The following is a 71634-nucleotide window of genomic DNA, read 5'->3' on the forward strand; positions in this document are numbered from 1 at the left end:
CTTTTTTATGCTACAAACAAAACCCACTTTTTTACTTCTCTGCAATTTCATACACAGTATAAAACAAATCTCAGGGTTTGTGGTAGAAATTATTTGAACCTATACAGAAGACAACATCAAATTTCACGAAATTAAGGACAGTAATTATTTTCTGTGATTAGACTCCCATTCAAGATTACTTAAACTGACATTGCATTATGACCCTTTTCCAGAAGCATGGAAAATCCATCCAGTAGACCAGATCCTCCTCTTGTGGTTCACCTTATGACTGACATGAACAAATCTAATGTCACTGTGTATCCTACACGATCAGGCCTAGGTGCGTCACAACTTCCTATACAGGCTTACTCAGCACTAGAGAAGTACTTTGATGAAATCTGATAATCTTGATGCACCATATATAATACTTACAGAAGAACATGTGATGATATTCACATTACTGTCAAGGGGAAGAAAAAACTGCTGGGAAGGAAACAAACAAATCAAATGTTCAAGAATACACTTTAAAAAAATCATCACACTTAGAACTGGGACAGCCTATTCTAGGGCTAAAAAGGAAACATTATCCCAAATAATAGTGCATGGCCTTTAATGTATAAACAAAATCTTTACTGAGGCCACAAAAAAGAAATGCTCTGGTAACCACTGCCCCAAGATAGATTCCAGCAGAAGTCCAGAAAAGAAACACAGGTTCTTAAGGAGACTTTCTGATCTCCCTATCATTTTGATAAAATGATAAAGAGCAAAATAAAGACAGTTTTTAAAGCAAAGTGCCAGTACAGAAAAGACATGCAAGAACTGTGGCCCATAGCTAGAGCTGTAATTTCTCCTTCCTAATTCCAAACTATCAAAAAAAATTTTACACTTCTTACAAAAACCATAACAAAGTGAAACAAAAAAAATTCCTCAACAATCCTATCCCTTTTCAAGTAAGTTGTTTGTCTCCGTTCTGGTTTCCTAAAGAGGATTTCACTGTGAGCAACAAAATTCTGTGTAACACAAATAATTCATTGATTTCTGGAATGAAGCATTAGTAGCAGTAAACAACATGCATAAGCCACAATCTGGATTTTTAACTGTTATATTAGTTAACATGGAAAGAACTCTAATCAAGATCCAGAAAAATTCAAATTACCACTGAAATAAAAGATGCTTAATCCAACTTGTAAATACCAAATATTCCCCTTCCTATTTTGTGAAGTTGTTTACAACAGTAGCTGTCAACTAAAATTCAGTTATTTATGCAGCATGGACTTCCTTAAAATGACATTGTCAAACATTCAGATTATAAATACAAGACCTCCTATGTATCATTTAAAAAACCAAAAATAGTCATAATATAAACAACACTTAGTTTTACTAGCTTTTTGTAAATTACAATGCAAATAACTAATTTCTCTAACATAAATCCTAGATTTTAAAGAAGTCAAACTGGTAGAGAATAGAAATAATTACTGTGAACTGCTTGACATCAATGCTTGATATCAATGAGGCCACAGATTAATTCTCAGCATCTACCCAGCGTAAAACTTGCCAATGCAGCTATTAACACTGCTAGCAAAGTTGCCAATAATGGAATGGCCAGATGACAATGACTTTCTCCACTGCCCTGTGAAGAGAAAGTACTTTAGAGCAGCACAGACATCACAGATAAGCAGTAGCAATGAGGTTTACGTGTTAACTGCTTGTTTTGTGACTATTTGTAGAACCAATGAAAGATTTGTCCCTTCAGAAGTACAAACTATCTTTCAGTAACAGTTTATTTTAAATTCTTTCCTAACATCATAGGAAGACAGCAACCTGTAAAATAACGCTTAAAGAACTTGAGAGCTTTTCCTCAAGCTGAGTTTTAAAAGTTCACTGCACTCTACTGTCACATATGCTTTAGGTAAACAGTTCACCTACAAAGAAAGTCAACTGGTCCTGTGAACAAAATGATTTGACAGTGGTCCTTGCTACAAAATACCCACTCTGAAATACCGTAAGTGAAGATGAGTGCTTCTATTTGAAAGCTTTCCTGTGCAAAGATACACTTTAAAGATCTATTTCATTAATAACACAGCACCAGCAATGCTCAGTGGCCATGTTTATAAAGCAAACTACCTTATTGTTACCCTGCTTGTTTGTAAATTACTCTGTAACTCTAATTTAGTATAGGCTTAGCCTATGTACAATAAACAACATTGGTCTAAAATCTGAAAGTGTTCCCAAGGAGCTTCCAGAAGATGACTTCTATGCATTAATTTGCAATTAACTTTTGAGGTGAAGCAAGGGTGTTTCAGATAACCTATCTCATCAAAATGTTTTTATAAGAATCGATTGAGTGTCAGCCTAAAAAAATAACCACCTGCACACCTATTTTTTACATGAACCATGCATGCTCCACAAAGTTAAGATCCAACTGGTTTGCTGGAATCACAACAAAAAAAGACAAAAGAAAAGAGAAATAAAATTTATTATAAAACATGTTGAAATAGCAGTGACTTAGCTGACTTCTTGCACTGCTGTTCTAGGCAGAACAAAATGTGATTGAATGTTCTCAGGAAAGCCAAAACAAAATTACAGAAGTAGTATGCTGCTGCACTAAAATCGCTTTCTCTTGATAATTTCTGGTTTCCAGCTGACAGGATGGGTTTCTTCAGTCTAAAGGGAAAAAAAAAATAATCTCATAAGAATTATTTTAAACTTGAAACTCACCTATAATTAAGGTTTAGTTTAAAATACTACTCATGAAGTATATGTACTCGATTTCATATGTAGCATTATTAATATCTAATCTACAATGTAATTAATTTACCCAAATTAAATTTTCTATCATCTCACTGTCTGAAGTACATAGCAGTACTTGTTCTGTTCTTGTCTTTTTTTTTTCCAACAAGGAAAATGATCAGGTTGCCAGTGACATTTCCAAAACAACACTGTGGTCATCAAAGCACATGAACAGGAGTTGCCAGTGACAGGCCTGCCAGACATATCTACATCAATATTGGTAGATGTCATGGAGTTTATTTTGCCCAACTTCAAAAAGGATAAAAAATTTCTGATTCTGTATATCTAAGAGTTACTCCAAGTCGAATTCAGCACAAAATTCCAACGTTTAATAAAAATTCTTATATTCTTTATATGAAGACATACATTGATAAACTATTGTCCTAGGGTGACAACTATATAATCATCTGTTGTCTTCTCCACTGGTAAGTTAATTCAGATTTTAGAATAACAGTTTGAAAATAAGCTCTTTACTCTAAATTCTAAAAATTGTCAAGGCAAATAATTAATCTAGATTATATAAATAAGTACAATAAACCTTTAAAGTGCAATCCTTTTGCTGATTCCCATATTTTTATGAATACAACCCTACGCAGTTCCCCACAATTCCCCGCAGTTCAAAACCCAATGTACATTATTGTATTCAGATTTCTTCAAACTTCACCACAAAGGCCTTTTACAGAAAAGTTCACAGACCTGATGCTTATTTGCACTACAGCATATAACAATAATTAGGAATTCAGAAATTAGCTAGTGTGCTGTTAATGCTAATACAGAGGTCCTTTAAACTTCAACAAAATGGATTACGTAAGTCTGAACATGTCCCCTACTGACATGTGTTACATTAGTCTGAATTTTTTTGATTTTATGAAAATACTTTAAAAAGACATTTTGACATACCGCAGTATCATCTTCTTTATACACTTTTATGGTTTTATCAGCTTCAGCTGTTAGCAATCTGCTTTCTGACTGGTCAAAAACACAAGCAAATATTCCTGATTCACTGTCCAAAGAACCTGGCTGGACAGCTGCATGTACTCTCTGGAAATTGTATCCAGTTCTCCAGTCCCAAAGGTGCATAGTACCATTATCAGCTACAACAGACAAACAAACAAACAAACTTAGTATTTTGACCAGTTAATTTCTATCTATTTTCTAAAAACAGCATCATGAACAACTAGTAAATACATCAGGAATACATCACACAACATTGACACAGAATAGCTCAGCACACCCTATAAATTTTCCTATTTTCTGCTGTTTTCCTTCCTCAGAATCTCATCCAGATTTTCATCAGATAACCCAGAGAAATTATACACTACATCACAGGGCAATTGCAGCAAGTTGCTTTGGAGGCACAGTAAGGACTGGCATTCTGAATATCAATCTCCCTGCTCGGTAGCTCCACTGAAACTGAATGAAATTCAATTCAGAACCATCCAAGGACATGAAAGTGGCCCTAATCACTACAAAATGAAATGGTGTCCTGCAGCAGGCTGACAGGCCTAGATAAAGCAGAGCTTCATGAGCATCTCTGCCTAAGGACCTCCAGCCACATGTACATGGGGGAGAGGAGAGGAATGTGTATTTGTCATTTTTACCTCCTGAGATGAGAACACCATCGGAATTTACAGCCAGTGTGTTTATAATAGCATTGTGACCAGAGAGGTTCTGAATGAAGTTTCCATCTGGGAATTTCCACTGCTTAATATTGTCTGGAGAACCGGATGCAAATGTGTAACTGAAAGAAAATAAACACAGTATAATAAAGCTCAAAATAGCTGTAGTGAGAGCAAATGTCCTTCATTAAAACTACTGCTAAATGCTAGTTGCAAAATTACTTAATATTAAAACTGCTTTTCTGACATGTTTACATCACATGAAATTAAGCAATTTTATGAAGTCATGAATTACCTATTCCAACTGTTTCCTTTCTGCTTCATAAACTAAACTCTATAACATCCTATATGCCATAGGATTTAATATGCAAACAAATATTTAAAATGCACATTAAGTTCTCTTCAGTTGTTATACTGGCAAATTTTCATGTATAAGAGCATCATCAACAATGGTAATGGGAAAAATAAGACAACAAACCCCAAGCATAGGCTAATGGCTAGTCTTCCAAAATTACATAAGCAAGGAAAAAGCCCTGCAAAAATGTTACTAAGAAAGATAATTTCTTCCACTAAATTACCCCAAAATAAAAAATTCCTTCATTTAAAGATGTGCAAGCAGTTACATGGTTATTTGGGTAGCACATACAAAAGCCTGTAGAAATATTTTCATTTGCCACAATGTCCAGGGAATTTGCTGTCTATTTAAAAGATAACACAAATTAAAAAGTAATCATTACAAGAAAATACCAGAACATTAAAAAAATAGAAATACTGAACTACAGGCTGACAGTTGCTACCGTTTGACAAGAATACTCCAAGTTTATTTTCAAAAAGGTGTAATTGATGAAGCTGAAACTTGAATTATTTTTTTCTTCAGAATGTAAGTAAAACTAGAAATTTTTTCTATAGCTATAGCTAACAGGCTATACAAATTTTCAGACACACATTGGAACAGAGCTTATATCAAAGATTCTGAATTTCTGATAGAAATGACAAAATGTAATTTTAAAGTATTAAAGGCATAGAAGTAATCAAGTTCTATGTGAATTCCTTTTTTTCACTGTTTTAATGGGGATCTAAACAGGCAACAAAATAAAGCACTTCTAAGAACTGCTTCAAAGCTTCAATTCTCACAGTAAGGTTTTTTAAGGCCAGTTAGATTGAAATGCCTTGTGCAGTGAACCACATTCAAAACAAAGGCCATTCTATTAATCACTGTCTCCTTTAGCAATAATCACAGGTGTGCAATGGCACATTACAAAACTACTGCAATTCCTACTCACAACCATTCAGTTACATATTTATTAGCCTTACGAGCAGTGTATCACTGAGTTTTAAGGACTGAATGAAAGGCACACACATAAGTAACTCTGGGATATAAGACATTCTCAGGGCTGCTAATGTACACCAATGCCAATACTAGCGAAGCACAATCAGTGTAGTAAAATGTATCTGATAATTGATATGTACATTTTTGCATCATCCTAAGTGCATTCGTTTCTCACATGATTATGCTCTACCATTCTAGATCATCATTCACATTGGCTCTCTTCAATTCTCAAAGAACTGTGAAAGTGTAACAGAATAAAGAAAACTTACTGTCTTGGATGTAGCACTACTGCTCTTACAGATTTCTTGTGATTTGTTAAAGTAACACGAGTTTTTCCTGCCACCAAGTCCCAGAGCCGTATGGTAGTATCATGACTGCCTACAATGAGAAGAAAATTTTAAAAAAGTAGCAGAAACCATCACCTTGATTTTAGCATAATCATTACTTCGCTAAGGCAGCCAAAATGATGTGTAAGAGACAAAAATATTGTGCTAATGTCATCTCAGACGAAGATGTCAGATTGCAAAAGTATTTTTCCTCAATTTTAAATCCAAGAACTAAGAAGTTACACTGCAAAGCTGGACTTTGACATAATGGGAAAGAAGATGAACACTTAACCACAGTACTGGACACTCCTTAACTGAAATGGGAGAACTGAAATATCACAGAAAATGCAAGTCTCAACTCATAACATAAATGAAAACACCAGAAAAAAAGGAAGTGCAGAAAAGCATTGAAACAATGCACAGCCATATTTGCTTAAACATGTTGGCCGGGGAATCAGCCAGAGTCAAGACAGCACTCAATATGAGTTAAAAATCTTGCTCGTTTATTCAGCTATTTGGCTTACATTTATACTGTGTTAAGCATATCATGCACCTAACTCTGAACATCATTGGTTAAACCATAGTGTTCACACGTCCTTGCAATATACATAATTGGTTCAGAAGCTCTGTCCACGAGGCTAAATGCTGCAAATCTTCCCTAACTTATGGTCAAGTGCATCCTGTCTAGCATCCTGTTACAGCTATTGTTCCAAGCTTTACTTCCTCCTTATCCCATCTAAGGAATGGTTCAAGGACGTTTCATCTTCTACTCATCCCTTAAGCTAAGAGCAGTATTGTGCACGTCCCCGCTTTTCCAGCCATGCATCCACATAAACATACCATTAATAGTGTGTAATAACCACTGCATGACGCATTTTCAACAGAAACTAGTATGAGATTTGAGCAAATTCACCAAGATAACGTTATGAACATCACATAATTACTGAACAAATACATTCATCGTTAAGTTTTTCAATCATGTTACTTATGAAACCATGCCTACTATACCTGTAATAATTTGTGGTTCTGCAGCTTGGCACTTCACAGTTGCTACTGCGTTTGTGTGTCCTGACAGTGTGTGCACACTGGCTTTCGTCCTTACATCCCAAATCTATGAATTCACAGCAAATATGTCAGAGGTCAGTAACAGGTGCATATTCAATGTGTCTTAAGCACTGTCATTGATTACATCATTTCCTTGCCATAGTCTTACAGATTAAAAAATTATATTTAGATGGTATTTTTCACCCAACCATTTATCACAGAACTGCCTCAGCTGACAAATTTCAAGGGGAGCAGGAACCTGCCAGTGAACTTCTAGGCATATGGATAATTTAGGCCACCATAGTCCCATACCACCTTCTAATACTAAGCAATCCTACATATACTATTATAGTCTACTTACTAAATTAGGAAATAAAACATTATCCTGAAGTGACATGGCATGTTCGTGCATTTGGGCTTCAATTTTATCAACAATATAAGACAAAGCTAACACAAATCATCTTAGTATTTCATCTAAATTGATGATAACTCTGGCTAAGTGCTCATTTTTACAAATGAAGATACTGAAATACAGATATCAAGATGTTAAAAAACAACAATGCTATACTTACTCGTGCTGTTGAATCTCTGCTACATGTCACCAGCACATCTATTGTTGGATGCAAATCTAAGCCATAGACAGCACTTAGATGCCCATGGTAATGCCTGATAACCTAGATGAATAAAAAACACACATTGAAACAATATTCTAAATGCTCTGATTTCTGTATTTGCTACTACCAATTCCTTCAATTAAAGAAATTGCAGTTTACCTTATTGTATTCAAGATCCCAGCATTTCACTTGTTTGTCTTCTCCACAAGAAAAGAGGTATGGACTTCTTGTGCTTACTATCACCCCTCGTACAGTACTGATGTGGCCCGTCAAAGACAATTTCAATTTGCCACTGGCAAGGTCCCAAATCTGCACCAAAATAGGTATTTTAAGGTAGACAAGAAAAAGCTACACAGTAAGTCTGGATAAACAACACAGATGTAACTGATCCTGCTGCAATATAAGTTAAAAATACAGTCACATAAACACTTGCTCTCCAGATACTACCATGTAATAAATGAAATCTCAAGAAAAACACTGGTGCTACTCCACAAATCCTTTATGATGAGGTAATAAAAGAAAAAATGTTCTGCAGTTCATTATTCCACAAACAGGAAACAAGAAATTGTTTCCAAGGGCTGGAAACATTTTTAAATAAAAAGGGAACAAAAAACCCCACGCCCGACAAACTTTGTCAGTCATTTCTTCCAACCTCTTACCTTTATGGTTCTGTCAGCAGAGCCAGTAACAAACCACTGATTTCCTGGTTCTACTGCGATACATCTCACCCAGCCCAGGTGACCACTGATAACCTTCAAAAAGAACAAAAAAAAAGTCTAGATCAGAAATAATACAATACCTTTTGTTGTAATTTCCCTTCTCCAACACTGAAATTTGTTACTATTTACCAAAAAAAGTCAAATGTGAAATCAGATCTGAAGACAGCTTGATTTCTACTTCAGTTAAATGAAGAGAAAACTAGAAATTTACATACACCAGACTTGGGGAAGCTGCAATATGTCAAGATCTTGTTCCTATAAGCAACTTGTTCATATCCTTTGAGAGTCCATAACATTGTGGCTCAATACTTGAAGCTTTGCAGAGAAAGACTGTATTTGAGCACAGATTCCTTATGCTGCTGTATAGTGCTTACACAAAGAATAATTATAAAAATATTGGCTATTAAATCACATTTCTATATAATAATCTCTTAAAGCACACCATCACCTTCTTTTCCCCAAAACAGGAGTAATATGAGAGTTGGACACTTTCCAATAATAAAATAATGGAGACTGATCTCTCAAGAAATACTCTGCCAATACATGCTTTGCTTTCAGCAGCCCGTTTCTCTAAATTCTCCAAAGTCAGGCACCTAAAATCAAACTCCATAACTCATTTCACTGGATGTCATGTTTCATGTACTGTCATACAGCTCATTTCAAAAGATTTAAAACACAACAAAGCTTCTTAGGCAGAAATACTTTGGAAAGCTGAGGTGGCCTTTTCTGATCACATGAGACGACAGACACAAGATTTTAAGATAAATGTCTAGATTTCTTCCCAATATAGAAATAGAAATGGGCTTTTCTGGAGAGAAATCTAAGAACTAATTCATTTGACCTATTTTGAGTTCACATCTTTCACAAACAACTTCAAATCAAGCTCAGGAAAACCATTAGAAATATAGATCTAAAGCAACAGATAGATGAAATACACATTTGGTATTCCAGCTATGCTTCTATTTCCAAGCTGTCTGAACAACCTTTTGCCTCACTGAGCAAGGATTTTGACCTTCACTAAAAAAACCTTCACTAAAACTGTTTCTATGTAGAAATACAATGACTGTATTAATACAGTTATTGTTTAATACAATAACTATTATTTCAGTGACCTGAATTGTACTGACAGCATTTCTCTGAAAATGCTCCTAACAAGGAGGCAGTTTTCAAATTTTCATCTGTTTACCATAAATCTCTCTTGGGTTTATTTTGGTGCCATTTCTTTCAAATGGCATTTATCTTAATTTTTATAGCTAACACATTCAAATAGTGCTGTATTTAGAAAACCTATATACTCCTTGGAGCCCAAGTGTTTTTCAAAAAATTTCTTTAAAGGTTAGCCTTCAGATTTCTGACTAATACAGCAAACCTTCCACCCAATTTATCATAACACAGCTACAAGAGTAAAAAAGATTCAAAGACAGTGTGTGTATATAACTTAGCTGTGATCACTTTTTGACCACATTTTAAAATCATACTAGGTTATATTGTTGTGAATGAGAACAAAAATTATGATTTGAGGTATTGCATAGAGTATGTTTACTTTTATATGCATGTTCGTGTCATGTAATTTCTAACTTACTCTGTACAGTTTCCAAGGTGGATGCCACTGAGGTTTGGGCATAGTTGGAGCCTTCTTTGGCATTAACACAGAATTTTTGTTTCCACCAGCTTCCACCATAGCCTGTAAGTTAAAAGAAGGGTTACTCTTCTGGTTTGTAGCTTATCTCTTCGCCCAAAGCCAAAACTTCCTCACTCTGCCTTCTCAGTACTGATTAAATTTAGTCAGTCAGGAGATCTCCCCACAACACACACACGGATCCAGAAGCAGTCTGGTCAACACCATGAACTGTTCACATTAGATGTGCAACAGACTCACCACAGACATCCCAGGAGGTTGTGAACGCTCGGATATTCCAGCATGCCTGTAAATGTCACCCACACCAGCAGCTGTCTGGTTTGCATCCAGCCTAGGGTGAGTGAAAATGGTTCATGAATTGCAATCAACTTCCTCCTGCTAAGTGATAAGGCATCACAGGGTTGTACCCAGCTGAGTGTTGTACACCTCTCAGGATGGAGTCCACAACCTCTCTTGGCACCCTGTCCATGGCTTGACCACCCCAAGGTACAGATACCCACAAAGCCTCACATTTTTCTCTTCTAACTAAACAAAATTTCCCCTGGTCCAATTTCCATCCACTGCCTCTCATGACATTACAAAAAAAAAAAAAAAAAAAAAAAGTATCTGAATTACTCCAAGTAGCTCTTATGCCAGATTCTGTGATTTGCCTTGAAATTCCCATAGATAACAGTGTCAATGAGGTAACACAGCAGTACCTGGACTGGGAAGCAGGAAGACCTAAAGCTAAGGACTGTGCTGCAGATTCACTTGGCATCCTCTGGACCTTAGTATCTGCTGTCAAAGCTACACCTTGAAAAAAAAAACCACATCAGAAACAGACAACTCCTCTAAACAGGAACTCAAAAGTGTATTATACCAACATATATACACACATACACCTGCAAACAAGGGCGTGACATATCTGTAATATTAACTCTCATCCTTCAATAACATTTTCACATCCAATTCTCATCTACTGAAATCTTTATTTTGGCCCAAATCCTTTCCATCTTGAGCTACTACATATGTGAGTACAAAATTTCTAGAGTATAAAACAGTATGTCAGTGGAAACAAACAAACAAACAAACAAACGTCTAATTAGGAACAGCATCCATCTTTATATCCAGCTTCAACTGTTATGGAAATCAAATCAGCACAGAAATAAACACGATCTTGCGAAGCACTAGCTAACTTAGGCCCTTTAATACAATTTATAATCCATCCCTATGCGGTGTTTGGCATCACACAATAGTGCCAGAACTACAAAAGGTTTAGTCCTACTGAAGTGAGAATTTCAGGCTACATCTTCAGATTTTAAACCTTATCTCAAGAACAGCAGATATTTTCTAAAAAAAATTAAAAACTCTTTGTAAACTATAGCTTTGGTGCAGACTGGTAAATTTAACTCATCGTTCTACTTCTTTTCCTAACCCAACTTCTGTCAGTTGACAACAAACTCAGTACTGGGGCAAAATATTCAGGTTAAAACAAGAAACAGCAAAGAAAGTAATCTGATTTTCAACCCTGATAACAAATGATTCTATTAAAAGAACACTAAACTTAAGGAAGCCACTGTGAGCAAGTCTCATCCCCACAGTTACAAGCAACTACGCCTGTTTTTTTAATGGTTGAAGGGGTCCACTGAACACTTACATCTTTTCAGTTATAAATCAAGACAACAGATTTTCCACTATACTCTTAATAAACTTAAACACAATGAAAGATCAACACCTAAAACTAATCTCTTACAAGAACAGAGCAGGATTATCAGTAACAGTGGCAATTAGCAATGGCCAGTGTAACAACACAGAAACATAACCCTTTACAAGCACAGGCAAAAGCAAATTACACTAAAATTATTACACCCTCAAGTCTCTTCTCCAGAGTAAGGTGGTGGAACCTGCACCTTTCTGCTCTGGTGATGAAAAACAGGCAACATTCTACTACTATTAAGTATGGATTCACATCAAGAGGAAGCCTGCTCCTGCTAGGATGAAGGATATCTTGTTCATACAGAAACCTAAAAAATCCATGCAAACACTTGCAAAATTTTACTTACCAGGCCCAGATGGGTATGGGTGTGTACCAGTTACCATATACTCAACCTCTTGTCCTAAAGAGCAAGAGAATGGTATATTAATAATTACATTCTATACTGCACTGCAAACAATGCACTCAAACAGCAAATAGTGGAAAAGAGCGCAGATCATACACAGCAGAAGAAACCAGTTGTGAAATACACAAGACAGAGTCAAACAGACTTGATTAGCATAGCTGGTTTGATCACCAAGATGCCATGGCAGGAACAAACAGACCTGTGAAAATTACAGAGGATGGGATTAAACCTGCTTACGGGAAGAGAGAAGATTCAATCAACTTCTGCAAGCAAAGAATTGTTGTAAAATGCATGAGTTTTCTGTGTGATTTTTAACCTGATTATTGTAGTAGAAATTATTAACCAGTTTGAAATAGTATATAAGCTTTTGGGAAACCTGAGTAAAATCGAAATCTGATCACCAAATCAGTCTTCCCATCTCTCAATCAATTGTCAATAACCAGTAACCACCTCCAATGTACTTAGACATTTGGCAATTTCATGAATTTAATTAGTTCTGGTGAACTCCATTTTAGAAAACTCAATTGTAAAAAATAACTAATTTGAATGGTGAAGCTACTTGTTATCAAGAGGACTCAGGAGAAAAATCTTCATATTGCCTTTGAAGCAGATATGGAAAAGGATTCAGGTATACAAAAAGCATGGATGTCTGAAATGTAAGCTAGTCGGTTGTCTGTGCTGTCAGAATTGAAAAAGGTTCCTTTCTTAAAAGATTTTTCATTCCCTCTCAACATGTTTTACTTTCACAATACTTCCAAATAAAGCACCTTGGGCAGAATCTCAATATCAACTTTCACGAATACCAACTACCTCAACTAAAATGAGGCAGAAAATTCAGAAGAGAATTTTCATAAGGGATCTAACCTATACAGCACAAAACATATACTGAAAAAAAACTCTACAAACTTGAAAAAAAGTGTTTTCTGGTTTAAAAATTGCACAGCTTAAGGACTGTAAATATACTATGAAACAAAACCTAAAATGACAAAAAAAACCACACAAAAATGCCAAAACAAACAAAAATCAACAAAAGAGCATGTCCTTAATCATCATGAACTTGCAAACATAAGAAATACATTACTCAACTCTATCACCTAAGTACACCACACACTAACGTTACCAAAAATTATTCTTCTTACCAATTAATCACTATTAAAAAATCCACAGCACTCAGTAACTCCATTGTTAAAACAAGCTTTCCCCTTTTTCTGAATCACTTACCTCCTGTGGGCCCTAGCAAGAAAATACCAATCCAAAAAGGTGGTTTTGATTTCTGTATTTATCTCTAGTGGATTAACACTGGACTGCATTCTGTAGATTTTACACCATCGAGACTGTCACAAAAGAAAGGACAAATATACCACTAAGGGCAAACGAACCTTGATTTCCAGAATACTCTTTGTGTCCATAGGGATCCCCGGTGTTGGGGCCTCCTTTCTCCCTCAAGTTCTCTTTGAGAGTAGGCATGTGTAGCACTGAGCCGTACTCTGTGCGCAGCTTGACTGCCATTTTCACCTTGTGACTGTGAGAAGAGTAAAGCAAAATCCTCATAAAACCCCAGTTTCTGAACTGTTAGCAAGCTTTGAAATACATTAAATATTTTAGATGTCATAAAACCTACTTTACGACTCTAATATTTCTCTCCCCTCAAGATTACACTGTTAACAGTACAGAAACATCTGAATTTCTGCCTTGGGTGGAGCAATCATTGACAGGGTTTAAAACTTCACTGAGTGCAGCAGCACTGTCTTGGTTTGAAAGACAGGTGTCTGCTAGGGAGGGGTAGGGCTTCTCCTGGAATGGAGAATTCAAATCCCCTCCCTCCCAATTATTATAATTTAGAAAATTAAAGGGGCTTTCAGGCAGGAGTATGGGGATAGGAATAACAGTTCTTTACTAGTGTGTATAACACGGCAAACAAACAACAACCACTACAGCATTAACAATAAACAGAACCAGGAACCTCAAGGGGCTTTGGTTTCACAAAGCCCGGGGCAGTTTGATCTCAGTACCCCTGCTGGACTCTGAGAGCACCTAGCTGGAGAGGTTGAAAATCCCGGGCTGGTGGATGAGATGTATCAGAAGCTCTGTCAGTGGTAGCTGGAACGGCAGGGATGTCCCGGCAGGGCACAGCAGGGCAGTGCGGGGCCACAGAGTAGCAAAAAGCCTCAAAGCAGCGCCAGAGAAGCCGCAGTGATGAGACAGGACCGGCCCAGCAGGGCAGGAGGAGGTGAGCTCAGAGTTCCGGGGCACATGAGCAGATGACGGTAGATTTCCCAGGACCTGACTTGGTGGTGACAGTGAACTCTTCCCGCAGCAAGCAGCAGCCTGGCCGTTCTCTCTCTGATGCCAAGAGCAAGAGCCAGAACCTGCCCCCAGCCCTGTCCTTCATCTGCCCCCAAAACTGGCGTTATCTCCCCCTCCGGTATCTCCCCCCTCCGAGAGAAACTCCCAGGGACACAAAGAAGTGTAGCCAGGTGCCATAACTCCTCTCCTCTGGCCCCTTTGTTTTGCTTAAGTACCTACAAGTACCCAGTAGTTAGTTTCTCAGCAACTTACAGAAAAATTCTATAAATAAAAAAGAAACAAATCTAACACCCAACAAGCACTTACCTTTCTTCATCCAATGGGATAGGCTTGGAATTATCAGCTACAAACATGTCATGGGTTCTCTTCAAAGACCTGAACACAAGTGTGTGCACAGAATGTTTTTGGACTTCCTAAAACAAAGAGCATTTAAATAACTTTGAGCAGATTTAAATGAAAAACCGAACACTGAAACATAACTAGAACCGAGTAGCAATTTGAAATCTCAGTTCTGTTATACGACATACAACCATTCGGTTCACAGAAGACACTAATCTTCTTGGAAACTAAAAAATTAAGTTATTATGTTAGTTGTTTTACTTCAGCGTTTGTTCAACACTATAATCTATTCCTTGAAAACTGAGAAGACTTTGAAAAGCAAGCAAAAACTTTGATCAAACTTTCTGCACTGGTATCAACATGACAAATCCATGAGTATAAAGGCTTTTATCCCACGTCCTTCCCAATTCTGTTTTTATATGTAGACAATAAAGAAGTCAATACTAAAAAAAAACCCAAAAAACCAAAACCAAACAAAAACAAACAAACAAAAAACCCCCACATCCCTGTAAATTTTCCTTCACTACCACCGTAAAAAGACCATGGGCAATCATGAATTTCTGTGCACAGTGCCACATCATGTTAACATGGCTCATTACCACTCAACAGCACCTGTTGACACCACATAAGGAGGAGTAGGTAACACCATGTCTCCCCAATAGTGAACAAGCTTCTGCAAGTTTTTTACAGATGCTTTTCTGTAAATAATCAGCCCATAGTGTTGCATCGGGCAGCAGTCGTTGCACCTTCTTCTAGAACCCTGACAGCCCCACATGCTTTCAGAAGTGCATGATATTCACCCCAGAGTAAAGATTCTACAACCTATAAAACCAGTGACCTCCACAGCTGTACTCCCAAGCCCTCACAAAAAAGTTGAGGTTTCCCTTACGGGCTAACAGAGTCAGTAGCTCTCTGGTGGTCAAACACCACAGCATCGCTTCCCCACAATCACAGAACGAGCTGAGTTGGAAGTGGCTTACAAGAATCATCGAGTCCAACTCCTGGCCCTGCACAAGACACCCCAAGAGTCACACCATGTGCCTGAGAGCATTGTCCAAACGTTCACTGAACTATGTCAGCCTTGCTGCTGTGACCACTCCCCTGGGGAGCATCTCCATATGCTTTATACCTTTTTCTGATATTGTGGTACCCAAAACAATACTCAGCACTCGAGATGAGGCCACACCAGAGCAGAGCAAAGCAGAGCGGGACAGTCCCCTCTCTTGACGGGCTGGCGATGCTTTGCCGGATGCCCCCCAGCACCAATTCCGCATTCGACACAAGTATGGCAAAGCAAATCCGCTGCTCACTCCCGCCCCAGACACGTACAGTTCGATGAACCCGCACCCGCTGCGTCCTGTGGGCACCTCGCTGTCTCCAGGCCGAACCAGGCGGGGGAGGCGCAGATGGAGGAGCCGCCACGGTCCATCCCCACAGCGGCCTTTCCCACCCGCGGGACAGCGAGGGTGGCGGGTGCGGGGCAGCGCTTCTCCCGCTCGACCCAACTCGCCCCACTGACCCGGCCCCGCTCCCTGGTCTCGCCCGGGGCGCCTCAAGGGCGCAACAGAGCGGACGTGCGGGGCCTCTGCCCCGTCCCTCACCTCCACCATGGCGCCACCGAACGCCTTCTGCCGCGGCCGCTATGGAGCAACTTCCGATGCCTTCCCGCGCCGCATCGGAAGTGACGCATAAAGAGGGGAATGGGCGGAGAGACTCAAATGGAGGGGCGGGGTTTAAGACAACCCCTCCACTCGGTGTTCGGGGGGTCGCGGGTTTGAGCCCCGGTGGCGCTGCCGGAGCAGGCGGTGCGAGTCACTTCATCAGTGTGTATAATTATATAAAGGGGTGGCGACAAGAGAACGGAGCCAGGCTCTGCGTGGTGGTGCCAAGCTAAGGACAAGAGGCAGTGGGCAGAAACTGATGCACAGGAAGTTCCACCTGAACACGAGGAAGAACTTTTTTTACTGTACAGATGATTGTGCACCGGCACAGGCTGCCCAGAGAGGTTGTGGAGTCTTCCTCACTGGAAATACTCAAGAACCCTCTGGACACAACCCTGTGCCGCGTGCTCTGGCATGGCGCTGCTTGATCCGGCAGGTGGGACCCAATGACCCTACAGCGGTCCCTGCAGCCTGAGCCGTGCCGCGGCCCTGTGCGGGGGGTGTCCTCGGCGGCGGGCGCGGCGCGGGGAGGGCAGCGGCCGGCAGAGGGCGATGTGCCGCTGCCGGAGAGGCTCCGGCGCTGCCCCGTTCCCGGCCCGTAGCGGGGCCCGAGCGCTACCTCCTTAGGCTGAGGGACTGAGCGTGAGCCGGGCAGTCCCCTTTTGGTTCTGAAACTATCGGCCTCTGCAACTGTCTAGGGCCGTGCAGCTACAGGTTTCAAGTATCGCTTTCCTCGTGAGTTCTCAAGGGTAAAGCCGCACAGTTTGGAACCGGGGTGACATTGGATGTTAGCCATTCTAGCTGATCTTTTGGGAAGAGTGTCTTTAGTTTGGCTCTACAGGACCTCATTTTGATGGAGAGTGAAGCGTGTGAACGAGCTGGCAACCCTTGTGCTTCATGGCAAAATGTTGATTGTGAAAGGGCGGAGATTGTAATTCTCTTGTAAATGTACCCTGGTACTCTACCTGATATTTCCCTTCCGTTCATGAGCAGAATAACCAAATGCATCCGTGCAAATGTAAAATAGGCACCTACTTTCTCCACATATATTCATCTGCTCTTAATTCTAGGAAGTCTTGTCCTCTGAGCAGTAGCTGGGATTTGGCAAACTCATTTTTTGCAGCCACTCCATCATGATGCTCTTCTTTACTACTAAACTAGCCACTCTGCTTGCCTGCATGCCTGAGCTGTGAACAGTTTACAAAACCATCTGAGCTAGAAGTAATTCAGTGCAACACAGTTGGTTCAAACCTGCCGTCTTTATTAGATACAGGACAGCATTAGCTTGGGATTATTTCTGGCACACAACTTGCCTGCTTGCTATAAATATCATGTCTTTTCTGCAGCTGGTGGGTCACTTCTGGTGGCTGCACTGGTGGTTTGTATTTAGTAATTTAGGATACAGTGATGGAAAAGTGCTTGAAGTGGCTTTGAGCCCCAGCTGCCGTTCTAGGTAGCAGTGGGGGAGAGATGCTATTACATTGTGTCAGTAACAGTGGAGAGCTATTGCCAGCTCAGTTTCAAGCCAAGGCAGCCTGTTGTTGTTTAAATTTATGGGGGGTCCCCGGGGAGTGCCCCCCGGAGACCCCCGGGGTCTTTTGGGGTCGTGGTGTTCCCGCGCTGGCAGGCAAGGAGACTCAGATGCCGGTGGGGTGCTGATGAGGTGAGGGTTTATTCACTGAGGGAGAGGGGAAGGGAAGGGGGGGGGAAGGGAGGAGAGGGAAAGGGAGCATCAGGAGGCCTCCAGGGGTAGAGGGGCAAGAGGGGCAGAGCTTTCTGCCTTAGCATTCTTATCACAGAGGTTCAAAGGGGCGCGGTAACATTCTCCAGCCAATGAGGTTACAGATACAGGATACTGCAGGGAGGGTACAGACTTGGGATAAACCATACATTTTCCAAGGGTGAGCCAGAGCAAACCATTTCCATAAAATGCAATCCCACAGCAGCCAGCTTTCATGTTTGACATGTCAGCCTATTCTGGTATTCCCTCTGGTGAGGCTGACAATCTCTGTTAGAGTTCTGTGAAAAATGAGGTTCACTTTCCTGGTAAATTTGAAAATAGATTTAATTAAAAAAATAGACAATTAGGAGACAGAAATCAAGCAAAAGATCAATACGGTTGACCTGGTACCTTGGTGGACCGGTGACTTGGCATTTAGCCAAGTGCATGCCTGCTATTTCAGAGACATTCTTTAAATACCCTTTCTATTGCATCAGTCTGTTGCATATTCAAACTTTTCCACAAACTAGTTTCCATATTCCAGGAATTGTTTAGCATGGTCCTGCCTTTTTAGAGCATGCATGTTTTTTGACTGTCTTCATTATCACTTCCAGCTTGGGTTGTGGTCCATGCTTTCTTCAGGTGGCAGGTGCTGATAGTTTTGGCATATCAATAGCAGGGTCCTCTTCACATGTTCATTGGATGTTATCCCAACCAAACAGTTCAATTGCAAGCCTAGCTATATATCAGCTATCCCAATACTATGACTAAGCAAAAACATAAAATCTATATCCTTACAGCAGAGTTATTTCAACACCACACATATAATGTAATATATGATGTGAGATATTTCGTGTTCATACAATGTAAATGTAAAATCATTCATGTTCATGTAATATGATGTGGAATAACCCGCATTTGTGATCAATGGTATAAAATCAGTTGCGTTTTAGGAGGAATATGGTAACAGTCACTCGGGCTTGGAAATAAAGTAAAATGATTAGGAATTGTAAACGCCCTTGCCCTAAACTCAGGCAAGGACCATGATTTGCAACAAAAAGGAGAGTGACTATGAGAAGAGACCAACGATTATCGCTTGATATGGATCTAACTTCCATCATCCAGAGTATGCATCCCAATACGAGATTTCCCAGAAATCGAATCAAGTATTCATCTCTACTCGAAAATCCAATCAACCATCCGACAGTGAGGACAGAATTACACGAATATGGAAAAGGGATCGAAAAGACAAAGAAGTATGAAGCAATACCCTGTCCGACCAAAAAACTATATATAAACTGACCCTGCTGGGACTGAAATTGTGAACGGGGAGCTCCGGTGCGATAGAGGCCGAAGCTAGGTTCACCCGGTGCCAACCCTGGGCTTGACACTAACTTTTTTTGTGGCTTTTTCATTTTGCAAATTCTGATTTCAAATTTTACTTTGTAAATTATTAATAAAATTCTTTTTATTAATTTGATTTGCTACGTATTTATAACATATAACAATCATTTTAATATTTGCAAAAAGCCAATACTGTAATGTGTATCTATAACAATTTCAGAGCTTCCTGGAAAGACCAGCACAGCGCCTCAAGGAGGGGGAGCATTGTCTGTCCTTGCTTAAAGTGCAACCCAGAGTGCAAACTCCACAGGGCAGTGTGTCAAAATGGGGCAAGTCTCTTTCTTACATCCTCTTGGGCTGATGAGGTTAGACTGAAGACACACAACATGTGAAAGGAAACCTTGGCAGGGCTAGGGATTTCAAACAGGTTTATCTTTCTAAGGTTGCACACAGAGTAGCATGTGCCTGCTTGATCACTCCGTTGACTGGTGGATTTCATGTCTGGAAATGGTTTAAAGGCTAGTCTCTGACTCTCTATAGGGTTGTTTCCTTCCTATTTTTTGTTGAAAGAAATCACACTTATTTCCACTGCCTTTTAAAGGGAAACCAAATTTGAAATATGCACTCTGGTAGCAAAGTGTCTTGCTTTGGGGCAAATTTGGGAGGAAACTTCTGAATACGGTCTTTTTGGAAAGCAAACTCAAAAGGCTTCTTTCTTCAGCCGGTTCGGGAAAAGAACTTCCTTGGAGAAAAGTGGAAAACATTTATTTAACAACAAAATGCCCACAACCATAAAGAATGAATAATATGAAACAATAAAACTTTTTGCTGCTCTGAACAGAGATGGTAAATTTGAGAAAATCCTTGCCGTGGGTGGCTCAGCTTACTCAGTTCTTTATCAGTTTCAGTTCTTCTGGAGATCTAGGCCCTGTGGGCCGCAGGTGCAAGCCTTCGGTGTTCTGGGGTTTTCAGTCCGGAGCAGATTTAAAGAGTCTTAAGAAAAAGGAAAACAAACCAGTCCAGGGAACTTCTCTGCTCTAGCTAGCTAAAACTAACTAAAAAGCAAAAAAGATTTTTGTCACAGGTGCCGGTCTGTGCTTCAGACGAACACAGTCCGGAGAGAGGGATGTGTAGGAGGAGAGCTGTTTTCAAAACAAACTTGGCGCTTCTTCTCTCCCTGCTTTGCTCTCAGAGCCAGTTTTTGTGGCAGTGTATTAATTTAATCGGTTATGCTTTGCATATTTTTGTACTCGTTTGGTTCTCTGTACCCCACTCCCCTGATGGTCCCTTTGTTTAACTCACATGACTCCTGTCTGCACCTGCACCTGTTATGCGGCACACGGTTAGCTGTCTGTTATTTTTTCCCGCCTTTGTAAACCCCTCCTATTTTCTCCTGATTGGTCCAAGTCATGTTCTCCTACCCCCGGGTCCCCTAGCAACTTGCCCTGGTTGGCCAGCAGTGACTGACCACTCCCTTTGCCCTCCCCCGATTCGCCCCTGACAAAAACCCACCGCACACTCCTCCCCCCGAACAGTCCCGGGCTGAGGAGGTGTTTCTAATAAACCGTCTGTTCGTCTGGAATTTGTTTCCTCATTTCGTTCCACTGCCTGTCGAATTACCATCGCTCACACGAGCCCCTGATAGGACAAGAACCCACAGGAGTCAGTACTGCTTGCGCTGCTTGCAGACTGACCCCCCTACAACGTCTGTTGCGGTACCTGGGCTGGCTGGCGATAGAGCCGTCGGCTCTGAGTGAGCACCCCGACAAGTTTTAAAGGCACAGAACTCAATATACAGCACAAATAGAACAGACGATTGGGGATACAAGCATCATAAAGTCACTCTAGGACACAAAGTTAAAAAAATATATATTTAGCAAGAAAACTTGTCTGTGCTTGTTATTACTATTATTAGTATTATTCACATGGCCCTGGAGTTGCTGTAGTATTCTAAATTTTTTTACACATAAACATTCCCCTCAGAAATTTATAATCTGAACTTGTTTCCTGTTATTCTTGTAATGCTTCAGCAATTCAGAGGACAAATCAATCTTTTCAGAGATTTCAGAATCTCGATAGAGGACAAGTTTAATTTTTGGTTTTTTTCCTGGAAGGTTTAGTCGAAGGTGAAATTTAGTCCTGGAACATCAATAAATCATGTCAGTAATATTAACAGTGTGATAAATGCAGTAGAATAATTCATGTTATGGTGTATATAAAATGTGATGTAAAATATGTTTTGTAAAATAAAATGTACAAGCCGGTTGGGTATGAAGTCGATGGATTTTAGGACGGGAAACACCCAAGGCCAGGAATCTGGGAGAAACAATACCCCTACCGGGAACTTGGGAAGCGCAACATTAACACCAGAAAAAAGGGTGGACCGAGATCAGAATCAGTCCTCCAGGGGGCGGTGAACCTGTGAAGCACCCAGCCATTAGGGTTGATATGGACTGGGGAGAACGCCTCTCCCATTCATGCTTGCATCTCCCCATTCATGCTCCAGAGGAACGGACTTAATATTCATTTTTCCTTGGAAGCCCTCTTCAGCAGACCGGACGGCAGAAATGAATATGAAGAAAGATTGAAGACAAAGAACTGTGGGGAAATACTCTGCCGCCGGCAAAATAAACTGTATAAAAGAGGACCCCGAAAAGGACTAAATTTGGGAACAGGGGGAGTTACGGTGCGATAGAGGCCGTAGCTAAGGTTCACCCAGTGCCGATCCCGGGTCTCGACACTGAACTTCCGATTGCTGGTTTGCCCAAAATTTTTGTTCTGTAATTCTTTAATTAATAAAAAATATTTTATTAGTTGGAATTGGCTGGACATTTATAACAATAGGAATATGCACTTCATTAATTTTCTTTGTTACATATGGCTTCTTGATGTGTTCTTGCATGTCAGCTACAGCTGCAATTCTGGAAATAGCCAACTATATTTTTTTATAAGCACTATATCAGAAGGTGACTAGCAAAAAGGATGAACTTTTAGTGTTATATTAAAGCAAATGAACATTAATGTGAGCATTAATGTTGCTCCCAGAAATGGCGGTAACATTAATTATCATTTACAATAAACCTTTGAAGTAATATTTGCTACCAGTAAAAGCAAATAAGAAAAATGGATGTTCATCTCAGCAGAGATAAACATTTAAGTTTACAATATTCTTCTCATAGGATAACACTATTACAACACTACTGGTTTAAAAGGACATTTCTAAATCAACAGCTATTTTTAAATTGAAACACTAACCTAAGAAGGTTCTGTTCCTCGAGACCTCTTTTGGGGATACATCCAGCTCTGAAGAGCTGTGATCTGCTGATAGCGATTCAGCTGGGAATGGGGGGTTTGTGTAAAGAGGGTTGCATCACTAGTCGGTGCAACCAACACCAGGGCAGTGAGCAAACAGTCGTTCCTCAAAACGCACGTATGCCTCTGCCAGTAAGTGCCTTTTTAGTACAAAAATACTGTACAGAGGGGTGTCCTGGAACACCAACAGGTCCATGGAGTATTATTGCAGTTTCTAGTAGGCATGCTGTGGTATCACCACCACATTAGCTCTGGGAACACCATCTCATTAACCACATGAGTTGGAGGAGGGAGTATGAAGAGAGATAGGTTGTTCTGATTTGAATAGAGAGCTTCTTTTTAGAAGAAATTTAAGCTGTAGTTTGGTTCTTCATGAGGCTTTATTCAATCCTTATAAAGTCTCAGCCTGACTGTAATGGTTGCAAGCATGAGAGTAAAATCACATCTCTCAACCAAGATGCTAATGGAGATTAACTTCACCTGCCAAAATGCTTTTCTGTATGTGTGTATGTTTGCCAGGATAGACTCCTCTGTATGCCATTCCAAATTTGGACTGTTTTTGTTCATAAAAGTCTCCAGGCACAACCTCTGCAGTGCAGACAAGGCCCTTGCTTACCAGATGGACAGTCACACAATTCCTGCCCTGAGGCATCTGGTCATTTGGCACCTAGCCGCTAGCCTGCTGGGTGTGACATAGACGTGTTGCTCATGGAGAATCCTCAGGGAGACACAACTACCCAACTCTCCCAGGGAAGCCAATGAAAAGCACTGGAGCTGGGAGGGTCAAAGGCTGAGTTTCAAAGGGGAAATCCCATCTGAAGGCAGAATAAAACTGGGGGTTTCCCATGCTGGGACTCTGCAGTTGGTTTGGTGGCTCCTGTGCCAACCCTCGTCATCCAGTCTCTGATAGCCTCTGCACAGACACGACCAGGGCTCTTCACCAGGAGCTAAAGAGAGCTTAATGCCTGAAGAAGGAGACCATAAATTACTGCAGAGCATGCTGATGGTTTCAAAACAGATTTAGAACAAATATCACTTGATATTATTAAAATTTAATTAGTATTTGTGTGAACTGAGCTGGGATAATTTGAGTTTCTAGCTCAAGAATAGTGAGACCTAGCTTTAGTTCCACTGTAGCACAAGCTACTCGTAAGCCCTGGGCAAAGGTTCAAGATGACTACGTCCCTTCCATATGTAAGATGAGGGTGGCTGAACCTCCCTCAGAGGTACATGGAGGGAAAAGTGTATTAAAAGTTAGGATATTCCCAAAATCAATGATAACATCTTGGTTAGCATCCATAAGCAGAAAGAACTTGTTAATGATGTCAGTTTTGGCCTTAGATTTCTTTAATGTCTGTAGGGAGAAGTTTGTGTTCTTCCAAATCTAATAGCGTTGGTGATATCCTCATGCAAGAGATCCAGTTCAGTGGAGTTTTAGCTCCTTGAGCCGTGGCTGATTTGGGGCCAAACGATTTAAAAATTAAACCAGTAAGGTTAAACAGTTTTCATATTTTGTGAATCTTCAAAGTTTACTAGAATTCTGACAACAGCACAAATACAGGAAAAAGGTCTAAACCAAGCAATTTCAGCTGTTCTTATCTTTGCTTCCTGTAAAATCCTCCCCTCCATCAAATTAGTCTTTGAATTGGAAGCTCAGACCACAGTTTGCATCCCTTCATTGGTTCAGACATTGATATGAATGACTTCAGAAAAGTATGCTGGCTCTCACTCGGCACATTTAATTTAATTCAGTACATTATGGTAATTTCTAATGCCCAATAAAATCACAGGATATAAACACAATGAAATGTTAAAACTCTGCTAATATGAGAGCAGTGATATGGAACGTCCTATAAAATATTAGAAGGTATGTTTGAGTATTTCACTATGATTTCAAACAACTTCATGCTATATTCTTCTAAAAGGTTAGTAAAAATATTTAAATAATACTTGAAAGATGTAATTTTTGTATTAAAAAAGGAAAACAGCAAATTAATATGTAATATTGAATTAGTTCTTTTACAATATCACAAGGATATATTAATGGAATAATATTGACTTATGCTTACAGTATTCATCTATAACAAATCAAAAACATTGCTTTTTTCAAGATTATAATGTAATGAGTATAATAGACCTTTTTTTATCTTCACTTGTATGTTAAAAGACCCAAAGATTTGCATACCTATCAGGCACCATCGAACTATTTAGAAAAATGCAGAAATCTGTATGATGTGAGTTGTCTTCACATTTATTACTATTGTCATGGGTTAGCACTGGCCAGATGTTAATGCACTCATGAGTGTATGTTTTTCCTAATGAGCTACTGTGAGATGTGGTCAAGAACAGAGCAGAGCAGGCCCAAAACTTGAAAACAGAAAACAAAACTTTATTACATTACATAAGAACAGAAATAGAAAGGAAAACTCTAAACACACACACAAAACAGAAATGAAACCTTCCCAGAACATTTCTTCTCCTCCCCCAATTTCCACCCCCTACACGTTACCCTCCATAGACCAAACCCTTGGGTTTTAAATCAAACAATCACCACTCAAAAAAACCTAATCTTCAATTCAGCAAGGGAGAGAGGAGCCTCTCTCGCACCAGACTGCTCCTCAGAAAACACAGGTCCACCCCTTATGTGTTTCCATGTCACCCGTGGCACCGCCCGGAGAAGTTGCCATAGTGACACTCTCCTTTCCATGTCCAGTGCTCTCACCACTGTCCATGGGCCAAAGCTGCATATAGGGCTCTTTTAAGGATGCTTGCATGCCGAGCTCTCCCCATTTTTCCCCTGGGGCCGAGGGTTCCAAGAGCAGGTCTTCCCTGAGGACAGAGGGCGGCACCACACCCTCCCCCTCTCTTCTCTGTTCGCTCCACTCTTAAAGTGCCAGTCACTGTAGCAAAAGCAGAGGCAGCTGCATGCACCCAAATGCAGTTTATGTTCAAAAGAGACTTGAGTTCAGTCTATGGCTAAGATTATGCAAGAAAAGTCCAGCTCAGAAAGCCACTCCTCTCATTCTTTGCCTATCCATGATTCTTTTCATCTTCTAACTTTATCATCTCGGTCCCAGGCTGTTTCTCTTTCTCTTCTGAAACCACTAGCCATGAGAATCAATGTCTGGGAAAAAGCTTCCTTCTGCCAAGAAAGGATTAACAGTTTCTGGCTCTCGGCAGGGCTGCTGGCTCAGGCACTCCCAGGCTTGGTAACTCTCACACGCAGCTGGGCATCTTCTCCCGGGGGGGGAGTGGGGGACAGGACGGAAGGCACCTCCAAAGTTTTCCACCCCTCCATCCTGGATGGGGCCAGCTCAGCTCCAGTCCTGTCCACTCTCTTCCCCCCCCAGGGCCCTAGCGTACTTCAGCTTGGCCACGTGGTTCCTCTCAGCCTGGCCACGTGGCTCCCCTCCCCCACTCAGCCTAAAGCTGAGCAGGGGAGAAGAGAGGTTTCCCTGCTGAAACCGGAACCCAAAAAGAGGCAGACCTTCTGAGAGTCCTTGCTTTTAACCCCTTGTGTCCTCGGAGGTGTGTCCAACCCCTCAGTGGCCACTAAAAAATGCCAACATTCAAACCTGACCACTGATTGGTTTGACCACAGCTTCTTGAAAAAACTCACTTCCCCTCAAACCAGGACAACTATATTTTCAAAATATTCACATTTTCAGCAGAGAAAAATAAAGGAACTCTCACAACATGACATCTAATAATCTTTTTCCTTTGGCCATTCACCTTTTCAGCTGTTTTAAAGCACTTGTGATTTTTGAGAAAATGGTTACCTTGTGTAATCTGAGCAGGAGGTGCTTTTAAGGATCTGAACATGTATTTGATGCCAGCATCAACAGAGGTCTCTGGGACATATAGATAAGAGTTGTCCAGAGGAATTGCTCAACAACTGATGTATTCAGGCACAGAGTGAAGGGTTGAATATTAACAGAGAAACTGATTGCTCAGAAGGGTTGATCCTATCACTGTGAAGCTGGAAATTAGTGTTGCTGTATATATATAAAAACAGAGGTGACCTCTCCCTGTCAGAGCTGATGAAAAGAGAAGATCACTGAGCTGCTCAAGCAAGCCAGCACCATGAAACTGCTCCTGCTGTTCCTGCTCTGTGTTTCCTCCGTTCAGTCCCAAGGCTCTCTTGACTATGACGATGAGGTTGTAGTACTGATACTGATTAATACTTTGTCATTAATAATTTGTCATTAACAATTAACAATTAACAATTAACAATTAACAATTAACAATTAACAATTAACAATTAACAATTAACAATTAACAATTAACAACTAACAACTAACAATTAATTTAATTGCATTCATGACCTACTCAGCTTATGTGAGTTAGCTAAATCAGATGTTGTAGGAAAAGATAATCCAGTGCACGTTCTTCTTCTGCTTGAATTGTTTAAAACAATAACATTTTATATGTAACTCCACAATAGTTATTTTCTGAATTTTGACATATTTTCTTCCTATTTCTTTTTCTGTAGGGAGTGAAGAATGTTTGATGGTATGATTAGTTATTTAGCTGAATTTATTTAAGGATACTAATTTAGCAATGTTGACATATGATGTTACAGACAATTAGTATTAGGTATAAAGGAGTAGAAATGTGTAATTAATCATGTCCTGTCTCAAAGACAGTAAAAACTTTTCTGCAGAGTCAGTAGATATTAAAAAAACCAAAACCAAACAAACTACCAGTTCATACAGTATAACATTGGAAATTAAGAGTTAATAATTGCTAAACAGAAGGAAAAGCAGTGAGAATCAATATAAAATAATGGTTTAATATAACTTTATTTTTGTTTAAGTAAAATAATTTAGTGGGAAATAAAATTTAGAATTTTGGTACACTTTTTTATAGTTTGAAAATCCCTGTAAAAATTAAATTGGTCTGGATAGTCAGACTTTCTGACAATCAAAGGACATGTGTCTGCACATTGACTTCTGATAACACTTTGACACTAATGTGTTAAATCATTTTCAGCAATTCTGTGTTTTGTATGCTGCTTATTTTTGAAACTACTTGTAGCCTCTATTGCTGGATCCTTTCAAATGTTTGTTATTTGGAGCTAAGTCTGAGTTGGATTGGAAACAGCTGTAGGTTGTGATTCAGTAGCTCAAACAACTATTAATAGGAATTTTTTGTTTGAAAAAATGCTTAGGGACCAGGCCTGTTTTCCTCGCTCAGTCTCTTAGACTTTGCCGTTTCTGGCAGATATGAGGACTGTATGCATCAGAGAGAGCTCTACAAACCTACTCTGAGAGATGTTATTAATGCTTTTCCTAATTACACCAGTTAACAGCTGGTGAAATTGGCCTGAGACTTGATGATGTCTTTGACTGTAGCCTGATATTCTGAGATCTTACAAATATTCCTGTAGCCAATAAAAAAACAGGACACTGAAAATGTGCTTCTTAGCCCTGAGGATGTCTAATTCCTTTTTTTGTAGCCTGCTACTTCAAGTTTCATGGTGCTTAGTAGCTCTGGACTATGTAAGATTTATTCTTTGGTCAAAATTGGCTATTGAAATATTGCTTTACTTTGGTTTGAAGACTTTTTAGTTTATCTATATCTAGGTATGGAGAGCGTGACTAGTCCTACAAGGCAGGGGATAGCAATGACTTTTACATCATGTCAGTATAATATTTCCATTATGGCTTTTTCATTCAATTTCCCGGTTTTCCTTGCTGTTTAAAATACTAAAGAGTGCTGAATGGATGCCTCCGCCCTGTGCACCCCATTTTGCAATAGCAAAATCCCAGATTCAGAGTTTCATCTCCCCTTGGCTATGCAGGATGAGAGCCCTGTGGTTGATGTTCAGGGCCACCCACCCGTGGACAAAAGGCGTGAAATGGTGCCCACACTCCAACCTGTGGCACCTCCCATCAGCAGGGCCAGGTACCGGCCGCGGCCCCCGAAGCGGGGGAAGACGGGGGACAAGAAGGAACAGATCGTCTATCCTGATGCTGGAGGCTGCAAGCATACACTGGAGGAGCTGGTAGGTGTCTGGCTGTTGAGACAGCTGGTGGCATACTGTCCTTTCCTTCTAGTACACCCAATACGAGAGTTTTCCTTGCCAGATAAAGGACAGTCATTCATTTGAAGCAGTCCAGTTTTTCCTCACTTTGCTTGGGTTTGCTAGGATGGCATTCAGAAGGCTAATGTGTCAGAGTCCATGGGATTAGTGGTGGAGTCAGCCTACAGCAAAGATGGGGAGATGAGAGTTGAACCGTAAACCAGGAAAGGAAGTATCTGTGGGTTAGCCTGTGCCTTCCACCTGGCTTTGCACAGGTAACTATTAAGGGCAGGAAAAACCTCTGCAGAAGTGCTGGATTCAATTTCAGACAATCTTAAGGAGCACTTGGGACCAAAAAACCCCAGCCTCCCATGTCTTTCTTAAAATTAGTTTCAAAATCTAGTTCTAGTCTACCCTCAGTCACTGCTGCAGCTCTTACGGGACAGCATACCAGCATGCTGACACCCAGCACACCCTTTCCTGCCTTGCAGCAGTCTATCACACTGTGTCTGCCATGATCCCTGCTGGAAAATGCAAGCTGTAACAATGCTGAGAGGCATCTTAGTGACTGAGCACAAGTTTGAGTGTGGAAGTTGCCAGCAAATAAAGTTTGTTAAAGCTCATCTAGATGCTTAAATATCTGTTCTCACATTACAAACTCTTCACTGTGTTTAAAGGTATGGTTGTTCACTGATGGGACTAGAACTGCTTTACTTTTATTCACAGCCCTTTTTCCTTCTTTTAAGGGAGTGCTATGTCCAACTGGATGTGAGCTACTAGCTACACTGTTAAAACAGGAAAAAACTGTGAAAGCAGTTTTTAATGATCTAAAAGTTAAAGTGAACACACTTTCAGAGAGCTCCTCAACTTTCTATGAATATGTGACTGTTCTAGAAGATAAATTGGTAAAGAGGCAAAAACAAAGAAAAGGTAAGCTATTTCTATGAACTACTAGTGTAAATGGTATTGAAGTTTTATTGGCATTCCTACAGTTACTTTTTAATGGGACTTCTTAAAAAATTAAAAATACCATGGAATATCTAGCAAAGCAGGGTTCTGTGACCATGACCTCTTAAATCTTAAAAAACATCCTTTGAGAGAGGCAAAGGAATGGATCTCATACTAAGGCAAGATTCATATGAGGCCTCTAAATGTACATCATTCACATGTTCCCCTTACCTGTGTGTTTTCCTGTGTCCATCCAATCCATTTATGACCAGCCTCTGGTTTGGCACCATGGCTCCCCAGAAAGAAGGGAATTACTGCTTTTTGGCACAGTAAACCACCACTGATAAATCTATTAGCTAGCAAAGAAACAACAGTACACACGTGCCACTTCCCTGAGAGTATCTGCATAGTTTTTGCACACTGTAGAAAAGTAAGCAAAAAGAAATGCCCTTCCTGCCTTCCTTTCTAGTGGCATCTCAAATTGTACTGACAAATTGCTCTTCATCATTTTCTAACTGGGAAATATGTTGAAAACGAATCTGCTTTTCATCTCTGCTTTTCTAGACAATGATGATTTACTTTCTCAGTACAACATAGAAGTGGAATTGCAGTATAATTATATAAAGGATAATCTGGACAGTAACATCCCATCCAGCCTCAGGGTCCTTCGTGCAGTTGTGGATTCTTTACATAAAATACAAAAATTAGAAAATGCCATTGCAACCCAGGTGGACTACTGCCATTCCCCATGTTCTGTTTCCTGTAATATTCCTGTGGTTTCAGGCAAAAGTACTCATTCAACTAAATGACATATTTTCTCCCATTTATGTCACTGTGCAAATTGATGGATGTATCTGAAGCCTGTACAATTGATCAGGGTATTAGAAAAGATGGAAAGTGATCCTAGACAAAAAAAAATCTCATCTATCACTATACTGGTCAGACCAAAGATACTCTTGTCTTATATCAATCTTTCTAAGTGATCAGTAGCATTTTAAAGAAATCCCTCTTTTAATTTAAACTCCTCTTTGGAAAAGCTGCACAGTGCAGTATTCTTTCTTCCATGATTCTTTTACTCGATGTGTTACAGAAATCAAAATGAAAGTAAAATACTATCTATAGATATTTAAAACTGTTCCTATATAACAGCAAGCCAAAGGACAAGAAGACTTGAAGTTCACAGGTCTTTCAATAACAGTCTCTGTTTTATTCTTGCAGAATGTGAGGATATCATCAGAAAGGGAGGCGAAACATCTGAAATGTACCTCATCCAGCCAGATCCTTTCACTAAGCCATACAGAGTATACTGTGACATGGAAACAGATAATGGAGGTTAGTGTTTAACTATGCTGTTATAATATTAATTTGATGATGCTACCAAAAATCATATTAGTAATTTGTATTTTATACAAAGAAATATGAAATTATACCTTTTGTAATTAGTTGATAATTAAATCTGACTCATTTGGGGAAGTCTTGTTGAGGTCATCTGTTAATGCAGAATAGGATACTTCTGTAGGGAAACTGGAAATAAATAGTATATGTATTTTACTATGACCATCATGAACGGTGCATAGGTGGGCAGATAAGGACATCCTGGCTCATTTCTTACCCTGTTCCAATGCACTTGACAAAAGACCAGGGTCATCCTTCAAGTTCTGCTTTTTCCACCTTTCCTTATGAAGCAGGGTTCTACTTAAGTGTGAGCAAAAGGGGCAAAGCTGAGCTCAGAAACAGTGAAGGACCTGCTGCAAGGAATCCATATGCTCCTCTAGTCCTGAGGTGAAGTTAAAAGGGCTGTATCTTGATGTTTGATGCTCCTTTTGTACTGGTAATTTAATCTAAATACTCTTGCTCCTGCAGGCTGGACTTTGATTCAGAACTGCCAGGATGGCAGTGTTAATTTTGGAAGAGTATGGGATCAGTATATGTCACTGTGCCCTGTTTTGAGACCTCAGTGTCTCTATTCCAACTAGCCCAGGCACTGTGAATATCGCTTGAAGGATCAGTTCCTACGCCGCGCAAACGATGCTGATTCCTAAGGGGTTCTTGTTCCTGAGAGATCCTCTCAGCAGCGGTGGTAAAATGACTCGGACAGAGGCAGGAGGAGGGAGGCAGCGAATAGCAGCGGGTTTATTGTAAGTACACACGCATTCCGGCTGTGCCGCGACTGCGCGCGAAAGCAGTCTGTGCAGAGTTTTATCCAGATAGGTGAGAGGGAGGGGTGAGGGTACAACAACCAATGAAGGGGATCCCCGGGACCATTAAGCACGCGGGAAATTTAACTTTACCAACCGGGGAAGCAGGGAGGAATACAAAAAAACCGCGGGCAGAATGAATGACAGGTAATGGACTGTTACATAACGACAGGTGCACACACGTGCGAGAGAGAACAAAGGAATGATACGATAAACCTAATAAACCTAATTTGCACACTGCCACAAGTATAAAAAAGGATTTGGAAATGTTGCAAAGAGTGGAGGGAAGAACTACTGTGATACACCAGGTAAAACACCGAGCATAAAATGCAAAGAGCTGTTCTTACTGAAAGCGTTTTCTCCTATTTTTGAAGCTCTTAGATTTTTTTTTTTTAATTAACTAATCCACTCCAGCAGACCTATAGGCAAATAAAAAAGTTGCCTTGAAATATATTGTGAAGTCTGTTTCACAGAGCTCTCACTTGTTGTTTCTCAGGTGAATATTGGCTTGGAAATGACAAGATCAGCCAGCTTACCAAAATAAGGCCCACTGAAGTTTTAATTGAAATGGAGGACTGGAATGGTGATAAAGTATCAGCTCATTATGGAGGTTTCACCATACAGAATGAAGGGAACAAGTATCAGCTTTCAGTTAGTAGCTATAAAGGCACTGCAGGCAATGCATTGATGGAAGGAGCTTCTCAATTGCATGGAGAAAACAGGACAATGACAATTCACAATGGCATGTACTTCAGTACTTATGACAGAGACAATGATGGATGGTATGTACTTGCACTAGACATTTAAAATAAAAATAGAGCTGAATATAGATTATTTGTGCAATTTGCCATTAGTTTTCACAGTATTTTGTAGTATGTCAAAATATGTTATATCCCTGCAAGTTACCAGCTAAATGTCTGTGCAGTTCCCTTGGCATAGACAAGGACGGGTAAAACTATATATTATGTTAGTGACAGTCCACAACCAAGTAAAAAGAAAGCATGCTGAATTTTATTGGTTCAATGAATGACTTACTACAGAAAAAGCAGCAAATCTGGATGCAATATATTCATAGTCAGAGACTAACAGCAGCAGTGCTGAGGACACTAAGTAGGAATATTGGTACTCACTCCAGTAAAACATAATGGGTCCTGAAGAAAGACGCAGGTAGCACGTCAATTTAAACAGCAGTGTTCTGCCTACTCAGAAGACAGGAGTTCAGTTGTAAAGTACGTAACAGAGCACTGTTGTTGTTATGATTTTTGGACAGCTAGGAAATAACAACATGACTCTCTATATGATGGTAAAATGAGAGCAAACTTTATTCTTCTAAATTCTACTTTTATCGAGTAGTTTGGTACAAAGAACATGATTGGTTATTCAGTCTACACCTTTTGTCAACAACCTTGCTAGTAAACATGTTAGAAAAACACCACCTGCAGATAGTTTCTCACTTCTCAAAGTTTGTTTGAATTCTTCCTTAAGATTTTCCTAAGCTAAAATAAGAAAGTTGCTCGCTTGCTTTTCACACAAACACTAGCAAAGCTTGAAGCCTAAATTCAGACCAATTATCTGCACCCATACACTGTATCTCTAATCTATGCTTAATACCTGATTACATATTCATGAATAAAGGAATTGTTTAGGTTGGGGAAGACATACATTTCTCATTGTTTTCTATCTTTAAATTTCATTGATATTGTAATTATCATTATGAACTGCAAGTAACCATAGTTATCAATCAGTAAACTAAAATGACATTCCTAAAGAGGTGCAACTAAAATTTGATTTGTTTTTCTTAGCTGCTTTACCTTCTGAGTGCACTGTGTAGCACACACTTGTGATGGTCAATCCTTTATAAAAAGTTCAGAGAGGACTTAAATTGTTTATTACGGTTTGAAAATTTCATGGGCAGGTATATGTACTCTGTTGAACTGTTAGCCTATATTACAGATGTCACTTTCAATACTTTTTTTTTCCTCATCAGGTTAACTTTAGATCCAAGAAAACAGTGCTCTAAACAAGATGGTGGTGGATGGTGGTACAACCGCTGCCACTCAGCCAACCCCAATGGCAGATAGTACTGGGGAGGGACCTACAGCTGGGACATGGCAAAACATAGGACAGATGATGGTGTTGTATGGATGAACTGGAAAGGGTCATGGTATTCAATGAAGAAGAAGAGCATGAAAATCCGGCCATACTTTCCACAGTAACCATTATCAAAATGTACAAATTCAGAGATTTTCTTTTAGTATTTGTACATGGCTATCTTTTTAGCATGGTATTCAGTCTTATCTTTACATATGAGAACCAAATCTGTATGTACAGCCATATTGTGACCTAAAGTGAAAAGTTGTGTCAAATGTAAATCTAAATTTGTCTGATAAAAATTACTCACAAGTGTATTTTTTCCATTATCCATTTGTGCACAGGACAGAATTAACTATTATAGAATAACACTGATAAAAACAACTTGTTTCACTCTTTTACAAAGGTCTTTTGTATCTCTTTTAGAGGGAGAGGATTATTTCTAAATGTTTTCTAAAACCCAATAAAGTCTTAAAACTAAAGTATTCTTCATATTATTCCTAAGTATTTTTGCATAATCTGGGGAGAAGGAAATGCATTCCACTAAATGAGACAGTTATTTTCTTTATATTATAAAAGTAACAGTAACTGCCTGTGTAACAAGTTGAGAAGGAATAAAAGTGAAAAGAGTACTGAACAAATGAATAGGTTACTGGTCCCTTAGCTCAAATCCTGTTGCTGGATAAAATATGTCCTTTTCTGGGACCTGGTTCACATAATTGCTTTCCCACTTATGTGTTTTTCACACAATCCCTATCATGGGACTAGAGTAATTAATGTCCCCAGTCATAGAGTAGTGGAGGTTGAGTATTTCATCAAACCTAGTAGTCTCTGCTCCCTTGAGCAGACAAAGACAAGACTTCCCAACCCTGGTAAAAAGGATGAACATTTCTCAAAGAGGTCTGCCTTCCTCCACAAAGGAAGGGACCCAGATCACTAGGGGTGGATGGATCCCACCTGAAACCTTTAGTGTTTGTTTAATCTGTGAAGCCCAGGAGGAAAAGAAGGAGACATAATGGTAGCTTCTCACTAAAGGAGCACAATGTTCAGCATCCACACAAGCAGGCTTCCACTCAGGCTACAGAACAAAAGCATAATGTGCAAGTGGAAACCTGTTTTCCAAAAGCACAGACACCTCCTCACACGAGTGTAAAGATGTCTTTGCTCTTCAGCAATATTTCTGAGAAGGTTAGACAGTGGCTGTATTTGAGAAACACTTCAAAAAAAGCTAAAATGAGCTGCTTTGCCAGTATTTGATGATTGTGTTAAATGTAATGCAACACGTCAGTGAGATGAGAGGTAAGGAAGTTTGCTCATGATTCTTTCTAGAAGCACAGAAATATTAAACAGTGTAAATACTTGTGTAATTTTATGCCGTAAGGTATAAAGGTCTTCTCTGGTCTTCTGTAATTATGTGACCAATATAACTGATATTCCATGCAGCCAGCTTTTGTCTAAAAGATCCTTACCACACACTGACAGCAAGCTGATTTAAACCCCTTATCCTTAGCAAAATTCTTTGCTTGGCACATGTACCGGGAAACATTTAGGTGGCTCCTCATTTTGCTTGTTCTGGTTAGAGTCATAACCTTTTAGTGGTTACTAGAAAATAATAGCCTGTTTTGGGAGTTGCATTTTGATGAGTTATCATGGAGTTGTCTCATTCTGAAGCTACAAGTATGCATGGTAAGCTATCTATGATTCATCAGCGGGTTGGAAGGTCTACATCCATATTTATAAAATCAAAGCTTAGGAGATTCTTAAAAGCTAGTCCTAAAATGCATGCATTCTTTATCAAAGTGTGCTCTGTGTTAAGTGTGTGGCAAAAGTGAGAACTCACACCACCCCTGGTTCTGTCTGAGAGCTGACTCCCACTGCTGTTGTGCTCCCCTTGAAATGGAAATGAGTGTGAATGTTGAACTTGGTTAGAATTTCACAGTCCATGTCAGTGGAGGCAGTACTGTGGGATTGCATTTTATTGAAATGGTATGCTCTGGTTCACCCCTGGAAAATGTATGGTTTATCCCAAGTCTGTACCCTCCCTGCAGTATTGTGTATCTGTAACTCTATTGGCTGGAGAATCTTACCGCGCCCACCTTGAACCTCTGTGTTAAGAGTGCAAATGCAGAGGGCTCACTCTCTTTGCTCTCTTGGCCTGGGAGGTCTCCAGAGGCTCCCCTTCCCCCTCTCCCCTTCCCCCCCTCCCCTCCCCTTCCCTTCCCCCTCTCCCTCAGTGAATAAACCTTCATCTCATCAGCACCTCAGCAGCTGTCTGGAGTCTCTTTGCCTCCCAGCACGTGAACACCCACGACCCTAAAGCCCGGGGGGCTCCCGGGGAACCCTTCCTGGGATCCCCCCCAAAATTTAAACTACAACACAGTACCATACTTCTAAATACCATACTTCTAAATACATTTACTTCTTTAACACTCCTAAAACCAAGTAAATAATTCAAATTAAAAAATTTTATCTCATCAAGGTGTGAGCTGCTAAAGACAGTGTCATGGGTTGGCACTGGCCAGATGTTAATGCACTCATGAATATAAGTTTTTTCTCTAACAATTACTGTGGGATGTGATCAGGAACAGAGCAGAGCAGGCTTGAATCTTGAAAACAAAAAAAAACACTAAAACTTTATTACATTACATAAGAACAGAGACAGAAAAACTCTTAAACACACACAGAGACAGAAATAAAAACTTCTCAGAACATTTCTTCTTCCAGTTTCTACCCTCCACACATTACTCTTCACAGACTAAACCTTTGGGTTTTAGATCAAACAATTACTACTCAAAAACAAACTAATCTTCAATTCAGCAAGGGAGAGAGGAGTCTCTCTCGCACTACAGACTGTTCTTCAGAAAACACGGATCTACCCCTTATGTGTTTCTATGTCACTCCTGGCACTGCCCGGAGAAGTCTGCTAGGGTGACACTCTCTTTTTCTTATGTCTAGCGCTTTCACTGCTGTCTATAGTTTGAAAGTTGCATACAGGGCTCTTTTAAAGATACTTGCATGCCGAGCTCTCCCCCTTTTTACCTAGGGACTGAGGTTCTAAGAGCAGGTCTCCCCTGAGGGCAGAGGGCGCTACCTCACCCTCTCCCTCTCTTCTCTGCTCGCTCCACTCTTCAAGTGCCAGTCACTGTAGCAAAAGCAAGGGCAGCTGTATCTACTCAAAATGCAGTTTATGTTTAAAAGAGACTTAAGTTTAGTCTATGGCTGACATTATGCAAGAAAAGTTTAGCTCAGAAAGCTACTCTTTTCATTCTTTGCCCATTGAGTTCTTTCTAATCGTGCTATATCATCTCGGTCTTAGGCCGCTTCTCTCTCTCCTCTGAAACTACTAGTCATGAGAATCAATGTCTAAGAAAAGTTTTTTTCTGCCACACAAGGGTTAAGAGCTTCTAGCTCTCGGCAGGGCTGCAGGATCAGGCACTCCCAAGCTCAGCAACTCCCACGTGGCTGGGCACCTTCTCCCGGAGTTTGGGGGGGGAAGGGGGGGGTGAGCACACACAGAAGGCACTTCCACAGTTTTCTACCCCTCCATCCTAGACGGGGCAGCTCAGTTCCAGTCTTGTCTACTCTCTTCTTTCCCCCCGGGGCTCTGGCTTACTTGAGCCTGACCACGTGTTTCCCCTCCCCCACCCAGCCTCGTGGCTGGGCGGGGGAAGGAGGCCTGAGACGTCTCTCTGCTTGAACTAGAATCTAAAAGAGGCCGAACCCCCCTGGAGTCCTGCTTTTAACTCTTTGTGTCCTCAGAGGCGTGTCTAAACCTCCGAGTGACCAATCCAGGTGCCAGCAGAAAAGCTGATCACTGATTGGCCTACTCACCTCCCCCTGGAAAAATTGACCTCCCCCCGCAACCACGACAGACAGACATAGACAAAGTTCATATCAAAAGGGTTTTTAAATCAATATTTCCTTGTCAGTTAAAAATAAGATCAAAAAAGTTTTGTTGATAATTAATCATTGTTTATTTTTTAATCTCCAAATGTGCTCAGGTGCTTTCAAATTCACAGGGTAAAGGTACATCATACATACATATATAAAAAATCTTTTCAACTTGTAGTCATAACACACATTAAAGGCCTTTCTACAGGGTTTCTATGGGTCTGATTTTTATTCTAACAATTTTTAGGGAATAGTCAGAGGCTTTAAATGGCAGCCAGATGTTGGAGTCCACTTTTCCATGGATCCTCCGCAGAGAGTGAGAAGTGCAGGGATTGAATTAAAACCTTTAGAAAAATTAAAATATATAAAGCCACACACACATGAAGTAGAAATCTAAGCCTCAGTTTTAAGCTTCACATACCATAAGTGCCTAATTGTTAGTGTAGAAGTACAGAGCTTCAGGCCTAGTGATAGAGTTTAGACACAACAAAAATGTAGTAGAGTACTGCTTATAATTTTTGGTACGAATTTTGCGCAAATAAGATAAAGTTTTTTATGTATGTTAAGACAGAGTTTTTCAAATAACAAGACAGAATTTTTACGCACAATAAGAAAGAACTTTTATGCTAGTAAGATAGAGCTTTTGCACTGATAGATATGCTATATGCGTAGGTTTTTGATGCTGCTTTTCGTAGTTTTTCGTAGTTTTATGAACTTAGAAAATTGCACCTAGATTGGGTAGTGTGTAGATAAAGATATGAATATGCATTTGTAACTTATGGATAAAAAGCCTCTGGGTTGGAAGTGAAGGTATCGATTGATCAATCTGATCTATCGATCCAACCTCCACCTTCTGCAGCCTGAGGAAGGAGCCCTGCCAGGGAGCCGAATGGGATTCTAAAGGTACCATCTATTGTAGTCTTTGTTGCTCGGATCAGGGCCTTGGGGTCCCGTCCCTTCCCTTTCCCCCTTGCGGCGTTTGCCCCGGAACTCTGTTCAGGACTGCCGGGGACTCTGCAAGGGTTCGGGACCCCAGGACCCCTTCTTGCCATTGCAACCCCGGGACCCCTTTCCTGTCCCTGCGATCCCTGCGGCCGGGAACTCTGCGTGGGATTCGGGACCTTGGGACCCCCTTCCTGTCACTACGATCCCGCGGCCGGGAACTCTGCCAGGTTTGGGATCCCTCACTGCCATTGCGACCCTGCGGCTGGGGACTCTGTGCGGGTTCTGAATCTCGGGACCTTTTCTGTCACTGTGATCCCCGCGGCCGGGACCCCTGTCTGGGATTTGTGATTTTGTGATCCCTTTCTGTTGTTGTGACCCCACGGCCAGAAACCCTGTTTGGGGTCAGGAGTTGAAGGTTGTTTTATCCTAAGGCTGGAATGTTATGTTTAATTCCATGTTAAGACTACTGTTTATTCTGGAATTTTATTTCTAAGACTTTATACTCATATATTTTATACTCATAACCGATTGTAACATTGTAAGACCGCTCATTTAAGACTCTCGCACCTTCAGATACATGCTTTCATATAATAAACAATTCTGTTTATGACCTTAAAATGTTCTTAGACCTTTAAGACCCATAACCTGTAGAAACGGCCTGAGCAGCCAGACTATGCCATTTTCAGTCTCGTAGGGGACATTTTACCTAGGGTTGTAGTGGCCCCCCAGGTAGTAAATGCCATTGAGGTTGGCAGCCTGGCAGCTGTTGTACCACCAGCCCCCCCCCCATACATCTCGGCACAGTTCTCCTCCCAATGGTCCTGGTCCCGGTCGAAGGTGTTGAACTTCATCTCAGCATGGGACGTGTACTTGGTGCCCTCTTCCAGCCAGCAGGCAATCAGGGTATCCCCGGCAGTGCCCTCATAGGATGACACGGCAAAGGTGTACCCTTCAGCTTCGGACCCTACCTGTATGAGATACTCTGCAAACACAGCATTTCCATCCCAGTCCTCTAACTCTACCCAAAGGAGAGTATCATTCTGAGTCAGCAAGTGCAGGTTTTCATTGCCCAGCCAAAACTCTCCTGGCCCCCTGCCATCCACACTGCAGGAACCTTTCTTGTAGTCTTGCCAGGTCCGGTTAAAGTTCACTGATCCATCCATTCTCTGTTGGATCAACAGCCATCCTCCAAAAGTGGTCTCTTCATCGCAATAAACTGACAAAACCTTATAGGATTCCGCTGGCTTGATTTTGAAAATGCCACTTTTGGTACCAGAAGTGTGTTTCTGGCGGATATCATCACAGTCTAAAAAAAAAAGTTGATCTGGTTTGACAGAAGTTATCAGCAAAATTTAATAAAAGGTTCAGAGGAATCCAAATACCAATAGCTCAGAGGAAAATTGTTAGTCATGTCTTGGACTATGCTAGATATAGTGACAGGCAACATTAAAAAGAATTCAGGAAAGAAAAATTTACATATTTCTTAAATCATGAATTGTCTTATAATACCCGAGAATTCATGACATATTTTCCCTTTTGTTTCTGAGGTGGTAACTAACAGACACAGTGCTTGCATTTAATCACCACACTGTTGTACTACAGTATCTAAAACCAATGTGTCAGGTTGGTCATGGATGGAGTTCAGCTCCATTACCTCAATAACTATTTTTCCCAGTGCTGGGTGTCCTTCTCTTCCCTCCTGACGGTCTGAAGCTGCGTGCCTGAAAGTCTGGGGTATCCTCTGCACTCTGATCATCTTCCAACCCACCTAACCGCTCATTTATTTCACGGAGCTTTACTGATTTGGTTTCAAAAGTAGAGCCTCCCTTGTTCTTGAAACTAGAAGAGCTGGTCACTACAGTCTTGGAGTGACTTGCACTGCCAGATGGGGATCCAGATGGCTGAAGTCTTCCAAAATCATCTTCCTCCTCCTCTCCTAAGTCTCCAATTTTGTCTTTTCCCCCATAAGTCCCTGAATGACTAGATACTCCTGTACCTATGCCTGTGCCAGTTGTGTGTCTGCTGGTTGTGAAGCTTCTAGATCCACTAATGTGCTTAGTAGCAGTGGATGGAGAGTCAGGGGTAAAAAATGACTCTAGCTCAGGGAATACAGTCTCTAGCTTGTGCAAGCCATCTGCACCACTAAAATGGTAGGTGCTCCCTTCCCCTCCAACATTTCCAGATAAATAGGAGCAGTCTGAGCCATCAGAAGAAACTGTTTTCTCAACTACTTCTTCTCTAGGGCCATCAGGCCCAGAGACAATTTTTTTGGTGGTAGTTTTGGTGCATCTATGAACTGTGGAGGAGATTTTGTCTCCCAGACTAAGGGTTTCTCTCCCATGAGTAGGAAGAACTAATTTGCTGGTGTGTGAAGGGTCATCCCCCCTTGATTCTGCTGTGTGATACGAGCTGTGGCCTCGGGAGGGTTTCGAGTCTGTTTCTGGTCTTTCTAACACCACTTCCATCTGCTTGATGTCATTAATTATGTTCAGAGCTTGCATTTCTGGCAGAGGCTTATGCTTAAAATGATCAGGAACATCAGAGTCCTTAAGTGGCCTCATTTTCAGTGTGCTCAAGGTGGTTGCTTGAAGCTCTGGGTGCAAGTTGATGGAGTTGGCTTGGGCAAGCTGCTTCTGGATGTTGTCATAGCTTTCTTTTTCCACCTTGTAATCAAAACTTCTAGCACATGTTCCTTTGCAAGCTCGTATCTTAATATCAATGTCCACCTACATAACCAGAGAGAAGTAATTTGGTTAGGGAGTTTTCCCGACTTTCTCAAGCAAGGATATAGTCTACTGAACAGGGGAAAGATGAGAGGAGGAACTACTGCCTTAGTACCTCCTACCTACAGCTGAGCTTTTCCAAAGTTTGGTTTTGATGTCATTGTAGGTTTATTTCCATTGTAAATACAACATGTGCAATAGCACCATGCACATGAGTTCCATGGAAAAGAACACTGTAGAAGGTTCCCAATCTCTGCCACCTTTACTTTTTGGGTTTAGAGGTGTCTTCCTGGTTTTGGAAGGAGTGCTGCAGTTGGACATGGTCCATGGAGACTGGGGTAGAAATGGGCCCTCCAAAGAGAGGGGAAGACTCTGTCATGGCCCCGCTGGGAGGTCTGAAATCTTGGGGTTACCACTGCTTTCTCAAATGATCCGAATGATGGATTTCTGTTCTAGGAATCAAAATGAGCCTTTGAGCAAAACCACTGTTTGCGCCAGGACTTTTTCTTGCATTACCATCAGAAGAACTGCAACCTGGCTGCAACCTGGGAACACAGGCTCTAATGCCAACCCTAGCTATGGGCAGCAGTGGAAGCACTGGGGATGGACAGAACATGTCCCCTTTCTAACTACTCAGCAACTCCCTTACAGGAGGAGAAATGCCTCATACAGAAGCAGTTATCAGTAGATCGAGCATCCTGTGGCCTGAGAGAAGCAGCAGACAGAACTAGGAACTCACGGAACTCATGCTGGTTCCTGGAGAGCAGAAGTAGAAAACCAGGATGGATAGAAAGCAACTCATTTGGGGATTTGTCTCAGCAAGTCAGATCCTGTGGGAGTTGTACCATGTTTTCTCCCAGTTGGAGCACTGTTCACCATAATGGACAGATCCCCTTTCTGTAGCTAAGCCCTGGAAAGAATGGGAAGTGCATAGCAGACACCTACCTCCAAGCGCTTCATCTCCACCACTTGTTCCTGGATGCTGCTCTGCAGAGCTTTAATTCTGTTCACTTGAGTGACAACTCTCTGCTTTAATGTCACAATTCTGCGTCTCAGTTCTCCTGACAGGCGACTGTAAGCCTCATCAAGCTCTGAAACAAAAACGCCTCACAGTCAGCTATGCCCATGTGCTTTTCTTTCCTAAATATGTATCGTATTTTAAAATATGTAATTAGACACATAATTGAGAACATATTTTTCATAGTACTGAGCAGATTAAAATGAAATTAATTTTTGCTAACTAAGAGTCTATTATTATGATTTTTCTGTTTCTTGATAATAATATCCAGTGCAGCCTGTACTTTCACTACATATAGCTTATTCACAAAAGAGTAGTAATTCAGTAATGGATAATAAAACTGGGTGCAAGATACTCACGCTGAGCATTGTCCAGGTTTGGTTTTAGTGCATTTACAGTTTCCACAATTATCTGATTGGACTTCTTATAGTTGTTTTGATTATCTGAGAGCAGCTTCTTGATTTTGTCGATTCTTTGACTATACTCCTGGTCCTTTTCATCAATGAATCCTTGCATTCTGCATCCTGATGGACATTTGGTACCCTAGAATTGAAAGAGGGAAATAATTGTGCTAAAATCCTCAAGAGTAAACATCTTGTATAATGGAATCAATGAGCCACATCCTCAGAAACCTGCTGTTACTGTGAGGTGAGGAACAGGTAGACCTTTAGTTTCCCCTCTCCTCCATTCCTCATGGGTGAGATTTTTTTGTGTATATGTATTTCCTAAAGGTCTGCTGTAAGAGGTTTGTCATCCAGTTTGAGGGAGGATGTCAGAGGCCAGCATTTTTAAGCAGTTTTCCTCAGAAAAGCCTAATATTCTGACAGACTTAAGCTCTTTGCCAAGAAGCCATCAAATAAATGTAGCATAGGAAGGGACTGAGATGCAAGAGGTAAGAAAGAGAAATTAATAGTTTATATACAAAGACATCTAGTCAATTATTACTAAACTTCTACTGAGCATCTTGTAATCTGACTTCCTAAAAATTAGTGAGTGTATGGGATTTCTAGCCACTTCTTTTCCTCCCAACTCTCTTTCTGGTGCCTTTCTTTTATGAACTCCAAAATTTGCAATACCAAAATTCTGAAAAAAATAGTTCTTATTTTTTTCTAGGGTTAGCCTTCGTTTATTTAATCCTTTATCAGACTTACTTTCTCCTCTCATTCTGCACCACTGCAAACGTCTCCCTGTTTCTTTTGTCTTCATTTTTTCCTTTCTTCCTTTGTTTCCCACAGGAGATCTGTCCAGGCTGCGCTGAGCTGAAGTGCTACTTCAGCCCTAACGCTGAACCCCATGCTGGCCTGTGGCTGATGTAGTGATCCAGCTGCTGATCCAGCTGAGGCCCACGGGTGCCCTAGGGAGCACTGAGTCCCACTTTCACCCCAGCGTTTCTTGCTCACCCAGTCGTCATCCACACAGATGGGCCAGCTCTTCTCAGACTGGCAGCTGGAGGGGGACTTGTGCTCCACAATCCTGGGACCACGCACTCCTGCACCCACCTGTTCAAAGGTACTCTCTCCATCTTGTGCCTGCCAGGAGGAAAAAGGGGAAAAGTAAAACCAAGGTTAAGTGAACAGCTGTCGAGGGAGCAGAAACACAATGCTGATGTCCTCAAACATTCAGCTGGTGGGTGGCAATCACAGCCATCTGCTAAGCATCACACCCAACGGTGCAAGGATTTTATTCCAAAATTTTTTGTAAGATATGGTTTTGTTTGTTTTGTCAGAATAAAGCTTCACATCTCTTAAAACTGATGCTTTTATGCAGAGACCTAGTGATGCTCAGGATATATTATGATAATATCATTCCACAGAAATATTTTGTCCTGTGTGTAAATATAAAATTAAGTTGAAATTAGACTGAAACTGGAAAAGTAAAAGTAAATACTTTAAAAATACTATTCCCATTAGCTGCAATACTCTAAAATTCTTATTGTTACTTCACCACCTTCAGTCTACACAAAAGTAGCTTACATATATATGAGTTTTTCCATTAATGTTTGTGATTTTAATCACAGTTGCTAACTGGAAGCTTGTAGCATGGTTTTGCCTGACAAAAAGAGCAAGAAAGTGTTACATTCCCCTGTGGGAATGGTTTCTCCCCCCTCAGGGACCCCTAGAGCTTGTACCATGTAGTTTGACCCTTCCCTCCCTTTCTGACCCCATTGGCTGTGTCCCAATTTGCCCCTCCCTGACAAGAGCTGAGAAAAGACCCTGTTCCTCTGTGCATGCCCTCTTTCCCTCTGGAGACCACCTGGAATAAACATCTTACTGCAGCTAAGGGTTAGAGCCTCTTTTGAGTCCTTTTTCCTGTCTATGATATATTCCTCCAGAGCCTGACAAGGCCTGAGCTAGCTTAGACCCTCGGAGGGGTTAAAAAGGAGGATTTATTATCAATTGGCACCCAATTGGGTTTTTATGAATTTCTAGAAGCCCACGCAAAGCTGGAGATCCCCAAACAGGGTCTCAGAAGCTTTTTGGGACGATCAATTACCCTAGGCACTTTTGGCCGCATTTTTTAGCTATAAGTGTGTAGGGATAGAGCTCCTAGCTCGTGTTTTTCGCCCAATCACGAGTGAGCTTAAGGCAGGAACTTCAGTTGCACCTGGCTCAGCACCACACTCCCACAGATCAGGTAAGTACCTCCATTTGGCTGTTACTCCGGGAATAACCTTCAAACTGGGAGGGAGTAATTTCTTACCATTGGGACTGTGGTAGGCGGGCAGGCACTAGGACCCAGCGGCAAGAATCGCGGTTGGTTATTTTTTCTTTTTTTTTTCTGCTGGTGGCTGCCTGCTGGCCCCTGGAGCCGCTTTGCCCCAGGGAGCCGGGTTTTTTGGGGAAACCCTGGCCCGGACACGTCCACAGGTCCCCCACAAGCCAGGCAAGGCTGCGAGACCCCCCCGGTGCCACCAGAGCTGGAAAAATGGCGCGAAAAAGCGATCTCAGCCCTGGAGTTTCCCATCCTGTATTCTCTGTATCTAGGAGCCAGTTTGTCGCATCCGGAGGGTGGATTTTGAACAAATAGCTTTCAAAAATATCAAATTATGGGCGTTCAGCTATCTGTTCACCAAAAGAGTGTATTAAAACAGCTTCAAGATCTTTTAACTAATGTTAGAATTTCCAAAAGGCTGCAGAAAAAATTCATTTGCTGACTGGAAAATGAGTTCACAGAAGCTGACCTGATACAAATAGATACTGTGTCTTTCTGGGACCGTGTGGGTAGTGTTATTACAGAAAGAGTACAGGGTAATGATCACAATGCTTCTTTATTTATTCCCATATTTTTGCAAGCTCGTAAACAGCTCCTGGAGTTACAAAAAACCAGCCAGCCGCAGAAACCTCCTCCATGTAACCCTCTCTCCTACCCTCCTTTATATCCTGGCTTACCATCCTCCCGGCAGCCCTTTAACACAGCAGGTTTTTCTCCAGCAGACTCCTTTAGGGGTGGAATGCCTCCCCAGGGCTCTGGCCATGCTGCAGATCCCCTGGATGCCACACTCCACGTGGCGGACAATAATGGAGGCTGCCATGTGCCCTGACCTTCTTCCCATAATCCCTTTTTCCCCCCGATCTCCGCTCCTACTCCTTACCCTTTCCCCAATCCCTTTGTCCCTTCGGCAGCCCCGCCCCACCGCCCCTCTCCCTGCCTCCCTCCTGGCTGCTGCGGCAGCAGTGAAGGGGGCGGGGCAGTCTCACCTTACAGCCACAGCGGGGGGGTGTGAGTGCACAGCGGGGGGAGGGGAACAGCCTCGGCTGCTGAGCCAGGACAAAGACAGAATGCCTCCTCTTCCCAACCCCCAAGGGATTGCAAACGCTGTACCTCCCATAACCTCAGACACTGGGAGACCAGCAGAAATTTTAAGACCTGTGGCAAATGCAGATGAAAACATTTTCTCTGTTGCTCCTGTCACATATGTTGGTAGAAAGCGGGGAGTCAGTCAATACCAGCCACTTTCCTACCAGGATAAGAAAGAACTTTGCAAAGTCCAACGTGAATTTGGCAGATCTAGTGCAAAATTTAAGGGCATGTTTCGAGCCACATTTAATTCTAATGAAATGGTTCCCAGAGACATCAAAGACTTGTTTAGATGTCTGTTATCTGTGGGATAATATGTGGAAAAGAGCTTTGAGAACATTATTACAGGAGATTCAGCAAACCCCTAATGCAGCTAAAGACACTGAGGGAGATGATATTACAATTGAACATCTGTGTGGTGAAGGTGCCTGGCATTGCCCAGAAAAACAAACTCGAGTGTTATCCAAGCCAATTTTACTTAGGATTAGTACTGTTGCAGAGAAAATGTTTTATCAGCTCCCAACAATGGAAGAGAAGGGCAGCTATGTCAATATTAAACAATTTGCTACAGAGAATTTCTTGCAGTGTGTTGATCGTCTGAGGACACAGGTGGAAACAAGTACAAGACCCCGTGGGGCAGGCAGAACTGATTAAGGAGATGGCTCAAAGGAATGCTAACGAGACCTGTCGTAGAATTATTCTTAGCCATCCCCTAGAACCTCCGCCTACTCTGTCCCAGATGATAGAAGCTTGTTCAAGGAGGGCAGAAATGTTCTGCACATCTGAAAGAAATCCAGGACCTGCACACCCACAGCCTACAGACCCTGCGGTACCAAACCCAAGCAGGCAACCAATGCCACCAGACCAACTGCAGCGCATCATCTGCCTCTGCTGCAAGAAACCAGGACACTTTGCCAGAACCTGCCCTCAGACCCAGAAGCAGAAGAAATCCAACAAACAAAAAAACTGAATTTAGAGCGTGTGCCCACTGTTGATACTACAACACACAAAGATATAAATATAGCTGGACTCACATTGGCAAAAGTCTCCCTCTTAAAGAAAAAGGGGGAGGGCGGGTCACAGGGTGTGGGGGTGCAGAAAAATGTAAATGTTACATGTTCAACTAACAAGGTTTGGCAGCCACTAGGCCGTTTCAGGCTTGTGACTTCCAAAGGTTTTCATTTCAGATCTACTGAGTGGATGGTCATAACAGTGGACCTGTCAAACATCTCACAGGACCTGACGGTTTACCATATGGGATTGGACAGTGAGTTTTTTGATTATTGGGGACACAGCACACACACCCTTGGAAATTGAGATAGCTCCCATGACCATTAAGGGAAAAATAATAGGCCTCATGTTGTTGGCACGCTGCATGCACCCACCCTTTTATCTCGCAGAGGGGCAAATTCTTGCCCAAGCCATTCTGGTTCCAGCAGAGATCACAGCAGATGGAAAATCACCAGAGGTCTACTGGACAGAAGTGGTGGGAGAACCTAAACCCTCTATGGCATGCAACATTGCTTGTGGGTCAGAGCGCCTCCTAGTGGCTGGAATTTTGGACACAGGCGTGGACATCACGATCGTTCCACAAAGCATGTGGCCATCAAACTGGGAATTACAACCTGTGGCTGGCAAACTTCAGGGCATATGAGGAATCACATTGGCAAGGATTTCAAAAAACATTGTGCAAATTGAGGGACCTGACAGACAAGTAGCAAACGTCCATCCATTCATAGCAGATTATAAGGCCCCACTGTGGGGGAGGGACACCATGTCCCAGTGGGGAGTCCAACTGGTCATTCCTAAAACACCCCAGGATTTTTGCAAATAGCCACTGTGGAGCGCCCTACCCAAAAGTTAAAGTGGTTGGAAAACACCCCGAGATGGGTAGCACAGTGGCCTTTGAGTAAAGAAAAACTCAAGGCGCTGGAAAAGCTCATGGAAGAGCAATTGGCTCAGGGACACATTGTGGTAAAAACAAGCCCCTGGAATTTCCCAATCTTTGTAATAAAGAAACTGGGGAAGGACAAGTGGAGGTTGCTCCATGATCTCTGAGAAATTAATAAAATAGTAGAAGACATGGGACCACTCCAACCAGGGATGCCCACTCAAACAATGCTCCTTTGAGACTGGCAGTTGGCTGTCCTAGACATCAAGGACTGTTTCTTCCAAATTCTATTGCACCCCGAAGATGCCCCACGGTTTGCATTCTTAGTTCCCACTGTTAATAGAGAAGCCCCAATGAAGTTTTATCACTGGAGGGTTCTTCCCCAGGGTCTCAAATCGTCTCCTTTCACATGCCAACAATATGTAGCCTCATTACTGTCTCTGATATGCTCCAAGAGAAAAGAAGCCATCATCCTTCACTACATGGATGATGTGCTAGTGTGTGGCCCCAATGACTCTATACTCCAACACACGCTTGACCTAGTGGTTAAAGTTTTAACCTCTGCTGGATTTCAATTACAGGAGGACAAGGTTCAAAGGATGCCACCTTGGAAGTACCTGAGTTTGCAAATCAGTGCAACGACTGTTGTTCCGCAGAGCCTAGAAATTACTTGTAATCCAAAAACTCTAGCAGATCTCCACTCCCTGTGTGGGTCTTTGAATTGGGTAAGACCCTGGCTAGGCCTCACAAATCAAGATCTAGAACCCCTCTTCAATTTATTGAAGGGGGAGAAGGAGCTGATGTCTCCCAGGGAGCTGACCCCAGAGGCAAAGACAGCAATCAAAAAGGTGCAAAAAGCCTTGTGAGAGAGACAGGCTCATCGATGTGAGCCAAAGGTGCCTTTCCATTTCATTGTTCTAGGAAAGCTGCCATATCTGCATGGTTTGATTTTTCAATGGATCAAGGAAGAGAGAGATTCACTCTTGATCATAGAGTGGGTCTTCCTCTCCCACCAAAGATCCAAGACCATCACAGAGCCACAGGAGCTGATAGCTCAGCTGATTCGGAAGGCCAGGGTAAGATTGTGTGAATTGGCGGGTTGTGACTTTGCATGTATTCACCTCCCGGTCAGACTTTCTGAGGAGGGAAAGAACTCTCCTGAGAGATTGACCAAAGAGATGTTTGAGCATTTGCTGCAGAGTAATGCCAATCTCCAATTATCTCTGGACAGCTACAGGGGACAGATATCAGTCCATGCCCCATCCCACAAGTTGTTCAATGAGGAATTCCACCTCATTCCTCTTGAGAAGAGGAGTCGGAGACCACTCAAAGCTCTCACAGTCTTCACAGACACATCGGGGGCTTCCAACAAGTCGGTGATGACTTGGAGGAACCCACGGACTCAGCATTGGGAAGCTGATGTTGAGTTTGTGGAGGGATCCCCCAAGTGGCTGAACTGGCCGCAGTGCTAAGAGCTTTTGAGAAGTTCTCAGAACCAATTAATTTGGTAACCGACTCTGCCTATTATCCAGAGCGGAGCAGGCTGTGCTCAAAGATATAGAGAATTAACATCTCTTCAGGTTACTTTCAAAGCTAATTCATTTGGTTTCTCATCAAGAGCATCTGTTTTACTTGATGCATGTGAGGTCACACACTGATTTGCCAGGTGAGATCGCAGAGGGGAATCGTCAGGCAGACGCCCTTGCTGCACCAGTTGAAAAGGCACATCTCCCTGATGTCTTCCAACAGGCAAAACTGAGTCACCAACATTACCATCAAAATGTGCCAGCTCTGATCCGACAATTCCAGCTAACACGGAGCCAGGCTCGAGCCGTCGTGGGTACCTGTTCCAACTTGCAGCTCCAGGCCATGCCATCGATGCGCATGGGGGTTAACCCCAGGGGCCTGGGCACCTGTGAAGTGTGGCAGACAGACATCACACACATTCCTAGTTTTGGTCACCTCAAATATGTTCATGTGAGCATTGACACATATTTGGGTGCAGTGTATGCCTCTACCCAAGCAGGAGAAAAGTCTGTACATGCCAAGCAGAACCTAGTGCAAGCTTTTGCAGTGTTGGGTATTCCAAAAACAATCAAAACTGATAACGGCCCAGTGTATGTGTCCAAGGAGTTCCTAGAATTTGTCCAGCAGTGGGGAGTGGAACATAAAACTTGCATCCCCCACTCCCCCACAGGTCAAGCTGTGATTGAGCGTGCACACCAGATGCTCAAGCAGGTTTTGGCTAGACAGGGCACCTCTGCTGCCTGGATGTCTCCACAGCAGAAGCTCTGCAAAGACATGTTTTCCATCAATTTTCTGAATTGTTCATTTGAAAACATGAGTCCACCAGTGGTACGTCATTTTAACAGTGGTAATCAGGTTAAATTGTCTCAGCGTCCACCGGTTGTGACTAGGGAACCTGAAACTTGGGAAACCAGAGGTCCCCATGAGCTGGTGACCTGGGGTCGTGGCTATGCATGTGTGGCTACTCCCTCAGGCCCTCGGTGGATTCCCCAGAAATGGGTGAAACCTTTTGTCCCCAAAAATCCAGCTCCAGCAGAAGGGGATAAGAAGCAAGTAACCAATGCTTCGAAAAGAAGACGCCACCGGATGGAGGAAAAAGAATCTTCCTAGGTGTGGATTCCTTCTGGCAGAAACAGGAACCTTTTAACATGTTTTAAAAATGTTTATTTTTCCCTTCTAGAGAAAACCTACCTCCCACTCAACCCTATGATGAACCCCATCCAAGTTGTCATCCTGCTAATGCTGAACAGTCTGGAAGCTGCATGGATCATCCCTCAGCCACGTCAGAACGTCTGGGTGACCCTGGCACAGACACTTCAGCAGGAAAACATATGTTTGTCCACTGCAGCAGCTAAGAACCCTATGTCCACCTGTCTGGTAGGAATTCCTTTGCAGGCTGGAGAATTTCCAGCAGGTTTGGACAAATATAGGTCCAACGAAATTCCAGAGTCACACACCCCACAACCACAGAAGGATCATCAAATGCAAGCTGTGTTTGCCATGAACCCCTTAGGGGAATGGGTGCGGAGTTTGGCCAAGGTAGCTCAGGAACCCCAGGAGTTAGAACTATTGGGTTCCTCCCCTGCAACATACTGCATCCATTTTTCTGTCATCCCAAAACCTTCTAGCACTGACTAGTACCACCTTATAAGACAGTTCTGGGGAAAGTTTACTGCAAAAAGGTGGTGTCATAATATAAGCCACATTGCAGCAGACAACCCATCTCACTCTAGCCCCAGAAGCCTCCCTAGGGGATTGTTCTTGGTTTGTGGGGATCGGGCATGGGCAGGAATTCCATCCCGGCTTTTAGGAGGGCCATGTACCATAGGGCGATTGTCCGTATTGACACCCAAACAAACTTTAATTGGTGAATGGACTCACAAAAACAAATCAGCAAACAAAATTCAAAAGAGGAGTGCTGATAATCTGGACCCGAATTGTAATTCATAAATTTTTCACTGGGCAAAGTCAAAAAGGGTTGCTGTATTCCTGTTCCTTCCGTGGGTGGCAGCAGCCAAAGCTCTAGGTGAATTGGGCCATCTAGAGTGCTGGGTGGTCAAACAGGCAAACTTAACATCCATTGCCATCAGCTCTCTCCTAGAAGACGAGGAAATTACCAGACAGGCCACCATCCAGAACCGCGCCGTGATAGATTATCTTTTATTATTGCATGGACATGAATGCCAGGAATTTGAAGGACTCTGTTGCATGAATCTGTCCTCAAAAGCTCCAAACATCCATGCTGCCCTCCAAAGCATAAACAGCATGATTGGACAAGTGAAGCAAGAATCTGAAGATTGGATCAAGGAACTGTTCAAGGGCTGGGGATTCACAGGGTGGTGGACTTCTATAGTTAAAACAATTTTGTTACTTTTGGTTATTCTTTTCCTCGTAACCATAGCATTCAGGATCCTATGCTGTTTGATTTTCAAGGCTATTAACAGCCTCATACCTTCTACCTCAGAAGTCAACCACATAGAGTTGGCAAACCTAAAGTGGTCTGATTTCCCTACCAACCATAAGTGGTGGGAAAACCCACACTCCGTGTCAAAATGAGCTTGATGGTTTTTTCTTGGTATCTTTTTAAACAAAAAAAGGAGGAGATGTTACATTCCCCTGTGGGAATGGTTTCTCCCCCCTCAGGGCCCCCTAGCGCTTGTACCATGTAGTTTGACCCTTCCCTCCCTTTCTGACCCCATTGGCTGTGTCCCAGTTTGCCCCTCCCTGACAAGAGCTGAGAAAAGACCCTGTTCCTCTGTGCACACCCTCTTTCCCTCTGGAGACCACCTGGAATAAACATCTTACTGCAGCTAAGGGTGAGAGCCTCTTTTGAATCCTTTTTCCTGTCTATGATATATTCCTCCAGAGCCTGACAAGGCCTGAGCTAGCTTAGACCCTCGGAGGGGTTAACAAGGAGGATTTATTATCAAGAAAGCTACTAACATAATTTAAAAAACTATTTTAATGATGGATGGATTTCACAGTGCTAATGGAAAGTAGAGAATTAAATACACTGAGGTTTTCATCAAACCTGAGAAGAAAAAGTGATATATACAAGCCAATTCTAGGCCAAAAAACAATAAAGATTCCTACACTGTTATCACTTAGTATTTCTTTTTTGTTCATTAAAGAAAGCCATGTTTGAGAGCTTAAGATGTAATTAGGTCTGACTGGAATCCTCAGTGCACCTTTTGTGCTTTTCAAACATTATAATTAATGCTTGAAAATATTTATGACTTCTTTTTATCATGATTGATGATTAATTCTGAAGCTGAGAAAATGATCCTAATTCTAGCCTCCAGGGTCAGAACCACTCTGAGGAACTGGAATGTCTTTATTAAAATCAGTAGATTCAAATTCATTAGTTTGATTAATTCATGATTTGATCTGGCCCAAGTGCCTCCTAAAAGTAGCGTATATATCCAAAAATGCCCTTTAGGCATTGACAACTCAAACAGGACTGTTTCTGTTTTGTCCCAACTGCTTCCTATAATTTCTATCATTTGTTAAAACAGGCAATTTCTTTTTAAAAAAACCAAAAAAAAAAACCAAAAAAAAAAAAAAAACAAAACAAAAAACCCCCAACAAAGCAGTCACAAAGAAAAATGTAAAGAATATAGCATAAGATTATGGACTGAGCTCTCAATGGGAAAAAAAAAAGTTATATTAGCACAGTTGAAAATCAAGTTTATCTTCTTCCTTATGAAAAATTTCATTCTTACTTAGCTATGGTTTAAGTTGATGTTGCTGCTACAAGAATCCTTGTTTTTAAATGTCTTTCATAATAAAGGTATTGTGTGTCATTTGTAGGTAGAAAATCCTGCTGAAGTACTGTCCAAAGGAAAGCACAATTCATCCCAATAAACATGAAAATTCCTGAATGGCTGGAGCCACTAGCATCCAGTCATTTATGTTTAAGACTTAGACCATCACCTATGAATGTTTGAATTCATGTTAATGGATTTTCTTTGCTGCTCCTGAAGCCAGATAGATTCAGCAAAACTGAGTTACGCAAAACTATAAAGAACTGGATACTCCAAAAGTACTGATGAAACTTCATCATTGAAGTGGTTACACTAAGCTGCTGCATATGTGTGCATTGAATTTTACAAGCTAGGTGATAGACAAAATTTATCTGTCTCATGAATGAACATTAAATAAATGCTTACTATTCAAAAGAGAATACAAAAAGAACCAAGATAGCAAATTCATACCCAGGCTATGCTGAGGCACAGGAACACACAGAGGATCCTCACAGGTATCATCTTCAGGAGAAGAGCAAGAACTGATTGAAAGGATGCTCTTTGCCACTCTTTTGGTGCAATTTAAACCTGAATGTGAAGCTGAGATTAATCATTATGCTCCCTTTTGATTGCAGAAAAAACATGCCAAATGCCCTCCTCCCTCTTTGGTGATTACTTAAGGCCTCTTGCACAAGTTTCTGGTGTTATTTGCTCCAGTTAAGTTTGTTCAACTCCAACATGTGGGCAACACCAAGAATTCCAGGAAAAAAATTCTTTCTAAAACTGTTTCTTGTAACTGGGCAGTCAATGAATATTGGTGATTGACTGAGAGACGGGAAGACTGATTCGGTGAGCAGAATTTGATTTTACTCAGGTTTCCCAAAAGCTTATATACTATTTCAGACAGGTTAATAATTTCTACTACAATAATCAGGTTAAAAATCACACAGAAAACTCATGCATTTTACAACAATTCTTTGCTTGCAGAAGTTGATTGAATCTTCTCTCTTCCCATAAGCAGGTTTAATCTCATCTTCTGTAATTTTCACAGTTCTGTTTGTTCCTGCCATGGCATCTTGGTGATCAAACCAGCTATGCTAATCAAGTCTGTTTGACTCTCTGTCTTGTGTATTCCCACAAATGAAGATGTATGTCAGCACTAGTGGGATCCAGCAGTGCTTACCTGCTGGAAAACACACACTCAGTGTGATGGGCATTTTGCTGCATAAGCGAAGAGCTGATATTTGAAAAAGGAAGTCATTGCTTTGCCTGCATGTTGGTGTTGAACAAAATATACTGAGGTCCACAGAGAATCTCCCACTCAAATTTAAAAAAGCTCAATTTTTGACTCTATAATAGATATAAAAATCTAGTGAATAATCACAAGCTTGTGATCTTCATGCTCAGGAACATAAGAATTGCAGGTGCAACCTTTGTGGGTTCTCCTTGGACATACAGTCATGGACTGTGCTTTACCACAGGATCACATATGATATTTCTTTCACTGAACCCCTTCTGCCTCACACTGAGCATGGAGGTGGTGCTCCACAGGCAAGCATCTGCCCAGAGCTGTACATTCTTTGCACTGTAGGATGATGCTCTGCAGACTGCTTAATGCTTCAAGGATTTTCCTATGGTACATTACATTTATTCCCTAGCCATGACTTTCCCCTTTTCACAGTTGTAGAAATCAGGTGAGAAGGTTAAGTCAAAAAGTAGCTATTAATTTTTGGGATCCATTTTGATAGTCTGAAGTCTTCAGAGCACACCCTATGTGCAGATCCTATTGCTGGCAGCTGCGTCTCTGTCGATGCTTATTTTTGTGATCATCAATAATAACATTATATTTGTAATTTAATAGGCCTTAGAAATCAATAGTAGTAAGGGCACATAAAGCAGAAGAATTTCTGCCTTTTCAACCATGCTGACAGAGGATGTAACAATTTTCTAGATGGTGTTCCAGGCACTGGTCACCAGGGTAACAGGGGACATGGCAAGTAGCATGTTCCAGACCTCTTCTGACTCTGAGGGATGGCACAGCTTTCTGGTGACACTCAAACACAGTCAACTTAACTCTGGTCCAAGTAAAACTCGGCCACCAAGGCTAGAAGGACTGGAAAGAAGTTGATATCTGATCATAAACATTAGGTGAGCTAAGAGGGGTTTCCTGCTTGCTGGAAAGGGAACTGCTGGGGAAAGCTGGGGTGAAGGAGGAGCTTCTCAGGCTTTGCAGTTAGGGGCTGAATCTGTGCCTGATCTTCAGTCTGTACCTCTGCTTTCATGTTGCAATCATCCAGTCACTTCTGACAGTGTTTGTTTGAAAGGCTGGAGGCCAAAAGCTAGATAAACTTTGGATTTAACTTTAATTCAGGATCAAAGGACAGAAGTGCAGTTCACTACATCTGCCCTGCTCTTGGTTGAATGCCAGAGTAACAGTCTGGGATTTACATGTGGTTTGTGTGCCCTAGATGTGAGCTGCACCTTGTTTGCCCAGCAGTGTGTCTTCTGCCCTACCACCACTTTCCAAGTGGTGCCTTCTTCTCCTTACCTGCTAATTCATGATTCTTCTGTGGATGCTTTGTCCCAGACTCCATTCTCCTTTGGATTCAGCTCTCATCTTCACTTTCTCTTCATATGCTCCTCAAACTACCTAACCCTTTTAAAGTCATTACTAGTCAATCCCACCACTTTGTCCCACATTTTCCCCATGCAATATCCCAGAACTGAGGAACCCAGAAGTCCAGCAATCCATCCACTTTATTTGATTCTTTCTTCCTCTATCTCTTCCTCATTCACTTTTTTTTTTCCTTGCCTTTGGAGTGAGATTCCTCTGTTTTGTGCTACAGTGGTCTTTGGAAGAGTCACTACAAACTCAAAGTGTGAAAAAAAGGCCACTAAATACTTTAACAAACTTTTATAAAGTGAGAGGTACAGACTTTTCTAAATACAGGTAACTTTTACTATAGGCTACAGTCTGAGGGTCATGTCTGATAAAAAAGGATTTAGAAAAGAGGAATATACTCAGCTCTCAGTATACAAAATAGGAGCAGTAAGTTCAATTGCAATGTACTTGCTTGCAAAAAATAAAACTGAGAGTATTATTGTATTTTTAAGAGTTAGAAGAAACAGGAGGTCTTTTCCAGTCTCTTTCTGATAGATAGGGGATTGAATACCATAGGAAGGAGCTTCCAGAGGCATGAGCCTTGCCAGATTTCTTTCAGGGCCCAAAGAACACAATAGTGGACTGGGATCTTGAAGACTCACTGATTAACTCTAGCACAGGATTTCATTGAAAGATTAGGCTTCTTGGATTCACTGACTCTGACCCTTCTGACCAACGGGAGCAAGTGCTCCTCTTTAGAGATTATGATTTGTAAAAACTTAGACACCCATTAGTAAACCAACTGGAAGAATAAGCCTATCTTAGCTACAGTGGGAAATCTATAAAATGTCAGCTCATATCCATGAAAAGTGTGTAATTACAGCAGATTGTCATCAAATTGCAGCCAAAATCTAAACCAGGAGAGATAATAACAATTCTCACCTAGCAGAGTGTAAATACAGATATTAAAGTGACAGAGGTGAAAGGAATATTTTTTTAAATCCATGTTGCAAATATATAAATAATATCAACTTAAAGTCATGTCATAGGTGGCATCAATTGAAAACAGAAAGTGGAAGGGACTCAACCAATGCTACTCAAATGGCTGTTTGCACAACCAGGAGGAGACAGGGCTTGCCAACCCTTCCCTTGCATCCTTCTCTCCAGCCTCTCTACACAGACTGCTTCAGCTCCATGGAGACTCAGGAGAGGCCTTACAGCACAAAATTTTCAGGAAATCTGCTTTGCTTGGTGAGGAATTGAGCGTCAAGGCTGGCAGTGAGCTGTGCATCATGGCTGGTTGCATGGGTGCAACAGAGTTGTGCAAATATACCAGTTCAGTGGTGTGGAGGGGTCATCCCTCCTCTCAAGCTGTTGTTAACCTCATCTGACCCTAGCTAATGATGCCTTCTTCTCTTCTGAGAAACCTTTCTTCCTCTTAGACTTTGGCCCAAGAGCAAAAGTTCAACTATGCCAAAATCTTAAAAATGAAAGGGAGTTGGCAGTTTATCATGATGTGGAGATTCAGATCCAGGGAAGATGGTCAGCACCAGCCTCACGAGACATCTGGGCATCAAAACTGGAAAACTGTTGAGGCAGTATGAACTGACTGTAAGGTCTCCTTTAGCACTCCAGTGTCCTCCTGTCTCTAAAATAAAGCACTTGAATGTGCTATTTAGAAATACCAGGCAAACTTCTGGTCCTTCATAAGTAGCTAAAAACAAAGACCAGGATACACTTCCTATTTCACTTCTTAATGCACCAGCTTGAGCTAGTGATATTTTCTAGCTGAGTGTATCTTTTGTTGAGTAATTTATCCACAAAACTAATTTCGTTGGCTAACACACCCCTCAAATGCACTCATCAGATTTTGAGGAGGTACATTCAGACAGCATTGCAAACTCTTTGCTGGTCTTGATCTGTGCTATGGATTTGCTTATGTGGATCACATGGAATTAGATCCAGAGACAGAAAATGCAAGTAAAATGCAATCAATTTCTGCTGCAAATTTTAACATTTTTTGGTTGCATGGCACTGAATACATCAAAGTAATTTAAAAATATTTGTGAAAAAAAAAGGAGGGTTATATGGGAATAATAGCTGTACAGTGTACTACTATGTGTCATAGTAAATGAAACTTATTCTGAGTAAAATTTGAGAAACTTGTTAATATGTAGGGTCTGGAGTAAAATACCTGGGTTTGGTCATTGATACTATGTAGCACATCCCAACTGAAAATGTATTCATTACTTTGTGGTAAGCTAAATCAAATAGTCTTCAGCAGCAAAATAGGCTACTTTCAAGTTGCTATGTACTTTGATCTCTGTCACCAAACAACTTTATTAGAAAACTTGAAAACATATGCATACTAGTCACATTTACAGAGAAATAGGTCAAACACATGCCTCTTAACAAGCAGCAGAAACTGCTGTTGTGAAATTCAGGAATGACTGAATCAAGCATGTTTGATCCAACTATCAAAAGTTTTCTTTGTCTTGTTTGGCCAGCTGTAGGCCACAGATAACAAGCTCAGACTTTTTTGGTAATAATCAAAAATTTATTGAGAATGTGTACAGAAAAAATAACTGTCTACGGAGATAAGCACTGCTCAGGGAAGAGGTTTGGGTATCTTACAGTCAGTGTTGATTTATAGTCAAAACCGAACCATGTAATGTTTGCTAGGTTCAGTGTCTAAGACAGAAAAGATTTGCTTTTCCCATTCAGACTGGTCTTTGTCAAATGATCCTTTATGCATCTCCAACCTAAAACAGAAAAAAAAAAGAGTATTTTAATGTTCTTCTAATGAAAGAAGTAAATAAGGCTATGATGACATGTTGATAGTGTTCATACATAGTTATATTAGTTGGGAATTAAAAAGGTAGCATTTAAAATACACAAAAGCAAGGGATTATTCCTGATCATGAGACTATCCATTTATCTATCTATTAAAAGAAACAGTAATGTAGAAGGTACACTGAAATTAAAGTACAAATACTTCTGTTACAAAATAGTAAACAAAGCCAATTTCTCTAAGATGCAGTGGGCTTAACTTCAGCTATCCATGCTCAGTGTTTGAAATTATTACAATGTTCTGTGTTCATTTTAAATATCTCCTCAGCCCTGTGGTCGAACCTGTTTGACATTGCCTAAGTTGTGCTGCTGTCCATCTACTGACAGTCTGTTGAATGGGATGATTTTCATTGCAGATTTCTTCATGGAGTACCACCGGTCACGCCAGGTTGCCCAGATAATGCCATTGTCAAATCCAGATGGACCAGCATCTCCTGATGTGTACACACCACCTAAGAAACATCAGTTGGAGCAAAACAGTTGGTTGCTTTCTAAAACAGTTACTGTGTCCATACATTTTTCTGGTCCTGAACCCTCTATGGCATCCATAGATGTCCTAACAGATCCTGTTCACTGCCTTTTTCCCCCGTTTTGCTTCTCTCAGGATTGATTCTCCCACTTTGGAATGGAGAGCAGTCATAAATTCCTACTACTGGTGTTAACAATTATTCCAAAGAACAGGCTATGCCAACTTTGGAAAACCCAGAAAGCAAAGTGTACTTTATAAACATGACTCACTTTCCTTTGTCACTGAAATGTGGTGTCCTGGATTATAAACACTTAAAAGACACCTTACCTATATAATATTTGCCATTGAGGTGGCCAGCATGGCATCTATTCATCCACCACCCAGATCCATCTTGCTCAGCACAGTTGCCTTCATAGTTATCATTGTCATTATCATGGGTACTGAACCGCATGCCATTGTGGTAGGTGTAGGATTTATCACTTGGGTCATCTCCAAAATCATATCCATCAAAGGCATCCCCAGCTTCACCCCCGATGAAGTAGGCGTAAGTCAGTCTATACTTGTCTTCTTCACTTCCCACTCTGAATACAGCGTAGTCAGCAGTGCTGTGGAGAGAGGGCAATGCTGAATATGAGCATGCTGCATTCCCAGCACATGCACAAATGAAAATCCATCAGTGTTAAAACTGCAGAAAAGGCATTTATTGCATCCTAGCATTTTAAAAGGAATTGTTTTTGTATGACTGTGGGCCTCAGTTCAGTGACACACATCCAATCAACTTCTGTGCTCCAGTATCAGACATATTTTCTGACTATTAGTCTTTAGTGATGTATGAATATCTACATTATCAACACACACACGCACGCACACATACAAATATATAATCTCCCAGGTTCATAATAGCAGTAAAAAATAAAATAATAGAACAGAACAGAAGGGACCTATAATGACCATGTAGTCCATAAGATATGCAAGACAAAGAAACTTAGAGATGAAACAGATTCTTTCTGCCTAATAAATGAGTGCTGACAGCATGTGGCCTTCTGACAGGCACGTGTGCCTGGCAACAAGTCACACCCAGTGACTGCTGGCACAGCTGTAAGTTCAGGAGCCACAGCAGTTCCATGCATGTTAGCTGGTCTAAGGGTTCATAATCTTTTAGGAGCAAACTTTTATCATTACAAACTGATGCAGCACTGGGAGCAGTAGGTTTTAAGCTGTCATTTTCAGAAGCATCATAAGCAAATACCTTTTTTTGCCATTCCAGTCCTCCAGCTCTATTCGTAAGGTGTATGGCAGAGTGGACTGTGTGGTTATTAAATGCATCTTTTCATTGCCCAGCCAGAACTCTGTGGTGTCATCTGGGGACAGATGTCCAAATCCTTCCTTGTACTGAACCCAACTTTTGCTGAAGTCTTCGCTCCCATCCAGTCTCTGGGGAAAAAACCAAGAACACCAAAAACAAAACAAACCCTCAGTCAAAAAGATATGTATCATATGTAGGTACATAAAAACAGTGCTGATGCAATAAGTTTCTTTATACCAATAATAAATAAGTGGCATACCCTTTGTAGTACTGTCCAACCGTTGCCATATGAGTCAATCTCGCAGTAGACTAGGAATGACTGCTTGGCTCTTTGAGGCTTGATAAAGTACAGACCACTTTTCCTTCCACCTTTATTTGCAATATCTTGACAATCTGAAGTAAAGATATTCCAAAGATAATTTTCAATCCAGCTACAATTCTTTCCTCAAATTTATTTTATATTGTAACTTTCTTAGTGAAAGAAATGCAATTTATCTAAATATCATTTTTGCAAAGTTAGCAATTTAGTCCACATACTTCAATGTCATTGTCATAAAAAATCCTACCATGGGTCACAGGACTTGTTTAAGGTGAAGATGAATTTAATCTCACAGAGTTTAAGCAGTATAAAACATAGTCATTGCATTGATTTCTACAGCAACAAAGAAAGACACTTCTGGACCTAATGGAATATTTTTTTTTTCCACGTGGCTTAGTAGAAGTGGGATAATGAGTTATCTTCTCTTTGTCCCAGGTCCATGGAAACTCTAGTCATGTCCCTCATGTCTAGCACATGTTTTGGGATAATTGTATTTTGGCCAAAACGACCAAAAGCAAGAACTATGTTCCGCCTGAATCCTTGCCTGCAGAGCATCTAACTTATACTGACTGGTTTTATAATTTGCAATTTTACATATCTTTGCAGGTCTGTGACCCATAAGATTACAAGTAAATCATTGTTGTGATGCCAAGTGGCAGTACTTGTAGCTGAAGTAACCCTCCACCATACAGGAAGCATTTTGCACACCTCTTCCAGTTGTCTCCTGAATTTCAGCCCTGTCTTTGCATGGCTCCTGACAGAGTAACTCAAGCTGGGCAATCTTCTCTTTCAGCTCTGTGATCCTGTTGCCATTCATTATATGTGTATCTGTCAGCTGTCTGGACAAAGAGACATAAAAATGGGTTGTTGTATCCACCATTTGAGAATGTGTAATACACATTTATTTCCCTGGACACATGCCTCATGTATCTAACCTGCTGCTACATGCACCCCTGTAAAACGAGGTGCCTCTATTAGCATTGATATTTAGAGTTAAGGACAGGCAAAATAGGAAAGCACATGCTTAACCTCATGCAAAACTTAACCATATGCAAAACTTGACTCTAATCAGCAAAACTCTAACCAGTAAATAACGTATGAATATAACTCCATGGAAAGTTTTACTTTGCTCTCCTGGAGTTAATGATAAACTCCTCCTCAATTATGGATGTGTTTGTAAAACATAAGTGCTCTAAATAAGCTGCTGTAAATGTCAGAATACCTAAATAATCTTTGACATAATGTCAGAGAAGCAGAGATCTGTCAAAAAACATATCCTTAAGATTTAGAAACATTAATGATGTTTTCAATTTTATTTCCAATGTCAACCTATAAAAGACAGTTTATAGTTAGTTATGATTTAGAACCAGGTAACTGGGCTAATTTTCATGGATATATGCAGCAAAATTGGCCAGAATGAATGATTGCACAAACATTCCAAATACTCTGCTTTACAGCAAAAACTCATGACCTCCAAAGGTCATGAAAAAAAATTTAGGGAGAGCTGGCACAGCAGGAGAAACATAAATAAAAATATTGCCAGGCTTCATGACATTCTTATCTTGTGTACTTCTTGCACAATTAACGGTTTATCCAGGTGAGCAGAGAATTCATTATCAGGTCGTCATGATCCTTCTGTGTCTTGCTAGGCAGCTACTAATGGCTGTGTGGGCAGAATTGTCTGCAAGAGCACAAAAGACCTTTCTGAGAGAGGCTTTTTGGCACTTGACATAGGAACAGAAAGAAAACAATTTGTATTGTCACTGTTAAAAGAAGTGGAAGATACCTACTGTATAGTAGTTTCATGAGACAATATAGTGTTTTCATATCTGATAATTTCTTCAATTATTTTCCTGGACTTTTGAGTGAAATCATCAATTGAATCTGTAAAACAGAAAAGGTATAAAATAATTGTAGTTAGGCAAATTAAAAAAAAGAAAACCACATAAATAATATTTTTCAGTTGTGTACTTATTTTTATATGCTCACTTGGTAATGTCTGCTTGTCTGAAGGATAAAGGCCTTGGATGTGTTGAATCAGATGGTCTGCTGTTACTGTGGCATTAGAAATCTGCTGCAAAATTCTCTCCATTTCCTGCAGGTCATTATCCACAGCGGGATGGTATTTATTAAGGAAATCTGCAATGCCACAAGTTGTTGGGCAGAAGCTACCCTAAAGAGTAAAGAGAAATAGTTGACAATGTTTCAGAGGCAAAAAAAGCAGAGTAGAATATTTGGGCAGAGGAACTTTGAGACACTGCTGACACAAATTATAAAGGATAAAAAAGGGCAGGCATTTGCAGCAGACTTTGTCTGCTGTACTTGAATTTTTTGAGAGACAGTTTACTTTCACACTATGTACACACAAAGGAAGAAAACAATGCATGCCATTATTGCAGCATCTGCTGGATATGTGTTCTCATCCACAGTGCAGCCTCCTGTACACTTTTACCAAGCATATACTGCTGTCAAGAAATAACAGGTTCAAGCAAAGCGCACTTAATAAGTATGGAAAACAATGATGAGGTTCAAGTGATAACGCTAGCGAAAAATCAGCATAGTAAAGCTTCAGTTACATTTTTAAGATAAAAGAAAATTGTTCAGGTACTTACAAATCTGTCATCCAATATGCAGCAGTTTTCTCTGGTAGCAATGTACTGAAGAGAAGAGAGAGGGCCATTTTTAGTGGATTTTCTCCAACACCACTTTCTGCACTAACACATTTCCTAAACACTGTCTCTTCACTTACCGCCATGCTGGTAGAAAAGAGCAGGGAGAGGAGAGACCCCAGGGGAGTCCAGCTGCACAACGTCAGCCCCATCATGTCTGTCCCACCAGGTGCTGCCGACTGCCCATGCAGTTGTGCAGTCAGCAGCTGAGAATGTTCAACCTAGCACAGGGTGGCAGCAGTTTAAGGCAGCAGGCTGAAGCTGGGGGCGGGAACTGGGAGGTGGTGGGAAGAGGTGGGGTAGGGATTTGAGGTGGATTCCCAGAATTTACACATACACTCCTCCCATTTTTAGAACCCGCTTTGTACTTAGTCACTCGATCTCTGCTCCAGCCAAGGTCTCAGGGGAGGCAGGAAGGTGAAACAAGGCATGGAGATGCTACACCTAGTCACAAGTGTAATCAAACTCACACATCACTTCGTAATGGGGGCTGGCAGAAATTTCACTCTAATGCACAGGGAAAAGCCACAGTAGCAATCTGAATTATCTGTACCAGCTATCAATTGCTTAACAATAAATGATATTTTGGGATTATGCAGGCCTTTCCTGCCACAGATGTCTACATGTTTTGCAAAGAGATTCAACATAATTTTCCCTGTTCTGTGGATGACAAAACTGAGACAGAGAATGTTGGCTGGGGAATCAGCCAGAGTCAAGACAGCACTCAATATGAGTTAAAAATCTTGCTCGTTTATTCAGCTATTTGGCTTACATTTATACTGTGTTAAGCATATCATGCACCTAACTCTGAACATCATTGGTTAAACCATAGTGTTCACGCGTCCTTGCAGTATACATAATTGGTTCAGAAACTCTGTCCACGGGGCTAAATGCTGCAAATCTTCCCTAACTTATGGTCAATGCATCCTGTCTAGCATCCTGTTACAGCTACTGCTCCAAGCTTTACTTCCTCCTTATCCCATCTAAGGAATGGTTCAAGGACGTTTCATCTTCTACTCATCCCTTAAGCTAAGAGCACGATTGTGCACATGTCCCTGCTTTTCCAGCCATGCATCCACAAGAGAAAGCTATGAAGTCATTGGGCAGTGGCATATCTGGAAAAGAAGTCTGTGGTTTTACTCACAGGCAGTGAAAGTAAGAATGTTCCCTATCTTTCAACACAGTGAGTCCATTCCATTGACTTTGGTCAATGCTTCCTTGCTGGGGAACTAATGTTGTTCGTATCTGCCTTATTCAATAGTGTTACAAGAGTGCTGGCAAGCCCTGTCTTCTGCATGGGCTTTGTTCCAGCAAATTACTTCAGTATGTCCCTTTGCATGCTATCTGTATTGGTAGCATTAACACCTTTCCACTCATGACCTAGACCTGGTCTCTGAACTATGGCTTCTGCAGAGAAAGTCTGATTTAGTGCCTGTACAGCACGATGTGTGATAAGGCAATGTTGAATGAGGCTTTTGACTCCGTTACATGTTTGACCAAATGATGCGAAGAATGGTGAGAATGGAGCTCACGGATAGATCTGTTATTACTGAGATCAGCTTTGTGAATTCAGGCAAATGACTTCATCTCTGTACAGCAACATCAATGGTTCAACTTGGCTTAATAGGTATGTAAAACATGGAAAAAAAGCATTCTACAGGAACCAGATTATTAGAAAATTAGATATAATTAGGCCCTGAAACATGGAGAACATCCACCACATATTGCCACAAGGAAATGTGAGTGTTTAAGATGCTAAAAATCAGTCTGATGTGACACTTAAGTGAGGCTGCAGTATTGTTCCTGGGAGAGTTAGCTTTCCAGTAACTGTACTGATGACCAGTGGATTAGTTGTCAGTCTGCCAGAAGTCATTTCCAAAGTGTGAAAAACGAGGTTCACTTGGTAAAATTTAAAAGTTTAATAAAAAAATACAAATAGACAATCAGGAGACAATAAGAACAAAAATATTCTTTTACAGGAGCCTGGGTACCTTGACATGGAGTTCACCATGTGGTACGCAGCTTAACAAAAGACTCATCCCTTAAAAACACAAGTGTGTTGAATATTCATACATCACATACATGATTCAAATATTCCTTTCAAATTTTAGGTGTTTCTGTTTAATCTCAACTCCCCCCTTCTCCCTTCCATCTATAAATCTGGCCTTCTCATGGCTCCATACAGTTGCAGGGCTTTTGATAACAGATGCCATATATCTTTTCTCAGAGCCTCCTTTAGAGTCATTGCTGCCATCCCTTATCCAGCTAGGATACTGTGAAAAAAGTTCCTTGGTTATCTTCTCCATTTCTCAAGCTAATTACAAAAGCATCTTTACATAACATAGCTTCTATTTTACTATTATGCTATAACCTAAAAACTACATTTACCGTATTACTGAAAGAAACTATATGAATACAGCATAACTTCCCAACATAACACATGGGATATTCATTTTAATATCTGCGAAAAGCCAGTCATATAATATGCATTTATAACACAAAGGATGACTGATGCTAAAGGTTTGTCTTTCCAAATCTGGTATTAATTATCTTCAAGAGCCATGTGCCGAATGCGCTTTTGTTGACTTTACTGATTCAAATAGGACATGGTTCCACCTTTTTCAGAGTTACTTCTGTTTCCTAAAGTGTGACAATAAAGTAAATAGAACTGGGTAGAAGTCTAGCTGCTGCTGCGTTTTTTGCTGTTGCTTCACTGGTGCTGTTTACATGGACTGAGGAAACTACCTCTGAGCCTCCTTGTCACTGCTGCTCATACACTGAGCTTCAGAAGTCAAAGAAGATGACAACAGAGAACTCTGGCAGTAAAAGCCTAGTTAATCTTAAATTTAAAACCTTAAGATTTTATAATTAAAGCATGAGAATAGCTATAATGTAATAACAATGTATAAATAGAGCTTCAAAGTTCAAGATAAATGTCTAATTGCTGGGAAAAACAAAAGGATCATTATCCCTACAAATGGGTTAGGAATAGAAAACCTGATTTTTCAGTCAGATGCTTATGTTACACAAAATTATCACTGTATATATTTACATTCATGAAGGAGTCAATTTTCAACATTGATTGCCTCAATGATTACCAAATATTTGCACACTGCAATTGCAACTGTTGCTTAGCTGTATTTGTGGTCACAACTGTGGTACTTCTTAGGAGAAGATGTAACTATTTAAACTTCAGGAAATTTTTGTTTTCTTTACTGATTACATGGTTATGAATAATTAATCATGTAATATATTTGCTTCTTTTTTCTTTTCTTCTGTTCTTTCACCTTTCATTACTTAGAAAGATCTTATTCCTACTTTTAATTAAGTTGAAAGCAATATGTATTCTTAGTGGAATGACTGCATGGTATTTTTCCTCCTTTACATATCATTTTGTCTTGGTAGGTCTTGGTTGCAAAACAGGTGACCCACTTACCAAACAAGTGTGCTAGAGACCTAATTGTACCCTCAGATGTGTCCAGCCTAATTTAGCTGTGTTGATTTTCTGGCCAGTGTTTTCTTTCTGGGAATTCTGTTTGCTGGTTTGGTAACAGATGAGGATCAAATCGTGTACCACAGGTGGAAGGAAGAGTTCTCAAACTCAGTGTAGTCTTTTCCTGCAATTGATTTTTGAGGTGAGAGTAAAGATGAATTATTTGTTTGAAAGAGGTTTTTTCAACTCAATATTGATTAGTATTTTTTGTCAGCCACTGGGACACTATCCAACACCTTCCCATCATTCATAGAAAACCTTTCCTCAGAAAAACAAACCAGAAAAAACATGTTTATGTCTGTAAATTAGTTCCTGGATATCAGAATATCCTTATGGCTGCCTTAGAAAAACATCTGTTTTTTAAGCTTATACTTACTTGCCTTAAGAATCTAACCTGAAAAATCAGTCTACAACATTTTAGAAATTCTTTAGTGATGAGTTTTAAGATTTCCAGTGGGCTTTCATTACTGTTTAACTGAAAGTGTTCAGTGGACGTGAAATGAACTTGCATTTTTTTAGATGCTGCAGAAGATAATTTTCCTATTTAAAAATAAATATTGAAAAATACAAACTGGTAAATGCTGAAAAAAAAGTCCCTACTATGCTTATCTATCCATCACCAAAATGTATCACCCTGCTTGCATTACTAAACAGATTAGTGGGCAAAATCCCTTTTCCTAGGCCAATCGATGAGTGAGTGATAATTAGGATGAGAAACAGAGACAACTAAAAAGCTGTCTAGTAGTGAAGTTAAGCTGATGGTTGGTGAGAAAGCCAAGTGCACTAAAGTGAAAATGTAAAAAAGTTTTGTAACTTGTCTTTCTCTTTCAATTTTCAAAATGTGGGCAAAAGGTAAATCACAACTCTTTTTTTTCCAATTGGATAGTGCACTCCTTGCAGCACATTCTTCCTCATCCTTCCTGAAGTGAAATGAGTCAACAAAAATCAGTTTTTGTGCAAAGGGGAGCCTTTAATTTCTTTACATTTATGACACCAGTACAGGTACTTCTTGTGCTTCAGCTCAAATACTGACTGGAAATAGTTGTTTCTCTGAAAACTGAGTGAAGAACAGTAAGAAATGTATGTACTTCATGTCAGCCAAAACCTTTCATTTTGAAAGAAATTTCAGGATATTTTGCTGCCTCCACACTGTGAATACATACTTTATTGTATGTATTCTTTAATAATTATAGGCTAATGTATTTTCTTAAATCAAAATATGAAAGCTACATTGATTTATGACTTTTCATGTCAGCACTTTTAATAACATAAAAGACCCTTTGTTTCCTGCCAAGAATAACCAAGGGTTATTGCTTTAATACATAGTTCTTATTTTGACTTAAACAATCACTGCAAACAAATTTAAATAAATATGTGACAATTGAAGGGCCAAAAATCAAGGCACTTCATTATCATAATACTTCTGATGACATCTCATATCCATAAGCCAGATATGTGATGGTTTGAATAAACTATTATCTTATTTTTGAAAAATCCTATAGTGTTTGTGTTTAGTTAGTTCTGCTTACTTAATTTCATGCATTAAATATTTTATTTAAACTTCTTTCAAACCTTAAAGTATTAAGAGTGAACTTATGTCTCAAAAAAAGGAATGTGATATAAAGGGATGAAGTCAAGATGTTTCAGAAGATAACTCATTTTGTTGTTTTGTCATAGCTGAGGTTTTTCTGTGTCCTGGAGCATAGGATGTTATACCTTGAAATTCTAAAAATCTACTAAAATACTATAAAGCCCTAAACCATGTTCAGTGAAACATCATCATTGAGCTTTGAGTTGTTTGTGCCTTATTTAGGGGTATTCGATGCAACACAGTAAATTCTCTGCCTTTACTGATCTACAGAAACCATTTTCAACTGTTGATTCACTTAGAAAAGGTTGGTATTCAGACTATCTGCAGAGAAGAGATTGCAGTGTATACTTTACCTTGAGGGCAAGAACAGTGAACTTATTTGTTAAACAATGAGATGCACTAATTTGTGGGAATGAGATAAGTAGTAAATTCAAATATTTGCTAAGTATTTTGTAATTAGTTGAGAGGACAGAGCCTCAATAAACTAAACAGAGCCTACTTCAATAATCGAACATATAGGCTGATATTGGTTTGGACAGGAACTTACTGACAATAACATTAAAGGAAATATAGCAAAAATGTAATGTATTTCTCAATAAACCCCTGGCCTGTGAAATACTTGTTTTGTACCTTTTTAAGCAATCAGAGGAAGCCTGACTGTCAGAAAAATCCTAGAAATATAATGCAAAGTGTATTTGTTTTGGAAAAAATGTACTCTGTGATGTCGTCTCTGACTTCCAGGATTAGGCTTGAATGCCATTAATTCAGGACGATGGAAGTAGAAGAATGAATTCCACAGTTATCTGTGCTCCATGCTGGTGCATGAATCTGTTTACAGGAAGAGAAGCACAGGCTTAAGTCTGAAACATTAACAGCACTAGCCAATTAAATGTAAATATTAAGTATTTAGGGTCACTGAAGGAAAGCGAAGCTCAGATTTATCTACATGTAAACCATGAGCAGAAAAAAAAGTCTTCCTTATTATCTTTTTTAATCTATAGTCTTTATCTTTCTCTGGCATAAAAAATAAAGCCAGAAGATTTTTCTTTCTCCCACTTTCTTCTCATGAATTGTGAGAGGAATTCTGGCTTATTCTTAAAAAATTTATGTTGCCAGATATCAGCCAAAGTCAAGACAGCATTCAATATGAGTTAGAAATCTTGCTCATTTATTCAGCTGTTTGGCATACATTTATACTGTGCTACACATAACATGCACATAACTGTTAACATCATTGGTTAACCTATAATGTTCATGCGTCCTTGTAGTATACATAATTGGCTTAAAAGCTCTGTCCACACGGCTGGATGCTGTGAGTCTTCCCCAACTTATGGTCAGCGCATCCTGTCTTATATCCTGTTATTGCTATTGCTCCAAACTTTACTTCATCCTTATCACATTTAGAGAACAGTTCAAGGACATTTCAGCTTCTGGTCATCCTTTAGGCTAAAAGCAGGATTGTGCACGTCCCTGCTTTTCCAGCCATACATCCACAATTTTACATTAAACAATGGGTTCCTATCACATGAGTGAGTTGTGACAGCTTTTATTGTTGACCCATATCCCCTACACAGGTCACAAATACAGTCAAGTCTTTACTAGCACCTCCTGTCTATGAGTTTCATACAGGCTTGTTATTGATTGTAGTTTCTTTTGGGGTTCACTGAAAACCACACAGTGCCATCTGATGTCCTCAGAGAGCAATAAGCTGTTCCTAAAATCTCTTAAATTAGCTCAAAAAAATTAAGACTTGTCCATCACAGAGCATTGCTTGCCAAGCCCACCTGGAAAAGAACTACTATATAATTTGCCTGTGTTTTCATTAAAACAATCCTAACTTCATGTATAAAATAGTGGGCTCTGAGCTAGTCATTACTGCTCAGGATGGAATGATGATGGTAATGAAAATTCAGTCTATTTTAAGAAAATAATTTGTGAAGTGGAGGGGATAGAAATCTTGCCTAGGAACACGACATTTTTTTTTCATTTTCTGCTACCAAATAGTCTTCTGACAGAGTTTCAAGCCTATGTGTACTACTTCTAGTGACAGAAGGGAAAGATGTGTTCTTTATTCTGTCAGAGGTTGAGGGATACCTGAAATGTGCTACGTGGTTCACCTATTGCATCATGAACAGTACATGCCCATCTGTACTCTGCGGTGTACATCTGTGTTAAAACTGTTACTTTGCAAAGTTCATACCAGCAACCTACTCATGCTATCTTGTCATATCTAAGAGAATCCTGCTGGTGCACAGCCTCTGGAACAGTATCTCTAGGACCCTGTGGACCCTTGTGTCATGAACACAATGCTGACACCCTAGGGATCTGGTGGAACTACCACACTCCTTGGCACCCACAGAGTTCAGGGAGGGTAGAAAGAATGAACCAAACCCTTAAAGCCCAGCTATCAAAGTTAATGTTGGAGACTAAAATGTCATGGGTAAAGTGCCTGCCTTTAGCACTACTAAACATAAGGACTATGCCCAACTCAGATGGTGGGCTATCCCCTTTTGAAGTGTTGTATGGGATACCCTATGAGCATGGGATGCCTGTGGGACACCCTAGGTTAGAAAATACCCAGATCCAACCTTACTTGATAGCTATAAATAAGACTTTACAGGAACAAAGAAGGAAAGGAATAATAATGCAAAGCACTCCCCTGGGATTTGCCATTCATAAACTACAACCAGGAGAC

The 71634-nt window shown here is 40.7% G+C and overlaps 4 protein-coding genes across 5 annotated transcripts; 1 reads left to right on the forward strand and 3 right to left on the reverse strand.

Moving 5' to 3' along the window:
* Positions 1 to 2436: 2436 nt before the first annotated feature.
* On the reverse strand, positions 2437 to 16522 carry LOC134565007 (pleiotropic regulator 1-like). 2 transcript variants are annotated; one of them, XM_063424357.1, is made up of 15 exons: positions 16407 to 16522; positions 14773 to 14879; positions 13539 to 13681; positions 12103 to 12156; positions 10759 to 10852; positions 10301 to 10391; positions 10004 to 10105; positions 8362 to 8454; positions 7862 to 8011; positions 7661 to 7762; positions 7053 to 7155; positions 5988 to 6096; positions 4371 to 4510; positions 3670 to 3863; positions 2437 to 2643 (listed from the first exon to the last, which is right to left on the reverse strand). In XM_063424357.1, the coding sequence occupies exons 1-15, from the start codon at positions 16413 to 16415 to the stop codon at positions 2584 to 2586; spliced, it is 1551 nt and encodes a 516-aa protein (XP_063280427.1). In that variant the 5' UTR covers positions 16416 to 16522; the 3' UTR covers positions 2437 to 2583. The 2 variants fall into 2 exon arrangements, with proteins under 2 accessions (XP_063280427.1, XP_063280428.1); XM_063424358.1 differs by lacking the exon at positions 13539 to 13681 and having other exon boundaries at positions 16407 to 16434.
* A 10403-nt stretch (positions 16523 to 26925) lies between these two features.
* Positions 26926 to 34229, forward strand: LOC134565033 (fibrinogen beta chain-like). Its single transcript, XM_063424396.1, has 9 exons — positions 26926 to 27000; positions 28646 to 28849; positions 29614 to 29797; positions 30380 to 30604; positions 31034 to 31147; positions 31679 to 31758; positions 32261 to 32321; positions 32510 to 32795; positions 34199 to 34229. The coding sequence occupies exons 1-9, from the start codon at positions 26926 to 26928 to the stop codon at positions 34227 to 34229; spliced, it is 1260 nt and encodes a 419-aa protein (XP_063280466.1).
* Positions 34230 to 38197: 3968 nt separating this feature from the next.
* LOC134565029 (fibrinogen alpha chain-like) lies at positions 38198 to 54395 on the reverse strand. Its single transcript, XM_063424389.1, is given in 8 exon segments — positions 38198 to 38274; positions 39612 to 39726; positions 39729 to 40246; positions 40595 to 41666; positions 42609 to 42754; positions 43041 to 43224; positions 44082 to 44210; positions 54112 to 54395. Coding segments are annotated over 8 exon segments (2292 nt in total). The 5' UTR covers positions 54163 to 54395.
* A 4961-nt stretch (positions 54396 to 59356) lies between these two features.
* On the reverse strand, positions 59357 to 64010 carry LOC134564979 (fibrinogen gamma chain-like). Its single transcript, XM_063424325.1, has 9 exons — positions 63936 to 64010; positions 63799 to 63843; positions 63176 to 63359; positions 62977 to 63070; positions 61895 to 62025; positions 61127 to 61260; positions 60811 to 60995; positions 59889 to 60166; positions 59357 to 59544 (listed from the first exon to the last, which is right to left on the reverse strand). Exons 1-9 carry the CDS (start codon positions 64008 to 64010, stop codon positions 59357 to 59359), a joined length of 1314 nt encoding a protein of 437 aa, XP_063280395.1.
* Between the last annotated feature and the right edge of the window lie 7624 nt (positions 64011 to 71634).

Source organism: Prinia subflava (assembly GCF_021018805.1).
Source record: "Prinia subflava isolate CZ2003 ecotype Zambia chromosome W unlocalized genomic scaffold, Cam_Psub_1.2 scaffold_31_NEW, whole genome shotgun sequence".
Classification (NCBI taxonomy): Eukaryota; Metazoa; Chordata; class Aves; order Passeriformes; family Cisticolidae; genus Prinia; species Prinia subflava.

Bases quoted from the DNA above. Each gene is read 5' to 3' on its own strand.
- LOC134565007 (XM_063424357.1), bottom strand. The intron at 7,763-7,861 runs GTAAACTGCAAT...TTATTCATCTAG, and splicing joins GGGATCTTGAATACAATAAG to GTTATCAGGCATTACCATGG. The intron at 2,644-3,669 runs GTATGTCAAAAT...TTTTCCCTTTAG, and splicing joins ATAAAGAAGATGATACTGCG to ACTGAAGAAACCCATCCTGT.
- LOC134565033 (XM_063424396.1), top strand. From the start codon at position 26,926: ATGAAACTGCTCCTGCTGTTCCTGCTCTGTGTTTCCTCCGTTCAGTCC. The intron at 31,148-31,678 runs GTTAGTGTTTAA...TTGCTCCTGCAG, and splicing joins CATGGAAACAGATAATGGAG to GCTGGACTTTGATTCAGAAC. The intron at 31,759-32,260 runs GTTTTGAGACCT...CACTGCCACAAG, and splicing joins AGTATATGTCACTGTGCCCT to TATAAAAAAGGATTTGGAAA.
- LOC134564979 (XM_063424325.1), bottom strand. From the start codon at position 64,010: ATGATGGGGCTGACGTTGTGCAGCTGGACTCCCCTGGGGTCTCTCCTC. The intron at 63,071-63,175 runs GTGAGCATATAA...TCTGTTTTACAG, and splicing joins AGACAAGCAGACATTACCAA to ATTCAATTGATGATTTCACT. The intron at 60,996-61,126 runs GTATGCCACTTA...TTTTTTCCCCAG, and splicing joins GTTGGACAGTACTACAAAGG to AGACTGGATGGGAGCGAAGA.